The sequence below is a fragment of the Neolamprologus multifasciatus genome, chromosome 15 (genome assembly GCF_963576455.1).
Source record: "Neolamprologus multifasciatus chromosome 15, fNeoMul1.2, whole genome shotgun sequence".
Lineage (NCBI taxonomy): Eukaryota > Metazoa > Chordata > Actinopteri > Cichliformes > Cichlidae > Neolamprologus > Neolamprologus multifasciatus.
Genome location: NC_140453.1, coordinates 34338526 through 34394638, shown reverse-complemented (window position 1 = coordinate 34394638; position 56113 = coordinate 34338526). Strand labels below are relative to the sequence as shown.

Here is a 56113-nt window from a genome sequence, read left to right as displayed (position 1 = left end):
AGATGGATTTTGACAAGATCCCGAACAGCTCCGGCTGAAATGTAGCCCTAAACCAAACAGTCTCACCGTGTTACCATCCCTCAGTCCTCCTGAGTTGCCTGCTGCAGGCTTTGTTTACTCTCCGTCTCCCTCTCCTCTCTCTGTGCTTGTGTGTCTATCTGTGTTCATGGGTGGGACTCATCACGGGTTCCCACCTCTGGCTGAACACACCTGCAACAGTCAATCACCTGCTCCAGATGAGCTCATCAGGAGGCGAGTGGCTGAGCTTTGTTCTTTGCTGGACTGTTCAGCTATGCTGCTAGTGAAGCCTCAGCTCTTTAGTGTGGCGTGTGCTCTTTGCCTGCCCCCTGTTCTTTCCTCTGTATACAGACATTCCCTGGATTGCTTGGAGAGAGTGCCTGAGCTGAGTGAGGAGAGTTTGAATTATTTGGATGCCCCTGATCCTTGCATCCCGGGAGCCCCTGCTTCCCCATCACAACTTGTAACATCACCTGGGTGTTTCACTGTAAATAAATGCACTTAACTTGACCTCTCCGAGCTCTGCCATTGAGTCGTCTTCGCCCACTGCTCTTGACTGTATTTTACAGATACCTGCTGTACCTCTCACCTTACTTTTGCCATACATATTAAAAACCATTCAAATCATAAAATTTCAAATTTGGAGTCGGTGACCTGTTAGCATTAATTTTCAGTCCAGTTCTTGTGTAATTATTTGCTTAGTTGTCTATTATAAGTAGACATAGCACAGATTCATCTCTTGAGCTAGGAGCACTTTCTTCTTCTTCTTCTTTTTCTTCTTCTTCTTCTTCTTCTTCTTTTTGCTTGAATGATTGATGATTTCCAAAAATTCCTCTGAAAAAGGTCAGATAGATGGAGTAGACAGAAAATGTATGAAAAAGTGGCCAATGTCCTTCAGAAAGCCCGGAGAGCTGTTCCTAAAGAGAAGAGGAAGTCTGGCTTCCTGGAAGCCAAAGATAACCCAGCGAGGGGTGACAGTACTATGTAACGTACACTGTGGCCCCTCAACTCATTCATTAAGCATTCAGTCTGAAATGTGATGACATCACAATGACATCATCATCATGTTTATTTTGTCAGACTGAGGACCTCCCTTCAGTCACACTCATTACCCAAATGTTGTTAAAGCTGAGTACCGCTCCTGATGAGTAACCTGAACATCCTGTGTCCTACGTTAAAGCCCCTCTGACTGAAGACTCCCTCGACTCCCACACTGACTTTCACACATGCTTCTGAAATTAAGTTTATAAAGAGGAAAATAGTCTGAAAGACTACGGTAAATGCGAGTCAGCAGTTCTGGGTATTCTAGTTTTCATTTCATTTTAAAAAGAAACGGGTGCTGACCTGCGAAGGGCGGGGATCATTCCTCAAAATGAAAACATTCCCTCAGTATTAAACATTAATTTGATTTTACTTCAATGCTTTAACGATTCTGTGTCATCCTGTCAGTTTCATTCTTTAAAAATCATGATGCTTTTTCTTCTAGCGACAGCTCTGCCTCTTACAAGGGTTCAAAATGCAAGTGATGCACTTTCTTGAATAAATATTTATGAGCTAGTGCACTTTTATTATTATATTTAGGTTAGCAAAGAGGTTTTAATCCAACTACAGACATTTTCTCAGGGAGCAAGACTGATTTGTTGAAAACTGCCCAAAACAGGATGAGTTTTATATCAGATTAGACATGTCGTTCCCAAGATCTCTTCTAAATGAGAGGGGTTTATTTAAAGCCGAAATCATAAACAAAGGCCAGAATATTCAGATCAGACTGGCAGATCTGGCATCATGTTAGAGACTTTAGTAACCGGAGGATATTCAGTGCCCGATTTAATCGGATTTAGGCTTTCTGCAAAAAGCACCAAAAGCAGGAAAAAGGTCACGTGGACTGCTGTCATCAAAGCACCGAGGGGGTTTCAAGTTTCCTTTTAATAAGATCAAGTGTGGGATAACATATGCTGACATTTCCCAACATTTGTACACACACACATACACACATGCTGGGCTGGGCTCTGCCAAATTCTCAACCCTGGGGTGGGACGGTTTTATTAATGTGTTGGTTTTTTTTGGCCTGATTTGAAGTTAATTTCCTATTTTGCTCTTTATAGTCACCTAAACAGAGGAACTTGTTTTAAAGAAGAAGTACCAATATTTAAACATACCCAATCTAAAAAAAAAAAAATCTAGCAAATTAGTTGATTAAATGTATCATTACTTTAGCTTCCAAAAGTCACATAAAACAGCTAAAATAAAATAAAGAGGACATGATTTCAGTGGCTACCAAAATGCCAAGGTGTTGATGTCATGCCAGACCTGTGAGTCATTAATTTAGGCTAAGTGCTGCTAACTGGAGCTGATTCTCATCCAAACTGAGACCACATGTGATTGTAACTTTATATACAGGCCAAAGTTTCTTGCAGTTGATATTGCTGTGCTAAAAGTGCATCAAACCTCAACAACAGTCACAGGGGTTATGAAAGTCAGCTGGGACTTACATCCTCTTTATTCAGCTTGTCCTCTGAGGTGATGGTCATATGTACAGTGCAAATTCAGGAACATTACATTCTGATTAATGGAGAGTGACGTCATAAGCCAGCAATGATGGTGCAAATACATCAGCAGCTTTGATATCTTGATCTGAATAAGTCTCCATCATATTACTGTGATCAATGCGGTCAAGTGTTTCCCACATGCGTTTCATGCTTAAACTTTGAAGGATTACATGTTCTTCTGTGTCTTGTGGAAACAGTGTGACCCTTTGAGCAGATGAAATGGATTCAAAACCTCACCGGATGAACTAAAAAAAAAAGTCGAGTAATTAGATTAGAGCTTTTTTTAGCGGATTATCAGAGGTTTGGTGAAGTTTTAGCCCATACAAGCACAATAAGTATCACAACCTCAATCTGAAAAACCCCTCAGCTGGGACGCTGTGTAAAATGTAAATAAAATCAAAATGGAATGATTAGAAAACTCATATTTTATTTGCAATATAACTCTGCAAACAGATTGTATGTTTAAATGTACCATTTTAAGAATAGTATTAGCCCAATTTGAACTTGATGTCAGCAATATGTCTCAAAAACGTTGGGAAAGCACATTCTCTCTTCTTGTAGCAACAGTCTGGGAACTGAGGACACCAGCTGCTTAACTTCTAGGAGAGGAATGTTGCCTTATACAGGATTCCAGCTGTTCGGCAGTGCTGGGTCTTCTTTTTTGTATTTTTCAAGTCATGATTCCCCAAGGGTTTAAATTTGTCGAAGGTCTGGACTGCAGGAAGTTCACTTCAGCACCTGGACTCTTCCACTATGGAGCCATGCTGCTGTGACAGCTAAATTGTGTGATTTAGGAGTGTCTTGCTGAAATACGTCAGGTCTTCAATGAAAAAGATTTAATCTAGATGGGACTATATGTTGCTCTAAAACCTGATCATGTGTTTCCAGATGTGTAACAGGTATTACTGCACACCCATACTATCAGAGATGCAGAAAGTTGAACTCTCCAAAATCTCAGTAAACAACCCGTGTTTGTCCCTTTCCTTTTATAGTCCAGAGGCCAGGATGTTCATGTTTTCCACAAAGAATTTCAGATTTCAACTTGTCTGACCACAGAACACTTTTCCTCTTTGCTTCAGTCCATTATGAACTTTGGTCCAGAGACTATAGTGGTGGAATATAGAGCTTTAACCTGTGATCTGTATTCACAGAAAGGGAGTTCTGGAAGTGTTTCTGGGCCCACGAATGACAGAATCATGCCTGTTTTTAATGCAGTGCTGCCAGAGGGCCTGAAGGTCACGGACATCCAGTATTGCACAGATTTCTCCAGATTCTCTTAATATCATCAGGTATTATTGTAGATGAGGAGATATTCAGTCTTTGCTGTTTTACATTTAGGAACATTATTCTGAAATTGCTCCACAATTTGCAGTTTTGGCAGATCATTGAACCTCTGCCAATCATTATTTCAGAGAAACTGCCTCTCAAAGATGCTCTTTTATACCCAGTCATGTTACTGCCCTGTTGACAATTAACCTAAAAAGTTACAAAAATGTTCCTCCAGCTGTTTCTTTTTAGTATTAATCACTGAACTAAACGAGATTTGCAGCCTTTTGTTGCCCCCATTGCAGCTTTTTTGAGGTGTTTTGCTGCCATCAATCTCAAAATTTGCTGATATTTTTTATGAGAAGGTGCATATTCTCATTTTAAACATTTGATATGTTTTTTGTTTTCTATGATGACCAAAATATGCGTTTGTGAAATTTGTAAATCATGTATATTTATTTATTTTTATAACTATTTACATTGTAGATTCTCACTGAATGCATCAAAACCATTAATAAACACATTTGGAATTATGTAGTAAACAAAAAAGTGAACATGTTTAATGCTTTAGGTTCTTCAAAATAGCCATCCTTTGATTTGATTACTGCTTTGCACACTCTTGGCATTCTCTCTCTGAGCGTCATGAGGTTGTCACCTGAAATGGTTTTCCAACAGTCTTGAAGGAGTTCCCAGAGTTCCTGAGCACTTGTTGGACCATCTCCATTGGGTTTAGGTCAGGTGACTGTGGAGGCCAGGCCACGGTACAGCAGTCCATCACTCTCCTTCTTGGTCAACGAGCCCTTACACAGCCTGGTGGTGTGTTTGGGGTCATTGTCCTGTTGAAAAATAAATGATGTTCCAACTAAACGCAAACAGAATGGGATTACACATTACTGGAAGATGCTGTGGTAGCCATGCTGATTCAGTGTGCCTTCAATTCTGAAGAAATCCCCAACAGTGTCAACAGTAAAGCACCCCTACACCATCACACCACCTCCTCCATGCTTCACGGTGGGAACCATGCACTGAGAGACCATCCGTTTACCTTTTCTGCATTGCACAAAGACACATTGGGTGGAACCAAAGATCTCAAATTTGGACTCATCAGACCAAAGCACAGATTTCCACTGGTCTGATGTCCATTCCTTGTGTTTCTTGGCCCAAACAAATCTCCTCCGGTTGTTGCTTTTCCTTAGTCATGGCTTCTTAGCAGCTATTTGACCATAAAGGCCTGATTCACACAGTCTCCTCTAAACAGTTGATGTAGAGATGTGTCTGCTACTGGAACGATGGACGAATGATGGACTGTCATTTCTCTTTACTTAGCTGGTTGGTTCTTGCTATAACATGAATTCTAACAGTTGTCTAATTGGGCTGTCAGGTGTGTGCCAACCTGACTTCTGTACAGCACAACTGATGGTCCCAACCCCATTAAGAAGGCAAGAAATTCCCCAAATGAACCCTGACGAGGCACAGCTGTGAAGGGAAAACTACTTTCAATTGACTACATCATGAAGCTCACTGAGAGAAAGCCAGGGGTTTGCAGCACTGTCACCAAAGCAAAGGGTGGCTACTTTGAGGAATCTAAAATATAAAACATATTTAGATTTATTCATCATTTTTTTCTTTGCTACATAATTCCATACCTCTTGCTTCATATATTTGATGTCTTCAGTTTGTATCTAGAATATAGACAGCAGAAAAATTAAGACAATCCATTAAATGAGAAGGTGTGACCAAATTGGTAGTGCATGCAATTCAAAAAGATTTACACCTCCTGCTGGCTCGCAGGCATGGTCTCACCCAGATTAAAGGTCAGCGGCTGGACTGATGAATATAGGTTAAGGTCCCTTAAACCTTCTATTTTTCCATCCTTACCTGGTTTACTTAAGGCATGCACAGAAATACGTCATAATACTGCAGGAGTGTTGCTATTTACACCACCGCAGCCCTATTAAAGTCAGTGTTATTTCCCCAACACTTAATCTTGTTATCACAAAAGTCAGAATAATGAATTCCAGACACAGCACAGTGTTACTCTGTCCGGGAATGGAAAAACAGCAGTTCCAGCATTTCTTCTCCCAACCGATTTGCAAAAATCCAATGAGTTGGGTCTGTACTTTAATATTGGAGTCTTTGATAAAATAACAAAATGAAAATGATGCCATATGACTGAGATTGATCAAAACATCTGTTTAACACCTGTTTGATGTGGTGAAATTTTATGCAGCTGTAGTGGAGTCTCTAAAAACTCCACTTGGGGGGGGGGGGGGGGGGGGGGGAGTCCCAGAATTCTTATCAAGCACCTTCATCCCGACGAATTTTAAATGTTTCAGTGCTTTAGTGTATGACCGAGTGGCAACCCTGTGGGGCAAAACATTTAAAGCAACACAATGGTGCCAAAAGCAACAGGCCACTTGAGACTGCCTCCAGAAAGCAAGCCAGTCTCTTCAGATGCCATATTAAAAGTTCTCTAACTATAAATGGACTGGTTCTTGTATAGCTGGTTCTTGTAAAACTGGTTCTTATATGTTTTTACTCTACTTGAGCACTCAAACCATTTTACACAACATGCCTCCTTCACCTAAGCACTTTTTCTCCCCCTAAGTGCTTTTAAATAAAAAAGAAACATTCACACTGAGATGAACACATTGGAGTGCAACGTGAGTTTCAATTGGCATACAGACTTGAGCAGCCAGTAATGGAACAGCGCACCTTCCCATTTATAGATGACTTACAGCACCAGGCTGTCCCAAGCGGGCTCTGATTCAAGTACCAGGTCCGACCCTGCTTAGCTCTCGATATTAGACGAGATCGGGCGTGCTGAGGGTGATATGGCCGCAAGCTGTGGTTGTAGCCATGGTTGCATATTGTTAGAAAAATAGTTTTAGTCTCTGTAGGCACTTACGTAAAATTATATTTAGGCCTAAAGTTTTCAGGGGAGTGGCTGCTTCAGGGAACCAGTGTACTAACACAGGATGCTGATACCTGCACGCTGTGCAGAATTTACACTATACAGTCATGCTTGTAGTCCTCCAAAAATACAACAGCACGTTAAACATCGGTGACACTGTGCATACAAGAAATGATGATAGTTTGAGGGAAATGGCTAACCCGCCTCTGAGCCTGGTTCTGCTGGAGGTTTCCTTCCCACTGTCGCCAAGTGTTTGCTCATAGGGAGTTTTCTCTGTATTATTGTAGGTTCTTTACACACTTTACACTTTTGACAGTGCACTATAAAAATACACAACATAACAGTGTAACAAAACACGCATGCCAACAAGAAAACAAAAAACAAAAACGTATTCCCCATATTTGGGTAAGCATTACAACATAAAATCCAAGTTCATGCTGGAAGACTGACAACAACTAGTGATGTGCGATACCACTGATTTCCTTTCCGATCCGATACCAAGTAAAATTCAGGGTGGTATCGACGATACTGATCCGATACCGATACTTTGTACGAAAACGTATTTCAGTTATTGTATCTCAAATTACAGCATCATAATGATTACAGGACATCGGATTACTTGTTCTTATCGCTTAATAATGCCCAGTTATCATATAGAAATAAGAAAACTGAAGTTGTGCACAATTTGAACATGTTGCCTGCCTGCAGCACTAAAGGACTCCGTGAGAGACGTCTGTCTCGCCCTAGCAGCACCTGTCCCTGTCCTCCTCTTCAGTTCGCCTCAACATATGCTCGTCATATTCTGTGATATGATTTACTCTGAAGTGCTTGATGAGGTTAGTAGTGTTGCCACAACACCTCACTTTCTTGCCACATGTATTGCAGACTACATCTCAACCGTTTGTGGAAGTAAAATACGTCCGCACATGACTCCATTTACGCTCAGCCATTGTTGTGAGTGTGCACAACAAGGGGCTGGACACATTTATACAGACGTACTTCACACATGACTATGACAGGCGGAAAACTAAGTAGTTCCTTCCAATGTAGACAATCCAAATGATATAGTTTATTTCCACTCTGTTCCTGTCAATGATAACCTACAAATTTACCCTAAATTACTAAAATATCGATATTTTAATATGAGTATCGATTCTAGAACATAAATGACTGGTATCGGAGGAATCGATATTTCAGTATCGATCTGCACATCACTAACAACAACACAATTGAGAGTCATCCACGAAGTGGTTGTTTGTGACACTACAACCATGGGTGACAGTGAATAGTTACAACATGGAGACAGCGGTCTATATAGCCATCCCGAGTTTCTCTGTATGCTAACAGCCCATCTCAGAGCTTTTTACTCCATTTTTGGGGAGTTAAGTTCTGGTTTTGGCTGTTTTGGTTCCAGAAAATTGACATGAGGATGAACTTCAGAATCAAGTCTATACCACGGGTACTAATACAGCGGCTACTGCCACTTTTTATCTACAGTCTATTTCTTGACCAAACGCACTAAGCCGATGTGGAGAACAAGACAAATTCATAACTGCTGAAAACCAAAGTGTTGCCATGTAGACTTCACCAAGCAGTGCTCTGCTTAAGAGCACACTTAGTAGTCTGACAGCACAAAAGTTTCTCTAAGTAATTATGTCTTGCAGACTGCATCACTTCATGTTTGTTCGCTACTGGATCACAGTTTTTAATCTCATATATTAAAAGAAGACGTCTAAATTTTCCAACAGACGTAGGAGCTGCCCTCCATTGACAAAAGTGTGTTGGCGCCTAAATTACAAGCCACAGTTACGCATTACATAGCTACAATGGCCAACTGAGCACTGTATGACTTACATACTTTGAATTGTGTCTTGACCTTTATATAAAAAACAAAAACAAAAACATTTGTTTGGCTCATTGCTGGGAAGTGACACAGTAAAACCTCTTTGGTATTCTTTAAAGTTGATCACGTCAGTAGAAATGTGCTGGAAAACTGGCTGGGGTTTTCTGGAGATTGAAAGACAACAGGGATTTGCCTTTTTGATTAAGCTGTCATCTGAAAAAATATCTTTCAAACAGCCCAACAAGAATTAAATAGAACCACATTTATGGATTCAGCGGATGTTCTCATCCTCATCTGCTGCTCTATGGTGGATGTTTCCTAACTACATTGTTCATCATGAATGTCTTCATGTGATGTCGGAGCATGCAAAGATTAAGGAAGAAATTAATCATGTTCATTAAATACATCATAGTGGTTATAATTGGATGATGTGTCACAGAGAGGCTGACAGAAATATGAGCTGCAGAGAGATTAAAAGGGAATTTTCTTTGTTATATAAATGTAGGCGAGATGGAGTGAAGCAACAGAAACAACATGTGGTTTTGCAAAAGTTGTTTTTTTTTCAGTTGAAATTGCTTCACATGTGGGTCAAGGTGGTTTTTCATTGGAATTGATGAATAGAGGAGTAATGTTTGCGGTCAGTTTGGTGTCATAAGTCTTTATTTAATGAATAAATAAAGAATTATATGTATAGCCTTGGCTAAATAAGGTCAGGCAGGAATGCAGGAAAGCAGAACGAAAATGGAAGAAAGATAAGGTCCACGTTTCTTATCAAGTGTTTAGAGATTGCTTAAATAACTATCAGCGCACCATCAAGGTAGAAAGAGCAAATTATTTCTCCATGATCATTAACAAGAAGTCTGGTAATCCTAAAGCTCTATTCAATACAATCAACTCTGTCTTGCATCCCACCACATCAGTCATATCTGAGACTGCCCCACACACGCCTGAGGATTTTCAAAAATTCTTTACTGAAAAAATTAATGATATCCGAGCACATATCCCGCTCCCATCCCAAGACCCCTCTGAACCACCTACATGTTCATTCCTGTTTTCAGAATTTAAACCGGTTTCATTATCCCATCTCACTGATATAATAATGCACATGAAACCAACTACGTGCCCCTTGGATATGTTACCTACACCATTTCTCAGAGATGTGCTGAAGACAGTCGGCCCCAACATCCTTGCTATTGTAAATGGCAGTATCTCATATGGAACTGTTCCTGACTTGTTTAAACAAGCTGTTGTCCAGCCGCTTCTAAAAAAACCTGGTTTAGATCCGTCAGTTCTTGGCAATTTTAGACCAATCTCTAAGCTGCCATTTTTGTCTAAGGTCCTTGAGAAGATTGTCCTCCACCAATTATCCTCATTCTTAGACACGCATAATATTCTGGACAAATATCAGTCTGGTTTCAGGGCCTTCCACAGCACAGAGTCTGCTCTACTGAAGGTGTTCAATGATGTGCTTCTAGCTGCTGATTCTGGAAAAAGTACAGTTTTAATCCTTTTAGACCTGAGCACAGCATTTGACACTGTCGACCACACAATCCTATTAAACCGTCTAAAGACATGTGTCGGCATTCAAGGCTCTGCTCTAAAATGGTTTGCCTCTTACCTAGAGAGCAGAACATATTCTGTGATGCTGGGTAACAAATACTCTTCCCCAGCTACACTAACCTGTGGAATACCTCAGGGCTCTATTCTGGGTCCGGTCTTATTCTCCTTATACATGCTCCCATTAGGCTCCATTTTTCAGAAACACCAGATCTCTTACCACTCTTATGCAGACGATACACAGTTCTACCTTTCTCTAAAACCAGGTGCTGATAGTACGCTTCAGAAAGTCTCAGAGTGTCTTAACGACATACATTGCTGGATGTCTCTGAACCTTCTCAAACTAAATCATGACAAAACCGACATTATAATCTTCGGTAAGCAGGACTCTATTAGTCTCATAAGAAACAATTTGGGCCCATTATCAGCTAATGTACATCCCCATGTAAAAAAAAAAATCTTGGTTTCATTTTTGTCAAGGATTGCAGTGTGGCAAGCAGGAGTAGGACCCAAAATGCAGGACTCAGACTCAGGGGATGAACTCAAAATCACAGCTTTATTTGCTGGCAGGAAAAACAAACTAAAACACACAGGGAATTAACAAACTAAGACTCACGGGGAGACACAGGGAGATCCACACATCAAGAGGGACGACGCGACACTGACTCAGAGAAACACGGGGTTTAAATACACTGGGAAGTAACGAGGGGAATGAGACACAGAAGGAGAGCACAGCTGGGGAAATCAGAACTGACGAGACAGGGAGCAAAGTAGGATACACTCACATGAGACACAGACCTTCAAAGTAAAACAGGAAGACGCAAACTAGACTAGGGGAGACAGAGCAACTAAGAAACACAGACAATACCAACAACAAAGAGACACAGACGGGAGCTACTAAATACTCAGAGAACTAAACAGAATACAAGAAAACCAAACAAAGACACTACACTAAAGAATAAGCTGGGACAACAAAGTGAACTAAGAACATAATACAAAAAACTCAGAGGCACAAGAAACTCAACACACTGGGTCACTGACCCAGGACCATGACAATTTTTGATTCCATTCTCAAGCTGGACAAGCAAATAAATTCAGTTGTTCGTGGCAGTTTTTTCCAACTCAGGAGCATTTCTAAACTCAAAAATATCCTGTCATCTAAAGACCTGGAAACTGTTATCCATGCTTTCATATCATCACATCTTGACTATTGTAACTCTCTCTATTTAGGCATTTGTCACTCAAGCCTGTCACGCCTGCAACTCGTTCAAAATGCAGCCGCAAGGCTCCTGACGGGTACTAGAAAGAGAGAGAATATTACTCCGGTACTCGCATCTCTACATTGGCTACCAGTTAAACATAGAATTGATTTTAAGGTTTTATTATTTGTTTTTAAAGCCCTCCATGGTTTGGCTCCAGGTTACATTTCAGATCTTCTTAGCCTGCACTTACCCACTCGATCTCTGCGCTCCTCCAGTCAGATGGTTTTATCAGTTCCACGCTCCCAGCTCAAATCTAGAGGTGACAGGGCTTTCTCCATTGCCGCCCCGAGACTCTGGAATAGTCTCCCCCCCTTCATAAAATTCTCTTCATCCTTGGAAGTCTTTAAATCGAATCTCAAGACCTACTTATTTTCCAAGGCTTTCGGATCTCTTTGATATTACATGTCTTACAATTCTTTTTTTTTTTTTAAAATGTTTTCTTTCTATTTTAATTCTTTTATTATATTATCCCTCTGTTCAGCACTTTGGCCGACACTTGATGTCTTTTAAATGTGCTATATAAATAAAGATGACTTGACTTGACTTGATATGTCATTAAGTATGTATACTTAATGACTAGTTGTGATAGACTCCATGTCACGGCAAGGTTACGCAGGTGTGTTTGTGAAACGGACCCAAAAAGGACACACAGGAGAAATGAACTGGTGTTGTTAACAAAAAGCGAGTCTGATACAAAAAACCCAGAAAAACAAGGTGAGGTGAAACTAAACTGAAATCTACACTGGGAAAAACCACGACTAACTATGAAGACAATGAAAAGAGACAAGAACATAAAAAACAACGTAAAATGAAATAATTCAAACTTGAACAGTGGGAATCAAAAATGCGGACTTGACATGAAAACAAACAGACGACCCGACAAGGAACAGAAGGAGACACGGGACTTAAATACACATCTGAACAAGCCCCTGAAAAAGTCAGTGATCACTCTCAAGCTCTCTTGGTTTTTATTACCACTATTCATCTGCAGCAAGTTTTAAAGCTTAGTTTTTAAAACCTTATGCTGTAACTACAGCCCAGCCCATGCAGCAGTATATTAATGACTAACCTCATATTGATTGATTGATTGTACATTTACAGCATCCTGCCACAGCGATTGCATTTGTTCCTAACCTCCTAACCATCGGGAACCCTCACGTTAACCTTTTTCAAGTGGAAAAAAGTTGTCGTTCACCCTCTAGCTTCACTTTGGTTATATTATGGTAACCATAGCTGTGTAGCTAGCCACCACGTAGCACATCATTATATACCAGCTAGCCCAACTGCAGTAACCCGACAAATGTCACTGCTGTTTAGTTTTATGTGTTCATTTGTGTCAGAAGTGATAGCAGAGCTGTAGTTAATTTTTATTCATTTTTTTTAGAAATCTCTCAGTCAGAACATGGTATATTATATTTAAATAAAAACTAGCGAGCTAACTCCCTGCTAATTAAACTTCATAAACTCTTTTTCGTGGATGCCTGGATGTTAGACTTAATTGTTACACCTGGTAGAGCAGCAACGCTGATCATTTTATTAAAAATGAAAGAATTTATTCTAGGCATGGCCAAGTGGCAGAAGGCTTTCACTTGGGTGGTCTCAGAATGTCATCTCCGCTTTTTGAGGATGAAGTGGTTCTGTTGGCTTCATCGGATGATGAAGCTCGCACTGGAACGGTTCACAGCAGAGTGTGAAGCCGAGTGTGAAGCTACCCGGCTCCAGATAAGAGGAAGAAGATGGATGGATGGAAGGAATTTAGACAGTTTGTAACTCTGCACTGTTCGTTTGAATTTGGGACCTGAAGCCTAGTTTGGACCCGGAAACAGCTAATGATGGGACACATGACAGACTGGGGAGACACGAAACACAAGGAGGGACACATGAGAACAGATAAGGGACGGCACGGGCATAACTAAAAGAAAAAACACTGAGGACAAGACAAACTACATAGAGGACAGGGAAAAGACTCATAAACCAGGAGACACAGGTGAAAGAAAACTAAAACAAAACTCAACTAAATCCTAACTACTAATAACAACACAAGAACTTAACATATTTTCAATATAATATAAGAAATCACAAATCTAAAATAAACTGACCCAGCCCCTGTCACTGCAGCAACCATGAACGTTAAGGGGATAAGCTGAATAGATTTGGTGTGCACATATCAGGATAAAAAGTACACGTTTGGTTGCAATGTTGCAAATGTATTGTGCAAAAGTTCTGAGTTTGTCCTCATTTCTGTGTATTTTGCTTTCAAAGAGTCTGACTTTGCAGTATTTTTCAAAAATTGGTCTTTGGAAATAAATAATTAAATTAATTAATAATTAATTAATAATTAAGTATATTCTCTGGATTTCTGAATATCTGTTTCTGCTTATTTAATCTTTTCAGTCCAGTTCTTGTACCTGACCATTCAAGCCACGTAACACTTCTACATTACTATTCAAAGAGCCCATTTTAAGTTATATTTTTAAGCACTTTGTTACTAGCACCTTGTCACAATAGCACATCATGTATGAAGAAGACATGATGGACTAAATCTTTCTTAATAATAGGGAGAAATTCAACAAAGACCTGACACAGGAGTTAACACCTTCATCTGGACCTTCAGTTGATCCATCCACTGTTCACTGTCGCCAAGAGAGGTGCAACGGTGTCCTTACAAGGTAAGGACGTCAAGAGAGGTACAACAGCGAGTGTTTACATCTGTAAAACATGGTGGAGGTTTGGAGCTGTATTTCAGGCACTGATGTTTCAGATCTTGTCAAAATTTATGGAATTATAAATGCAGAAAAGTACCTTCAGATTTTGATCCGCGATGCAATACCATCTGGAAAACAAGTGATTGGCAACAGCTTCATTTTTCAACATGACAAAGATCTCAAACATACCGCCAGTGCAGTGGATTGGCCTCCCCAGACCTCAAACTTCCCCATTGTTGAAGAAGTGTGGAATCATCCTGACAGAGAATGAAACAAAAGAAACACGACCCCCCTATTCTTCTTCTGAAGATTTTCTTTCATAATTTCTTAAAGGTTTTCTTTTTTTTCTTTGAATCTTCACACTAACAAGCAAACAAGTAATAATATAATAGTATAATTTATTAATTGATTAAAAAGAAACAAAAACAGAAAAAACTCCAGTTTCAGGTTTTGTGGGATTTAGCTAAAAAGTAAAAGTGAAGTTATTTTCAAACAAACTGTAAAGGTAAAACTGACATTGTGTAAGAGAACAGTGCAAACTGCATTAATACAAAGCGTGTACACTATAAAGCTAGGAAATAACCTGAAGAAACTGTTTTCTGTATGACTTGAGCAGTCTCTTACATCTATGTGGAGGAATTTTCACCGACTTTACAAAGCCGCTCCAGTTCATGAGAATTGGGGGCGTTCATTTATGCACAGCATTTCATTTGAATAGGTTATTACAACATCTTGATTTGTTTCCCCCCACTCCGCTCTGGTGCACTTGTATTGTTGGGATTGTTATCGTATTGCGAGATCTGATTTCAGCTCAGCTTCCGCTCTCAGACAGATGGGCTCACAGTTGGGTCTAGAGTACTTTGGTGTACAGAGGGGTAATCATCACCCCTCGACCACCGTGCTGATATGCTATGTTTGTGTTTGCAAATCAAGACTGTGGCATTGTCTGGTCTGAATGCTATAGACGTGCAAAGTGACATCATCAGATCATCACACTTGTTGATGATCAGTTAATCAATGTAATCAGTTTGTGTTTGGCTTAAATCAGGAACAGAAAAGGGGGGGGGGGGGGGGGGGTAGAAAAAAGAAAGACAAAAAGGTCCCAGACTATTTTTCTTTACCCACTCAAGCCAATGGACATTCCAGCACCATCACCCCAGTGAATTACATAGAAAACCACTGTTTATAAGGATAACAGATGGACACTCAAAGCTTCTTTAGTTATTCTAGTGGGTATTCTAGGTCTATAAATCATGTTAAAATAAAGAAAGAATACAACGGAAAGTGAGCATAGTAAATCTTTAAGCGGGTGCTATTTTTGGTGAAGTTTAGGTCCAGACATGTTTTGGTAAGTTGTAGCCTAGAAGGTTAGCTCAATACGTTTTTGGAAAATGTATTTTCCACACCACGGGGTGTTTAACTAACAGTTTAGCAGCTACAACCATTCTTATACAAAGTCTGACGTTTTCAGAGGATGAAACATAATAAGCTAAGATCATTTAAAATATAATGACTGTTCTTAATACTTCTTAATACTCCCTTGACAAGCTCTGCGAGTCCTTCACTGGAGCTGGTTTCAGTTGCCGCTTGTTTGTGGGTCTCTCTGCCTCCAGCTTTGTATTTAATAACTGAAAATCTGCTCCATTGGATTCAGATCTGGTGACTGACTATTTCTTTGCCCAGAGAAACTCTTATCAGTACTCTTTGGGTCAATATCAGTTTACGGCGTGCAGAGATGGGCAGTAACGCGTAACGCGTTACTGTAATCTGATTACTTTTTTCAGGTAACGAGTAAAGTAAGGGATTACTATTGCAAAAACGGTAATTAGATTACCGTTACTTTCCCGTGGGAACGCTGCGTTACTGCGCTACTAAAACCGTGATTTTTTTGCGAGAATGTCCCATGACAGTGACGTAAGCGAGTGCCACGTTCGTGACAACAGCTGTGTGCAGATCAACAGTGGATCATATATCGAGTGCGGGAGAGAGTATGAGCGTGCAGCGTTTAAAGCGTGGAAGTACTGACCTTACTTTGAGTTTGATTCCATAAAAAGTGACAAAAACATTAGTGTCCGTGGTGTGTGGGAAGAAAACTTCTTTTTACAGCGAAAAAAACCCCTAAACTTCCAAGCAAGCACCGAGTAGCTATCACGTAATGGGAAACTCACAGAGAAACTCGCGGATTCTTCAACTGACCGCTGTGGCACACCTGCAGGAGGGCAAACCTCCGCCTACGCCACTCCTGCTTTACAGGTGAAAATAGAGCAATAGGACCGCTAGTCTTTGATTTTATTTATTTTCTGCTGTGTTTTCTATTTGAAAGAGTGAGTGTAAACACACACAAAAAATATATTTTATGTGCTGGAATGTGCAGAAAATAAATTTAAATGTTAAACAAATTTCTTCCAGTCAGAGAATGCTGCATATAATTAAATTTTTGCTTGATGCATAAAGTTAAAAGGTTAAAACTAATAAAACAAGTTTTAAAAAGAGACTTTTCCATTTGATTACATTTTGTATGATGGATTATGTAGAAAAAGTAGAATTGGGCTGAAAGATCTATCACTTTATCACCTATTCAGGTTGTAAATCGTGTTTTTAAAAAGTAACTAAGTAACTAAGTAATTAATTACTTTTGAAAATAAGTAATCAGTAAAGTAACGGGATTACTTTTTGGGGGAAGTAATCGGTAATTAGTTACTGATTACTTTTTTCAAGTAACTTGACCAACACTGACGGTGTGAAGCGCTGTCTGATCGGACAAATCTGCTCGGGGATGTTCCACCATTGTGCACTCATCTCAGATTGCTGAGGCTCTCCTAAAGTGTTTTCTGTTTCTCTGATACGTTTATTTTGTTTTTCCAGCCTAATTTTATCACCATCCTTCAAAATCTCTGTGGACCTTATTTTGGGCAATTTCAGTAAAATGCTATCAAATTCAGGTTCAACACAATGCCAGACCCTCCTTTTTATTCCTTAACTTGTCAGGAAATAACAAAGGAACATGTTTCATGTAGCCGGTCAACAGTCGAATTTACTTCTGAGCCTCTGAAAACAGAAAAGCGTGTATAAAAACTGGATGTAATGTTCCTAAAAAGTTATTGCAATGCTTTTATTAAACCCCTTGAATTAAAGCTGAAAGTCTGCACTTCAGTCACATCTGTATTATTTTTTTCTTATTCATTGAAAATGCACTGCAGCGGTGTACGAAGATGAAAATAAAAAAAACTAACTGTAACTATCTGGATAACCACTCTGTCCACGTTATGGGCAGCTTTCCCGCAGTTACAGTCACAGAATTTTATATTATATTAATAAATGCTCTCCTTTTTATCCTACATCCTGTAGAGACTGACAGCCATACCTCGGCGGTCGCTTAAACATCACCACTGCATGAGCTCATATTAGGAGTATGAATGCCTTTTCTTTCCTGTTATTCTTCCATCGTTTATTTAGAACACAATACTTCAGCTAACTTCATATGTCCGTGGCGGCTGTGATTTTGTTTTCCTTGATTCCCTGATATTTATTTTATTTTTATTTTTTGTTACCGTGGCTAACTTAATCTAATGCTTATGTTACGCTCATGCTTATACAAGGCTTGACCTTAACTCTGAATTCCTTTGTGCTTTCGGGGACCCAGGAGATAATCTTGACTCACTTCCAGGAAACAGCTGAGTCCAATTCTCCTCAGTTTCCCTCCCCTCTAAAATCCCCAAATGCCTTTTACACCAAATACTTTGTGGGGCTTGATGAAACTATCACTTGGAATTCATTTGTTGCTGTTAGTGAGTTTACCAGCCACAATGTCCTGTGGGTCGTGTTTAGACTCGCTGGCATCTCAAATAATCAGCTGTAACTTTTGCCTTAAATCTACATATTTATAACTGTGGCACAGTGGGGTGAGTGCTGTGTTCTCATGCCTGTTAAACTCCACAAAGGAGTGGGAGTGAGGAGGGTCCAAATTTAGAAAGGGTCAGACTAAACAGATATAAGACAACAACAATTTGAAGTTAGATGCACACTTCCTGTCTGCTCCTAAAGTGAGAAAAAAAGAAAAAAAAAATTTTTAATAAAAAAAAAACCTTGGGATAAAACCTTTCTCGTGTAATAAAAAAATCAAATCAAATCGAATCAAAATGTATTTATATAGCACATATTAAAACAACAGTGTTGACCATAGTGCTTCACAGTCAGTAAAAGCATGAGACAGTTAAAACAAACAATAAAAGAGGACAACAAACAATAGGTAACAACACAACAAGCTAGACCAGCCAACTAGACAGAATCAAAAGCCAAAGTAAAAAAATAAGTTTTAAGACGTGATTTAAAAGACTGGATAGACTCGGCAGTACGAATATGAACAGGGAGGTTATTCCAGAGTCTGGGTGCCACGGATGCAAAGGCCCGGTCACCTCTCGACTTCATCCGAGTCCTAGGTTGTGCTAGGAGCCTGTGGTTGGATGATCTAAGTGCTCTGTTGGGATTGTATGAGTGGAGTAGTTCAGTTCAGAAAGATAGCTAGGCGCTAAATTATTCAGAATATTAAATATTATTTTTAAAAAGTTAGTTAGAAGTTAGTTTTGAATCCAACACACAGATTCCGGTAACAGGAAGATCCAAAGAACTCAAAGACGCCTAATTCTGGATTATTCTTTAGTCCGTTGAGTGGACTGAATAAAATCTCAAGACTTTAATACAGACTGTGGAGACATGTTCAAACTAAAATCTAATTATTTTGGATATTCAAGGGAGTATTTATTAAAAAAGAAAACACCTGTCCTGTGTGTCTGCGTAGGTCATCGGTCATCCAGGTAATCTTAGAAGGTGACTGGGCTTCTTTAAGTTTGTCCTCGGTGCATCAACACCTGTATTGCTGTAGATGTGCAGACGTCACCAACATGGCAACAAATGACCACCACACAAGTTCAGTGTTTGATAAACTGCTAAAAATCTCATGAAAATGTCTTCATAATGACTTTTATGTACAGTGCAAGTCTTGAACCAACCCTCATTTCTTTATATTTTGCTAGCAAGAATCGATGCAGCGATTTAATGAAACGTGCAAACATACATGAAATTACAGCACCACCTCTATTCTTCAGCACAGCCTGAACTCTCTCAGACAAGCTTTCTCGCAGTTTCTTGTGATGTAGTCTTCAGGAATAGTTCTTTACTTTCAAAGCTGTTCTTTGGATGTTGGCTGCCTTTTGTTCTGTTTTATTGCGTTTGGGGTGTGTTTTTAATCTGTCAAATCTGCTGAAGCTTCGGTGAACAGTAGATAGATCCACTCTCTCAGCTCCCGTGTCAGGTCTTTGCAAGATTTTTTCCCTATTTTTTAAGAAGATAATTTTAAGATACTGTTCATCTGTTCTAGCTTTTGGACATTCTTTTATGGACACACTCCAAAACTTGCTGAAATATTCCTGAACAACACTGTAGGAATAAAAGTACCATTTTCATTTCTGTCACACTTTTCTTTTGTTGATTCAACAAAAGAAACAGGCATACGTGACGGACTACTAATAACAAAGTGCCTAAAGATATAATTTCAACTAGTTCTTTGTTAAGTTGTCTGTTATTGTAGACACAACACTGCCTCATGCCTTTGGATAGGTGACTTTTTATGCTGGAATGATTCATAGGTCAATATTAAGTGGCTTAAAAAAAACACAGTGATTCCTCTGAAATGGTCATGCTTACCAACTGGACTGAAAATGAGTGAAAAAGCAGCCAATGTCCAAAGAAAAAGCTTGAAGACCCTTCAGAAAGTCTTATTTTTTCTTAAATACAAGAAAGTCGGCTCCTTGGAAGCAAGACTTTTGCACAAGGCTGAATTTTTTTGTGCTGTTTCCTTACACGGTGAAGTCACAGACACTTTTATAGCGCCAGACCACAGCTGAGACCACAGATGGAGATAATACATTTTAAGTGCATTTACAATAAATGCATTAACTTTACAGCATTCGAGAAGTCTATAAACCACTGAGGTCATAAATATCCCGTGATTCACTGTAGACTGAGCAACATTGCATCTGCTCTTGGAGTTTCCAGGCTTTGGCATCTCTTAAGTGTCTTTGTTTTTCCAGTCTGCCAGCTTCTTTCTGTCTGCATGAGCAGGCATGAGCAGCAGCAGTTTACCTCTCAGAGAGGTGTTTTGTTTTGTCTTTTAAGGTCGCCTGCTGACAGAGACCCCCTCTCCGCTGCTCCTCACTGTAAACATAAGTCACACTGTAATGAATGTGTGACGGCTGGAGAGTCGGAGCAGGCTAAGTGCAATGACGTCCCGGGTGTTCTTGCTGTCTCTCGGGGCTCTGCTCTTCCTCACTACCATTTACAATAACTTCTGTTTGGGACAGAGGTGCGTGCGGCACCCAGAGGTTTATCACTGGGAAAACAGCACCCTCAGAAACCCTATGGAACAAATGATAGACAAAAGCTTTTCCACTTGATGTAATGTTCCCGCTCGTATAATTTCTTCCACTGCTGAGCAAAGAAAGAGCATCACACACAAACAGAAATGTTATTAATTTGTTCGAGTTAAAACACAAAAAAGAAAAATAGGAAGTAGTAATTTGCTTGGGATTTGTAAGTTCTGATGTTGTTTATTACATCTGCAATTTCTGGAATGAATTAGACCACATGTGGAAATCCAAGCCACCCATTTCTAGTTAAGAAATACTCCTCAGAGAAAGATGATGACATTTCATGGAAAACAATTACAGTCAACGTGCTCTTATTTTAATAGCTTTCTGTTGCTGATAGTTGGTGTCCAAAATGTATGGGACTTTAATCATCACTGAATATGAACCAACAAAATGGCAATGCATTTGTACAGAGTACAGTATTTATGCTTACACACATGCACTGGACTGTTTTATGTGGCTGGCCACATACGACGCACTTTGATGTTAAGTGAGCCAGACCTGTGAAACTCCCCTCAGTCTCAGGGATATAAAAAATATCCCTCAGATATTTTTTATATAAGAAACAAAAAGTGCATTTTCAACAGTAAATCTTTTTCTAAATGACTTATACAGCATGAAGAAATAAATGTGTAAAATTACAGAGAACATATTTATTTTTTCACGCTGCCACCATTTCTTTCATTTACTACAGAATAACAGAAAAGGGCAACATGGTGCTGCAGCACTATGGCCTCACGGCAACAAGGTCCTGTGGTCGACTCCACCATCTGGCTCGACGGCTCTCCACCATGTTTGAGTGGGTAGTCTGGTTTCCTCCGACAGTCCAAAGTGGGGTTAGGTTAAGTGGATATGTTAAAAATTGCCCATAGGAGGGAATGTGAGTGTCTCTATGTGTTGATCTGTCCAGGGTGTACTCCGCTTCTTGCCCTGTAAAAGTCCTGATAGGCTCCAGCCAACCTGTGACCCTGATAAGGATAAGTGGAACAAAAAGTTCTGTAAAAGAAAGACAAAACAGAAATTTCTATAGTAAATAAAAAGTAAAGTAAAGAAATAACAGAAGCTTTTCTGTCATTTAATTATTGATTCGTTACTTTATTACTTTAGTGTATTATGATTGTCAGTGGGAGAGATATTTATTAGTAGGAAAAGCTGTCAAACATATGAAAATACTAACAAAAGTTCAAAACTTAAGCCCATCATTCACTATTTTTAAAGCCATCCATGGGGCCAAATTGGAGTCTTTTGGCCTGATGGCCAATTCTGGCCACCAGGCCTCATATTTGACACCCCCACTATAAACAATTTTTAGTATTAAGTTACTTTAGCAAAAGGTTTACAGTAATATGTGTGGATTATTAGACTTTGTTGACTGGTGTCAGCAGAACCACCTGCTGATCAACGCCGGGAAAACGAAGGAGTTGGTGGTGGACTTCCGGAGACGCAGACCCACCACACTGACACCAGTGAACATCCAGGGAGTGGACATTGAGATAGTGGACTCTTATAGGTACCTGGGTGTTCACCTGAATAATAAACTGGACTGGAGCCACAACACTGATGCTCTTTACAGGAAGGGTCAGAGCAGAGTCTACCTGCTGAGGCGACTGAGGTCATTTGGAGTCCAGGGAGCGCTTTTAAAGACCTTCTATGACTCTGTGGTGGCATCTGTCATTTTTTACAGTGTAGTATGTTGGAGCAGCAGTTTATCGGTAGCTGAGAGGAAAAGGTTGGATAAACTCATCAGGAAGGCCAGCTGTGTTCTGGGATGCACCCTGGACCCAGTACAGGTGGTGGGAGACAGAAGGACTCTGGCCAAAATAACATCTCTGATGGACAGAGTCTCCCACCCCATGCATGTAGATGTTGCTGAACTGCAGAGCTCCTTCAGTGACAGACTGCTGCATCCTCGATGCATGAAGGAGCGTTTCCGCAGGTCCTTCCTCCCTGCAGCTGTCAGACTGTACAATCTGAACTGCTCCCAACAAACATAGATGTTTACATCAATGCTGTAACTGCAATAAGTTAGTTAATTAACCAATTCGCACTACAACCTGGTTTGCCTCTTACCTGTAATTATTTTTATTTAATTTAATAACTGTACAGTACTCTGTTTATAGTAACCATTGTCCTTAATGTAAATATGTAAGAAAAATTGTGTATGTTTCTGTTCCTTGTCATGTGTACTGTTTGTAGTATATTTGTCTTTTTGGCTGCTGTTACAACCAAATTTCCCCTTGTGGGACAATTAAAGGATTATTCTATTCTATTCTATTCTATTCTATTCTATTCTATTCTATTCTAAAGACAAAGGGTTTGGAGCACCATGCTTGTAAACATATGTTGCATTTCTTTCATTTAAATATCCATCATCCATCCACCTATTATCAATTAACCTCACATTCATAAAAACAAACGTACAGTGTTTGGGTGGGGCACACTTTAAACGAGTAATTGGCATTTAAATTTTATTTTATTGGAATGTCTTCAAACTGAAAACTTTTCAACAGTGTTATTGGAAGCGGCTATAGGCGCAGTTATCATATTTAACTTTACTGTTTGTTTTTGCGCGCATCGAACGCACATCACTTAATCTAACGGTTGCCTCGTTTAGATCTTTGTTTGTAACCAAATGTGACTCATATCTAAACCAGAAAATTCCGCTGAAGTCTCATCTGTGACACTGTCGTCTCTTTACACCCTCGTTCAGTACACTTCCTGACAGACATCACTGACGGCTCACTGACAAATGAGAAAGGGAACGGAAATCCTATCCATCAATTCTGTCAGACTGCTGGATGCTTCAGTATATTAGAGACAACCCACCACTAGCCCACAACTGTGCGCCACGACCTCTCGGTAACTTCTGGATTACTGGAAAGCAGAGGGGATGAGACTACCAGAAAACATGCCCCTGCTGAGTCCTTATCTTCTCTTGCAGTAGGCTGAAGAGGAACTGCGCTTCCAAACCCACAACACACCACAGGATAGAAATGGAAAGCTCAAACTCTACGCACGGACCTTATTCAATAAACGAGACCACGACTCAGAATTCACAAACAGACCGTGTCGAGAAATCAATCAATTTACCGATTTTTATGTTTGCTGGAGGCGCCGTTGGGAATTTAATTGCAATAATCGTTCTTTCGGTATCAAGACAGCAGCGCAAATCTTCAGCTTTCTACACGCTGGTGTGCGGGCTGGCGGTGACGGACCTGCTTGGCACCTGCCTGGCCAGTCCGATAACTATAGCCAACTACCTTAACCCCAATGTGCTGTTGGACCAACATGTCTGCGAGTTTCAGTCCTTTTTGTTGCTGTTTTTCGGTTTGACCGGACTCAGCATCATATGCACCATGGCAGCAGAGCGATACCTGGCCATATGCTGCCCGTACACCTACCAGCGGTGGGGAGTGGACCGACGCTTTGCGCAGAAGCTTCTGCTCTTCATCTACATCAGCCACATCTTCTTTTGCTGCCTCCCAATGATGGGCATGGCGAATAGCACACTGCAGCCGTCCGAAACCTGGTGCTTCATCGACTGGAGGAAACACGACCCCGTGTCCACCGCCTACTCCGTCCTCTACAGCGTCGTTAGCCTGCTGCTGATCCTCGGCACCATCCTGCTGAACCTGGTGGTGTGCGGCGCGCTGCTGATGATGCGCCAGAGGGTCGTGCAGCTGCCCGTCACCAGAGGCAGCGTCCGCGAAAGGTGGAGAGCTCTGTCCTCGGCCGCAGAGACTCAAATGATCGCGGTGCTGGTCATGACTTCTGTGGTGGTCCTGGCCTGCTCAGCCCCACTAGTGGTAAGAGAAGTCTCTAATTAACGAGCGGTGCGCATAGAAACGTTGGTGTAACACTGCCTGGCACTTATAAACACGAGGAATTGCCAGTATTGTACTGATTAGTACCGACGCAGCAGTGCAAAACATGCATTTTAACGTCGTTAGCTTTAATTAAAAGTGGCCAAAAATAATTTTACCCACTTTCCAGCTTATCCTGGTATTTTTCCTCTAAAGCGATGCACGCAGTTAGCCTGAATGCCTGCAACAACTGCCTGTGAAATAACGAGGAACTACTTAAATCTGTAAAAGGACCTAAAAGTGGACGAACGTAGTGCTTGATTTGCTCAGTTTGCTTGATTCCAGCAAATATTTTCAGTACTCCAGAAGTTCAACTTAATATAATTGGATAAATATATATCCTACACACACACAACAATATGTATCATTAAAATGACTACAACTGAAAACTTCTGGTGACAGTTTAGTAGGGCTACCTTCACATTTTACGCATTTTACTTGCATGCCAGTTCATCAAATATTCTTGTATATTTGATGAATATATTCTATATTGTTTTCTAAGTCCAGTCATTACCTGGTCACAGTGGTTAGCACTGTTCCCTCACACCAATAAATTCCCGAGTTTGAAGCCTTTCTGTGTGGAGTTTGCTTATTTTGCCTGTGTACTGTGGTACTAAGGCTTCCTCCCACAGTCCAAAGACAGGAGGTTAGGTTCATTCTAAACTGCCTATAGGTGTGATTGTGAATGGTTGTCTGCAACAGGCTGGTTACCGGTGCAGGGTGTAATCTGCCTTTAATTGGATAAAATTTGATCATTTCTCTTCACCTCATACAGGGACGTTATATTTTGGCTTTTCAGAAAAGCCATGAAGTGTTTACACTGTGTTAAACTGTGGATTTTATTGTGTTAGAAAATAAAGTCCTTGTCTCCAGAAGAGACTTTATTAGTCATTTTCTGCTCAAAGCTAACATTTATTTTTTATATTTACAATGTCCAGCTAAACCCAAATAGCAGAAATTAATAATGCAACTCAAACAGCTTGCAAAATATTTGTAACCAGAGGTGTAGTCTACATGAGGACACCGCCTTAATATTGAGTTTGCTCATTCAATCCAGGAACCCAGGAATTTGATTTGATTTGACAGACTTTTCTTTTTTAAGATGACAAAACAGGAAATCTTCCTGCTTATGAGCTGTTAACAGTCTAAAGAAATATATTATAACAGCTCCTTTTTTCTGTTTTAAGGTTCGTGTGTTTGCAAACTGCTTCAGTGATGAAAAAAACTTCAAAGCAGACCTGGCTGCCATCAGGATAGCCTCAGTTAACCCCATCCTTGACCCCTGGATCTACATCCTCCTCAGGAAGTCCCTGTTCCGCCGGTTCCTCGGTTTATCCAGGCAAGGCAGCAGCAGCCGCAGCAGCTCCCCTCCTTTAACGCAAACCACCCTGTTTACTACCAGCATTGTGAAGGACAGCAGCGTGTTCACCCAGCTGATGTGCAACGCCAGCATCATCACTCAGCTGCCCGCTACTGTCACATTTACTCCGCGCGACACGGAGAGAGCCTCCAGCAGACTTGACTCTGCTGAGTGAGCACATATTTGACACCGATGAATGTTTGCTGCGTTATGGTGGCATGAAGAGCTTCACACGCGGCCGAAGACTCTCTCTCAGAGCCGCTGATGATGAAGATGTGGTGGGCCCACAGCACGGAGGGATCCCCAGAGCTCCTGGAGGATTATTTATTGACTGAAAGAGTTGTGTGTCACGGGGCTGACAAGAAAAGAGAAACAATGTTTGATTGAGTTGTTGTTACTGAAGTGCAATGATAGATCGAACCTTTCCATTCTGTCCAACCTCCCCATGTGGCTTCCGCCTAGCTGAGACACTCTTTCGCTAGATGAATGTCGTCTCTCATGGGGCTCACCTCCACCTTTCCCCTTCCACCTTCCTCCAGATGTCTCTGACAGTGCCAAAGTACCATGAGATGGTTCTTGTGATGGACAGGATCCTCCCTCAACTCCAACAGTGTTTATGGAAAACTCCCCGATGGTTTGTGTGGGTTTCGTTATTTCTTTTTCATCAGGAGAAACATATGAAATTAATAAAGCACTGACCAAAATATGCTGATGGTTGTTTGTAATAAAGACTCATGTTTGCACTAGAAAATCAGTCAACTGTCTTTGTCCTGAAATGAACTCATGGGTGCAATAAGAGCCAAGTGAAAATGATGAGAGGTCACATCAACAGGTCACATCAACAAAGAAAAAGTACATAGGATGAAAGAGAAGCAAAAAACCACATCCACTTTATCACTTTCTTTTTGACAAATACATTGAAAACAAAAAAAACCCCACCACGCCAAAAAACAGATGCAGGGAAATCAGGTCATTAGTCATTATGTGTAGGCAGGTAAGCTCTAAAACACTTTCGCCTTAATGCTAACAGTCTGCACTCCTGTGTAGAGGAACACTAAAGAGCTGTCACTGGTGGCTAACTGAGGCTGCCAGCATCCATCATAACATGGAAAGAGGAGAAAGTGAGCTCCGTGTGCCCAACAAAGACATGCTGCAGATGTGCGTCCTCCTCTGAAAGATCACGTGGAGCCACATAAAATAAACTTGTGCCTGTTGTTACCATACCGACTTCTTGTAAACACAGTCTGGTGTAAACAAACATGACAGCGTACACTCGGAGCTTCAAGTAAATCATTCAGTTCTACTTAAAAGTGCTGACATTTGTGCTGCATTATTAATTTGTGCCCACTAGGGGGCACTAACTGACATTTTTTAAAATATATCATCAACATGTGGTTTTGCCTTTGGGAAACTGGGAGATAAATAAGGTTTTAGCTCCTAATCAAATACCAAATTGCCATTTTATTCATCACCACTTTGTATATTATCTGCACAACAGTGGCAGAGATACTGGAAAGTTTTTAAGTGAAGAAGCACACATTTGAGGCCAGGAAGAAACAAACATGAAGAGAACAGAGCGACTGAAATGTCATGTTAGATTTATACACGCTCTCCGGAAATTAAACGCTGCACACACATAATCAAGATACTTGGACCTGAGACTTGAAACTGTGCATCAACAGGGAAGAAAGGTGATTTAAGGGACGTTAATCGCGTTTCAGAAACTGCTGATCCGCTGGGATTTTTCTGCACAAAGATTTAAAACATCCAGTCAAGGGAGTTTCTCTGAGTGTAAATGGCTTGTCAAAAACAGAGGTCAAAGGAGAACAGATGTTTTGAGATGACCAAGATGTGTAGAAGAACATGTCTGAATGAAAGTTGCTGAACCCTGAGTCAGATTTATACAGTAGCAGGACAACAGGAGACTGGAAATACATTACCTCAGGGGTGGGCAATTCCAGGCCCAGAGGGCCGGTGTCCCTGCAGGTTTTAGATGTGTCCTTGAACCAACACAGCTGATTTAAATGGCTAAATTAGCTCCTGCAGTTCTCCAGAGGCCTGGTAACGAACTAATCATGTGATTCAGGTGTGTTGACCCAAGGTGAGATCTAAAACCTGCAGGACACCGGCCCTCGGGGCCTGGAATTGCCCACCGCTGCATTACCTGGGCTGATGAATCCCAATTTCTGCTGCAGTATTTGGATGGACGGGTCAGATTTAGGCATCAAAAACACAAAAGCATGGACTCATCCTGCTTGTATCAGTGGCTCAGGCTGCTGGTGGTCTAATGATCTCAGTGCACTTTGACCCCAGGAAAACCCACTGAGCATCGCTTAAACGCCACTCCCTATCCGAGTATCGTTGCCGACAGCGTCCATCCCTTCATGAGCACAGTGTGCGCTTCAGAGGATAAAAATCTCAATCGTCTCATACTGGTCTCTTGAACATGACTGCGAGTTCATGGATTCACCAGATCTCAATCTAACAGAGCATCTTTGGGATGCGGTTTCATATCACGAATAATATATTTCCCTATAACACTTTAAGCAATAGATGGTAATCCTTAACTGCAAGACACATTATCAATATTTAAACGTTATTAGAAAGAAACCTTTTTACTGCAGAGGCCTTTTAAGAATATTTGGCTGCTAACACTTTTACTATACTGGGATTTTTATTCATACTATTCATTATTCATACTTCTTTTTATCAAACATTTATCAGTTAAGAGAACACGCAAACATTTTCAGTCTTCAATTGTGTATTTATTTAAGCAGACAAGACTGTGCACCCCCTGTACAACATTTCTGTACACAGACACCATAAATAAAAATCTAAAAACATCAGTTAAGTAAAAATTCTTTCTAGAGATCCATTGAAGAGACACAAAAATAATTATACAAGTTTTACAAAGTATTCTCCCCCTTTCTCGTCAACATTTACATCCCATTAAAAAGCTTTATGACAGACAGAGAGAGGAAATTTAAAATAATTCGCCTTGCAAACTTTCTCCCACTTTCAGAAACAGAGAGCCGGCATGAACCGTCCACGTGTCCTACGCGTTATCGTTTAGGAATTCCACGTCTTGTGGCCGAGCTGACAGAAGGCCTCTCTCTGGTGGCGCGTCAGCATCAGAAGGATTACAACCTTTCTTTTGGCAACAGGAAGAAATAAGTGAGGAAGAAAAAAAAAAAAAACATGAAGAAAAGGCGGGATGGTCTAAAACCGTTAGCTGCACTCTGCATGTGACTGGAAGCAAAATATTCTTGAGCCGTGATGCGATCGTGTCAATTTCTTTGTAAATCACACTTCTAAAATTTTCTTGGCTCTTCATCTAATACGATACTTCCCATCTGAGATCTGTGAATTACCGCACCAGTCTGGTAAGAAGAAGATGAATCATTTTCTTAATGGGTGAAGAGTTCCCTCCTGCTGTCTGCAAAAACAATTTACACTTGTAGATTTAAAATCATGCCCGTGCATCTTGCAAGACTGAAACATTTCAGATTTGTCAATGTTCACATTAGCAGTGGCAGAAACTGCAAAGACATTGCAGTGAAATAATAAATAAAACCGCACGTTTCTTTATCTTTAAGCTCCGTTTTGGGCTCCACCAACTCATTAAAACATATCTGGATCTTTATTATAAACAAAATCTCCCCTCCTTAAAAACTGATTCTTATTAAAACTACTTTTTAAACGTCTGCAAAACCACTGAGCGCTTCCACAGAGGTAAAGAAATGGGCTCTTTAATATGCTGCCGTCACTCCACTATGAGCGACACAATCACATTTTTCCCATCGGATGCAAAACTGAAACTATGCTGCTCGGTAGATAAAGGCTGAGATGATTAAATCTAACATTTGAAATGGATGCTGAAGTCATAAAAGTTTGAATTCATCACTTTGTTTGTTTTTATTTATGGTTACCGTTTACGGTGGGGAAAATGTCACGAAGGCCAACACAAACAACAGACAGCCTCAAAGTGAACAACAGACAACAACACACAAACTATATTTCAAAACAATGGACAGCGAGTTTGGTTGTACTGCAATGTTTCTGATTACTCAGTGTAAGAATTATTTTAGAGGACTTAAATTTCAGTATGTAATTTAATAAAAAATAAAATAACATGGTGGCAGTTAATAGCTAGTTTTCTCCATGACTCTAGAAAGGAGTAAACAGACACGTTTTGGAGACACTGGTTTGTGGTGGGGAAAAACCCACACATCACTGAATACTGTGACAGCATTTAATTAATAACCCTCCCCAAAAACCAAAAAAGAAAACAAGCTCACAACCAGCGCTCGATTCGAAAGCAACAGAGTCAAAAACAAGAAAAACTGTCTTCCTGCACTTTACAGAGATGCTCAGTAATGCAATCAGTAGTGACGATAGAAAGCCCACCTGAAATTACAGGTGAATCTTTCATTGCACAATCCAAACCTCTGTCCAGTGACTCTATGACGCCAGTGTCGACAAATTAAAAGAAAACGCATCAAGTGGTTTGAAGACGTGCAAACTCGACACGGCGTTCTGTTTTTAAAAACTGAAACATGACAGAGCAGCTTTTGGTTCAGGCTGAGCTTGAACCAAAGCTTGAAGCTTCGCAGACTGATAAATACAAATAAACCAAAAAAAAAAGTCTCCATGACAACAAAAACACCTCCATTATATTTTATGTAGTGGGGTACAGAAGAAACAAATACATCCTTCGTGCATGAAGCTGCGCATCTTTTGTTATGCAAATCTAATTTTAGGCCTTATTCATTCATTCAAAGACATAATCGTACAAGAGCTTTTTCTAAGCTGACATCCACGCACACACAAACTGGAGTGTCGGTGTGTTCAGGATACTTTGACGAGCAGCTGGGAATTGAACCACCAACCTTCTGATTAGTAGATGACCCGCTCAACCTCCTGAGCCACATTTATACCAACAAATAATACATTAAACTATTTTCTGTTTCACCAGGGAGAAGCACAGATCTGTACGAGGTCACTGACCTTTCTAGATAACAGAAATGGTCTCGCTCTTCGTTCAGCGATGTGGTTTTCATAAGTGTTTGGCTTTATTAAACATTTATGAACATCAATGGACTCATCTGCTTTTAATTTGGAGCATTTTTCCTAATTGGGCACTTTTATTAGTGGGAGTGTGGATATCGATTGTATGTATTCAGTCTGTGGCTATGCTAGAGGCTCTGTGAGGTTTTTAACTATATAGAATATCATTACAACCCATCTTGATTGTTGATATGTTTCAATCTGGACAGAAAGAATGAACGACTAACACTTGGTGTTGAAAACATTGCCAATCGCAATATCAGATCAAACCTACAAAACCCACTATATTCCCAAGAACTCCCATCAGCGTTAAGGCTAAAATTTATTCACTGATGACTAACTCAACAGTTTGTATCTCCCCACATTGTCTCAAGTAAATTTTAAAGAGAGAGGAAAAAAAAAAGACATGAAATGCCAAAACCTAAAAATTTTAAGGATCTTGACTGAACTAAAAGACACGACAGACTCGTAATTCGGTGCACGTCAACATTCACAGTGATGGTTACAGATGACGTCCTTTCCTCTCAAAGTAAACAAACTAGAATGTTATGGCTGGTAGTGAAAACAAAAATCAAACATCTGCAAACAGTCGTGTGGAGATCCTTTTCCAGCGACCTTCCTGGCCGATACAAATAGATTCTAACCGTCGCGTTCAGTCAGTACCAAAGAAATAAATAAAGACCTACACCAAAGCTGACTCAAAATGGAGTTTAGACAGGGAGAGAGAAGGGGTGGGAGAGGTCACATGACTGGCCCGTGATGTCAGACACCTCATTCTTCAACACAAACAGCCCTCAGTCTCCAGGTGATTGAGACCTGCCTCTGAGCCGCCGGGCTACACGCAGTAATGTCTATGACAGCTACCAGAGTGAGGACGAGTCCTCCTTTACACCACATATTGGTGGTTGCTGCTGTAGTTTGTCGTGTAGGTCTGCTGGCTGTACTGGAAGTGGTCAGTCAGGACGTGGTTCCAGCTGTGCTGCTGCTGCTGCTGCTCCGGGCTGTGAGGGAAAGGCACTGACCCGTTGGCCTGGATCTTCTCCAGCGCCGGGTTGTCAAAGGACACCAGGTCCTGTTTGGAGCCTGGCAGCAGCTTCTTCTCCTTGTTAGCGTCATACTTGGCCTGTTGGCAAAGGACAATAGCAAAAAGATTTGAAATCAACCAGGTTTTAAATGTTGGATCACCTGAACTGACCATGTAGGTCAAAATTAGGGCTGCACAATTAATCGTTAGAAAATCGCGATCTCGTTTCATACTTATGTGCGATCTCATTTCCAAATGACAACGATTTAAAAGAAAGAAAAAAAAAAGAAAAAAAAGACGCAGTTATTGTACCGGTATTGTACCGCATTTTGATCAGGGACGTAATCTGCATGAAGACAAGCGCTCACTCTTCCTGCTCAACAAATGACAAGGGCGGAGCCTTATACCACGTGATACAGAAGATGGCTGCTAAAATTGGCAGGGAAAAAACAACGGAGAGCACGTCAGGGATGACGAGAAAGTGACAGGAGAAAATCCATCCCGGTCAACCACCCAAACATCAATAACGGGAACCTTATACAGCGCTTCCCTATACACGTCGACCTCCCGCAGGCACAAAGAAATTACGGAGGCTATTACTTATCACCTGACCAAAGATATGGCTCCATCAACACTGTGCAAAACGAGGGATTTAGGAAAATGATCAACACCCTAGACAAACGCTACACAGTGCCGTCCCGCAACTATTTTTCTATTGTTGCTCTACCTGCTCTATACACGCAGTGTCGAGCAACGGTGGAGACGGAATTTCAAGCAGTACAACATTTTGCGGCAACGACAAAATGTGAGACATTTGTTGTTTTTATGTTTATTTATTGTTTTTATGTTCAGTCTCAACTGTTACGAAGTTGATGTGCAGTTAATAAGTGCAATAAATATTTATATTGGAAAAGAAAATCGTGAGAGTATCGTGATCTCAATTCTAAGCAAAAAAATCGTGATTCTCATTTTATACAAAATCGTGCAGCCCTAGTCAAAATGGTCAAAGAAGATAAATGAGTGCAAAAGAGGAAAGCAGCTCAAGTTGGATTGATGGTAAAACTACTGGAAGAAGTCCTTTAAGGGTGAAATCAAAGCAGTCTGTGGACTGAAAATAAACAAGGACAGGAGTGTAAGAGGACTTGGGGGCTGGTAGAGAAGCAAATCACTTAGAGACAGTAAGTTCCAGACCCTGAACTCTAAGTGCAACGTTTGTATGTTTCTCTTACACCACGACGTAAGAAAGGTGAAATTATTTATAGCGTGTGTGTTTTGACAACAATGACATAAAACAGGCTTGCATCACATCCAATTTAAACAACAGAAGCAAGTGCACGTTGCATCGTGCCTTAATGGATTAAATGCACATCTTTATAATGAACTTTCGCTTGGGCTGACTGACCTTGTTGTAAAGGAAGACTCCGACGATAGCCGTCATCATTCCCAGGACGTTTGTCAAACTGACGGGATTTCGCAGCATTAGCAGCGAGATGCTGATGACCATGATCCTCTTGGTGGCGTTGGCGACGGCGTAGCTGAGCGGGCTGACGATGTTGAGTATGCTGAAGGCGATGACGTTCTGAGCGAAATTGCAGAACCCGCTGATGAGCAGCAGGATAATGGTACTCATGGACCCCGAAACATCCGTCTGAGACGAAAGGAGTTAGGTCAGATAAAGCTCACGGTCACCGAGGCAGCTCTAGTTCACGCCAGACTCTTACTGCTACTCACCAAGTCTCCATTCACCAGAAACACAGAGAGGTCCACCAGAACCCAGGTGGGCAGCATGAAGATCACAGCGTTAAAGCCCAGGATGTTCAGCAGCCTCAGGTGGTGGACCCGCGTGTCACGCAACACCTGTAAGAACAAACAAAACCTTAGGCTGCAACTCTGTTAATGCGTCTTTAAACTGATATAAAGAACTCTGTAAGCATTTCAGCACACTTTCAGAAATCTCCATTTCTTTATTACACACTCAAGAGATTTAATAACGCACCACTCTATTTTTGGCCCAATCTGGGAAGACCTTACATCTGTTAAGAAAACTATAGCTGCCTTTTTGATAACATGTGAGACTTGGTCACACCCGACTGATTATTGTGAGCAATCCTGTGTCGTCACAAAACCTTTATCCGGATAACGCACCCAAGCCTATAAAAAAAAAAAAAAAGGCACAGTAGGTTTGGAAAAAATTACATGTGAGATTTCCAAGACTGGGGCAACCTGAGTGGGATCGTGCCACTGGGATGCTGGAGGAAAAACCCGTGAAGTTGCTTGAATGCAACAGGACAATCCTCCTCGGCAGTAATACTGCGTTATTAAATCCCTTGAGTGCATTTTCATTTCCTCTCTGTTAATGTGTCATAAGTAGGAAACCACAGCTAAGAGAAGGAGATCCTACATCGACTTTTTTCCACCCTTTGAGACTCAAAAAGTGGCAGTTAAACTGTGGCTATGATTTGAATGAAAAAACAGGAAGTCTCTAACAATGTCGGCTGGTTCATTTGGACATTTTTCAGAGAAGAGAAAAAAAAAAATCAGCAGATCAGCACACGTGGCACACAGCAACATGAGGGTGGATTACCTTTTTGGAGAAGATGTTCTGCAGTGAGAAGCAGAGCGTGGCAGCCAGAGCGCTGATTAGTCCCGTCATATTAAAGGACAGCTCAGTCACTGTGGCCAGCAGCACCCCACCAATGATGGGAATGAGCGATACGTACACCTAAGAACACACAAAGCACAAACTGTTTCATCACTTACATCTAAAGCAACACATTTAGGAAATTTCATTTCCAGTGCAGGAAATATTTTGCACTCTCTAGCAAAAATGGCAGGTTTATAAAAATAAATTAGCAACCATGTTTGTAATCAATGAACTGCTTTAATTCATTCATAAATATGCATCCAATCGATATAATGGTCTAACAGACAGTAACAGTAACATAGAGAGAGAGAAGTATTTCCCATGAGAAACTGTGCTGATGTACTGCTGGCAGTAACACCTGTAGCTTATCAGGAACAAACTCAAAGTCTACAGATGACATGTGTTTATAAATATCTGTTTTGGCTGAACAGCTGGTGAAACTTGGTCTTGAAAATAATAAAATTGACTTTTAAGATAAACAAGCAGAGAGTTTCTGTTGTCTCACAACATCCAGATGATTCACTGATTGAGCTATTAGTGAATACATTTTGTAGATGAACTGAAAAAAGAAAGTAGTAATTGTAGCCAAATGAGTAAGAATGTGAGCAGCTTGGTGCCTCGTAATGGTACAGTGATGTGAAAGAAACGTTTCACAGGCCTCTATACTCCATGATTTAATCGCTTATAGAACCACCTTTAAGAGCAATAATTAAAAGTAACTGTTTTCTGTATGACTAGGGCTGTTCGATATAACGATATATATTGGATGACGATATAAAAACGTCTATGTTTCATTTTACGGTATTTTTTTTTTTCGTGGTGTCGCAAAATAAACTGTTTACGGCAATATTTTTTTCATCGTTTTGATGGTCACTGTAGTGGATATATTAATTTATTAAAGTTCTCTCTTTCTCTTATATTTAATATAACCACACTACGGATGGACAAGCGCCTGTTTTTATGGGTTGTCGTTAGCAACAACGACGGTAACAGCATCGCGTGTCCGCTTGTTTATTTTCCACATAAACCTTTCACAATAAAGCTCAAGATCCTGTTGAGACTTTTCAAAATAAACGGAATCACATGAAAATGTATTATTGACAGATGAGAAGCAAAAAAAAAAAAGAGTCATCAGGAGCTAAAAAATAAACCTTAGACTCCAACGTTAGAACAGGCTTTTCCCCGCAGCACGCCGTGTAATAAATACTCACAAAGAAAACGGCGGTCGTTACAACTTACAGTGGGGCAAAAAAGTATTTAGTCAGCCACCGATTGTGCAAGTTCCCCCACTTAAAATGATGACAGAGGTCAGTAATTTGCACCAGAGGTACACTTCAACTGTGAGAGACAGAATGTGAAAAAAAAATCCATGAATTCACATGGTAGGATTTGTAAAGAATTTATTCGTAAATCAGGGTGGAAAATAAGTATTTGGTCACCTCAAACAAGGAAAATCCCTGGCTCTCACAGACCTGTAACGTCTTCTGTAAGAAGCTTTTCTGTCCCCCACTCGTTACCTGTATGAATGGCACCTGTTTGACCTCATCATCTGTATAAAAGACACATGTCCACAGCCTCAACCAGTCAGACTCCAAACTCCGCCATGGCCAAGACCAAAGAGCTTTCGAAGGACACCAGGAAAAGAATTGTAGACCTGCACCAGACTGGGAAGAGTGAATCTACAATAGGCAAGCAGCTTGGTGTGAAAAAATCAACTGTGGGAGCAATCATCAGAAAATGGAAGACATACAAGACCACTGATAATCTCCCTCGATCTGGGGCTCCACGCAAGATCTCATCCCGTGGGGTCAAAATGATCATGAGAACGGTGAGCAAAGATCCCAGAACCACACGGGGGGACCTGGTGAATGACCTGCAGAGAGCTGGGACCAAAGTAACAAAGGTCACCATCAGTAACACACTACAACGGCAGGGAATCAAATCCCGCAGTGCCAGACGTGTTCCGCTGCTGAAGCCAGTGCATGTCCAGGCCCGTCTGAAGTTTGCCAGAGAGCACATGGATGATACAGCAGAGGATTGGGAGAATGTCACGTGGTCAGATGAAACCAAAGTAGAACTTTTTGGTATAAACTCAACTCGTCGTGTTTGGAGGAAGAAGAATACTGAGTTGCATCCCAAGAACACCATACCTACTGTGAAGCATGGGGGTGGAAACATCATGCTATGGGGCTGTTTTTCTGCCAAGGGGACAGGACGACTGATCCGTGTTAAGGACAGAATGAATGGGGCCAAGTATCGTGAGATTTTGAGCCAAAACCTCCTTCCATCAGTGAGAAACGGTGAGAACACACCGCCCGGGCAACAAAGGAGTGGCTCCGTAAGAAGCATTTGAAAGTCCTGGAGTGGCCTAGCCAGTCTCCAGACCTCAACCCCATAGAAAATCTGTGGCGGGAGTTGAAAGTCCGTGTTGCTCGGCGACAGCCCCAAAACATCACTGCTCTTGAGAAGATCTGCATGGAGGAATGGGCCAAAATACCAGCTACTGTGTGTGCAAACCTGGTAAAGACCTATAGTAAGCGTTTGACCTCTGTTATTGCCAACAAAGGTTATGTTACAAAGTATTGAGTTGTATTTTTGTTATTGACCAAATACTTATTTTCCACCCTGATTTACGAATAAATTCTTTACAAATCCTACCATGTGAATTCATGGATTTTTTTTTCACATTCTGTCTCTCACAGTTGAAGTGTACCTCTGGTGCAAATTACTGACCTCTGTCATCATTTTAAGTGGGGGAACTTGCACAATCGGTGGCTGACTAAATACTTTTTTGCCCCACTGTATGTCTAAAAATGTGTAGTTTCATGCATCAGTTAAAACACTCAACTCCAGGTACACGACACCCAGCTGGAAACACTTCACCTACCCGAGATTCACAGAATTTACAGAAAATATTACATTTTTTGTGATTTATATTGTTATCGGACGATAGATGTTTTATATCGGGATATGAGATTTTGGTCATATCGCACAGCCCTATGTATGACTATTAGTCTCTCACATTATTGTGGATGAATTTCTTCTTCACAACATTGCTTCACTTCATTGAGGTGTGTTGTTTTTTTGTTTATGCACAGCTCTCTTTATGCCCTGCCACAGCACTTCAGTCAGGTTGAGGTCTCAACTTTGACTTGCGTGATGCAATAACTTGATTGTTTTCTTTTTCAGCCATTTTGCCTGTTAACTCAGTTTAGGACTGGCTTTACCATCAGACAGGTGGCCTTGGTTCATGGTTATTGTCGCCCTCCTGTTGCTGTAAAACAAGCCTAAACCATCACTGCTCCACCACCGTGCTTGACAGCAGGTATGAGGTGTTGCTGCTGATATGTTGTGTTTGGTTTTCGCCGATTGTGGCGTTGTGCATTATGGCCCAACATCTCCACTCTGGGCTCGTCTTTCCAAAGGACACTGTTCCAGAAGCCTTGCAGTCATACTTGTTCAGTGTTTTGCTAACATTACTATCATGAACTGGGGTGAATCTGATGGGACATCTACTCCTGGGAAGCCTTTGCACTGTATTAACAAACACCAGACCAGCAAATTGCCAAAATGACTGCTTTTATAGAGGCGGTCACACTTGCTGATGATCAGTTATTCAAGGGCATTTAATTAGTAGCTCCTGACTGCTACTTATCCTCTTAACTCCTATGAAAGCAGTAAGCGTGTAGTGCATGGAGTCGTGTAAAAACTCTTTCATATGACTGGATAAACATTGGTTTGTGTTAATTTGGCTTTCTTACTTCTTTGTGTTCGTGTATTTCTAATCTTCAGCACAGCGATTAGTCCAGAGTGTGCAGCTGGACCTGGTAACTCTGATTAGACATACACTTGAGGTGAACAGCTCATCTACATTTGCATCCTGAAATACAGCGTCCAGCACTTGTTATGAAACCCACTTGTGCACCTACACACTCACCCACTCAGCCCCCAACAAACCACTCTGAAACTAAAAAAACTAAACAAAAAATAAACTAAACACTGAACAGCAAATAAATGCTCTCAAACTATCAAACCACTCTTTATCTCACATGAGCAAAATGCACAAGACCAATAAGACAGGCTCCAACTGAGGTGAACCCCCCAAAATTTCCATTAGTATCATTGTGACCCAAACTGAACTGCTGCAGCACAACATACTTAAACTAGCTCCATTAATGTGTTGTTTAATAATTAACCAGTCTCTTAACTGGATGCACTACATGGAAACAGTTCCCAGTAAAAACTTGTTCACACACCCTCATGTTAAAAGTTAACTTCTGATAACACATCAAAAGTGCAGGTGCATCCAAAACAAAAAACAAAAAGATGCAGGTCTACTTACTGGCATCACAAAAATATACAGCGGGGACAATGTTGAACCTTCAGGGAGGAGTTTTCTATTTTGGTAAAGGCCCAGATTTGTGTCCTAATTCAGTTGCTCCAAATTATTTTGGAGATTTAGACTAAAGCTTAAAATTACACTCCACAGTGGTGTTGCAGTGGCCTGCATTGCATTGTCCTGACAAGGTGCTCTCCACATAAAACCCATCCAATATCATGTAGTCTACCAATTTTACCTAAAATATAACCATAAGCATAATTAAAGTCCATGTTTTAAACATTACATATTGATAAAGTGTTTTATGAGACGTATTATAATAAGTCTCATACAACTTCAGTTCTCACACATAGTAAGAGGTCATCAGAGCCATGTTGCCTCCCGTCTCAACACTGAACTGGGAGATAAACATTACGTGCTAATCTCAGACTCTGAAGACTTTCACATGACGCAAACTCTGTGTAAACATTTTGTTGCCATGGATCCAGTTAGGTTTTGAACACTGCATCTATGTTTAAGTTTAGACTTAAAACTTCCCTTTTTGATAAAACATATAGTTGGGCCTGAACAAGGTCAACCTGAATCCTGCCATAGGCCCCTGCTGCTGGGAGCTTCTCATGATGCACTTAGTGTGTCTTATTTACTCACTGTGTATTTATACATCACTTTGCATTTTAATAACTATTAAATAACTGTTTTAATAACTATTAAAATGCAAAGTGATGCATTCTGGCTCTATACCACAGACCCATCTTCCCCTTCTCCTTTCCATTGTCTCCAAGAGCTTCCTGGTTGTTGGGAGTGTCTATATATTATTGTATGTTCTTGCAGTATAAAGGTCACTGTTGTTGTCATTTGGTGCAATAGAAATAACATTGGATTGAAATGAACTGAAACTAAACTGACAGCTCAGTCTAAACCAGTAGAAACATGTTTTCCAGGTAGGGGACTGATAGTATATTTATTCTCATATATACAAGGCATACAACATTCATTAAAATTATTACAATTAAGCGACTGGTTTCTATATTAAAGCCTGAATATAGAATGAAACACACACACTTTTATATCCAAGTTCAATGTGAAATTGAAATTAATATTTTTCAAAAGCCGACTTCTGTTGTTATTACATCCAAAAGTTTCAAGGTATTATTTCTAATGTTCCCAATATGAATTTTTGAAATACTCATATTTATGTACGGCAGGCAGAGCACAAGGTTTTAGTTTGATTTATGCACCTTCACATCCCTGCAGGAAGTTTATCTTTTACCAATAAGAAGACAGGATATGTGCTGGGTGCCATTACAATGTGTATTATAATGGTTTCGACAGACCTTCAAATCTGCTGCCAGAGATAACAGATCCAAATATTCAAAGATTTCAAGCATCCATTATTCTATGTCTGCAAGCTGCACTCCAGAGAGTCCGCAATCACATTTAAAACACTTGGAGCACGGAGCTCAAGTAGTTTTATTGATAATGGAATTTAAAATAGTCTTAAAGTGGATCGTTTCTTTTGAATAAAAAAGACATTTTATTTGATGAAGGAATATAAGAAACTTGATCGGTGTTTCAGGAAGGGGGTTTTCTCATTTAACTCTAATTTAATACAAGTCTGATCAAAGTCAATGCAGCGTTCTCTTTTTCTAAGGAAATATGAGCTCAGCACTAATGTGTGTATATGACACATCAACCAAACAACTAATTACTTAAAAACGTCATGACATTAAGGACACCAGGATAACTCCCACATTATAATCAACAGTTGGACAGCTTACTGTACTCCTACATTCCCATCATGCTTTGTTTATTATTAAGAGCTGTGTATACTTCGTCATGAGCGAGGGGCGATTCCTGCACCAAACTATTTTAATCATTGCTGTGTGTCTGTCAGTGAGACTTTGTGGGAAGGTGGAGCAAAAAAACAATGGAAAGAGCAGTTACAATTAGGAGGGGAGCATTGCGGCTATCGTAGGCAGGAGCCTCGCGGAGTGATACGTACTGTGCTTCAACATAATATTACCGTATTGTGTGTGTATAACCTCTTTTTAAGTTTTGTGGATATTATACATGGTTATGCTGAGGATATGTTGGCCAATTTCCACTGGAAATGCATTTTGGTTAAACTGTCAGCAAGGAATTTGCATTTGCACTGTTAAATTTTTATATAACCTTACTGCACATAAAAAACAGCTGCTTGTTTAAGTGAAAATACATTGATGGGGTTTTTTTTGCACTTATAAAGTTGTGGAGTTGTAAAGTATTTTGTCTAGTGTCAATTATATTGTCAGTTATATCGTCATCACAAATTTTCAAATGTATATCGTGATAAATATTTTTGGTCATATCGCCCTGCTCTACTCACCACTACTGTCTCACGTTTCAAAGTGCACTCGATGAATGGCGAGAATTACCAATGCAGATAATCTTTAGTTGCATTGCAGTTCAATCGTTTTAATTGTGATATTAAAGTGCGACAATTTGTTGTTGCACAGACTGAGATAAAAAGCTAAAAACAAGCCTTAATGCAACCTTGCAGTGAAATGCACTCCAAGATATATTTAATTGATATGAGTTGAACTACCAGTTGATGTACTGCTAATGCACGGTGTGGTATGCATGGCCCCAAACCCAACTGTCTAAATAACGGAAGAAGAGAGGGGTTAAATGGGAATTTATTAGGCGAGTGTGGTCACCTGGTGTAAGAAAAAAAGCCCCTCTTCCTCTCTCACCTCCACCCTCCCTCAGAAGGTTTCATCAACTTTGTGGACAAAAGCCCCTACAGATGCCTGTAATATGAGATCCAGGACAGACACAGCAGCACTGTGCCACATCACCACTGCTGAGTCTCAGACAGAGCAGGCCTTGTCGTTAGCCGTGCTCAACCTACTCACCTTTGTGGTCTGCTTCTCTCTCATGATAATTCTCGACAGCAGCACAACCCATATCGGCATTGTAGCTTTGACTGTAAAAGACATGACAAGGAACGACGTCAGTTTCTTTTTTCTTAAACAAACATGAACTATTAACAGCAGCAATTAGGCACGGTACGTCAGAGCTAGGCCCACACCTCTGTCAAACATCCAACCTGTCACAAACCTGGGGTTTGCACACCTCCCTCGACTGCACTTGCTTCATTTAAACACAGACTAAAGCGCAACTCAGTTTATCACTATGGGTTTTTTTCCCCTGAAAACCAATGCCAGAGTAGGCGCTCAGTACTGGCGTCACACAAAGTAGATAGAATGATCATTGTGTAGGTTCACAAGGTCAGAAGCTCATTCCTAAAGTAAAAACACTGATGCAACTGCTGTGGCTCCAAAACTCAGGTCAGAGGTGACAAAGATATTTTACAGTGACATTTTATTTACAGACTTGCTCTAAATCAGTTGTTATTAAGTATCTGCTAAACTTAATACAGAAATAAGTAAATAAAATTGAGACTTTTAGAGTTGTTTCAAGTTGGAACTTGTAACTACATTACAGTGCGATGGAGTTTGAAGGTGCAATTAATGAGAAATTCAACATGTGTTGCTAACTTGCAGAATCTGCAGGTAATAAGAGAGCGAGTGGAGAAACCAGAGCTGATGGAATTCATCTGCCACAACAAGTTAAAAGAGTCAATGGAAACTAAATTAATGGAATAATCTTTAAATGACACAATAGATGCAAAAGGTTAAAGTAGTTCAAAAAGGTGCAGTTGATACATACCACGGGAAATATTTGAATTGAACTTGAGGAGGGTTTAATATGTGTATTTCCATCTTTCACAGGATAAGAGGCACATGCTTCCTGCTTTTTTTCTTACAAATGCAGATCAACTATATAGTTCTTTTGGGGGCTGTAATTTGCGGTCCTATTAAATGAGAAGGTTAACCTTTTATTTGCAAAAAAAAGAAAAAAAGAAAAAAGAAAAAGAAATAGGGTGGGGAAAGAAGACAAAAGGGTTTTTAAATGTACAACATTTGTTTGATAGCTGTCTGTAAAGATTACCCTTGTGATTCAGATTAGTATTAATACTTTAATTTATGCATCTTGCACTATATTTTTCTTACATGTGCATTTTTAGTTTTGCATGTAGAGTATATTGTGGTTTTATACAGTTAGATGCTGTAAATCCATTGTGCTTGTATAATGTGGTTGTAAAAGTCCAAACAGAAACAAGGGTTGAGTTAGCAACAGATAATAACTGTTTTTCATGCTTTGTACTGGAAGTGCCAAATGGCCCTGTCTCTTAAGACAGAGACTAAGAAAACATTCAGATTAGTGACATGATAGTATTATTATGATACATTTTTATAGATTAAGCAGCCTGGTGTACATTTCCTGGGTGCAACATAATCACAGCCGGATCTTAATATTTCCTTTACTTTACAAACAGTATTCCTACACTATTATATAGTGGCTTTCGCTTCTTTCAGCTCAATAACAATGTTTAAAGGACTATGTGTTAGTATTAGCCGTTTTTTTCACATTTATCAGCAGGTAGGCTCACAAAAATGTCACTTCAGCTTGTTAAAGGAGAAAAAAGCAGTTGCAGAGGCTCGCATGTTATATGGTGGTTTAACATCTAAGTTAGGGAAGCACGGCGGCTCATTAATGGACCCTCCCCCTTAGCTATGAAGCTAGCAAACAGTAGCTCATTAGTAATTCTTTGGAGAGTCTAAAGCTAATTAGTTTATATTAAGAGGACACGAAGCGAGATTAATTAGCCTCATTAAAACAAGACCTACAGTACACAGATTCTACGTGGGGCCCACAGCCTGGTTAAATGCCGTGCCACCCTGCGTTAGCCGCGATGCTAACATTGGCTGACAGGACGGACACATCATCAAGTTACCCCGGCTGACAGGCTCCAGGTGGCGGCGCATTAAAATGAAAACAAAACCGCTGTACTCACCGGTATGCGCGTACGACACGGGCACTTTCCATATGCTGAAGTGAGCCGACACGGAGGCAAAGTATTTTCCGAAAGCTAAAGGCAGGATGTACCACCAGTAGTACCTGCTCGGCAGTTCTGTTTTGGGGACTCCCCAAGCCCGCAACAGCGGGGGGAGGAAGACGACGATAGAGATGATATGAAAGAGAGAGACTGTGACCGGGTACGGGAATCCATTGAGGATGATTTTGTTGACAACATTTCCCCCCGAGCTGACCGTGTACCAGCACACACACAGCGAAACTATCCGGATCCCTTCCCTGACCGGGGTCCGCTGCACCGCAGCCATCTTCCAGCGCGGAGTGACGAGTCACCGGTGGTGTGGATGCACCGGAGAAGCTCACCCGTCACACTCACAGCCGCGAACGCTTCCGGGCGTACCCTTCAAAATAAAAGACAACAGTGTCCGTCGAAAGATATTCACCGTGGGCGGAAGTGTACAGCTCAAATCAGTAAATACGCGTTAAAACCAAGGTTTTTATGGTAAGTTTTATACTATAGTTTTAACTTTAGTATTATTTAAATTAATTTAGTGTTAGTTTGGTTTAAAAAAATTCTTTCTTAAAACTTGCTTGACTGATTGTCGTGTTTATTGAGATTCTGGATGAGACTGTGAGTTAAGTGCTTTCAAAAAGTTTAATGTTTTTTTTGCAATACCTGGATTAATTTTTCTAAACCTTGCCTCTGACATATGGCCTCCATACATAAAAATTAAAAAGACTGAACATTTTAAAACAATAAAAACTAAATTGAAACAAATGTAACTCTGGAAACTAACTGAATTAAAACCAAGAAGTCAAAATGAAATAAAAATAAAAGCTAATTTAAAAAATACAAAACTACGATAACTCTAGTGAAAACTTTAAAACAAACACAGCTCTGTGCCTTTATCAAAAAGTACTGTCATGCTGAGTATAGACATTTTAAACATAGCCCATTATTGTACATGTTTATTGTAAAAAGCCAGTATAACTGTCAGTCTCAGCCTTTTCTCTTTTATTGTCACAAGGTTAATGACCATCATTGACACTATCAGTTTGTAAACAGATAAAATTAATTGTGACGAGATCTGAGTTCAGGAAAAATGACCTGCCCAGCCCTGATGTAGATGTTAAGCCTTGATAGAAATATGCAGTCTCAGACTGCTCATGTTTAAAAAGGGAACTGAACATTCAGATTTTTGAAGACTCATACAAAGTCATTGTCAGGCCATCTGACACAATGGTATGGTAATTTCACACGATTTTTAAAGGCTGTATTTAGAGCTGCGACTAAGTACAGTACACGTATATTACTTTAGTGTAAGAAAATGTCTCAAAAAATCTGGTGCCAAACTGAAAACGTAGCAAATTCTTGTAACCAAGATTTTTTTGACATTACATGTATAAAAATAAGAGAGAGAGAGTTATTCAATCAGTTGCCAGTTTTTTTTGTTTTTTTTTTTAACTAAATGATGAATCAGATCAGTTCCTTTCCATTTATAGAGGACAGTATCAGTTAATTTTTAATAGGAACTGTCCAGTTATATTATGAAAATATCATGGAAATCGTTTCTCTTAGTGATGAATGGAAATGTACATAAGTGATTTACATGCACAGACAGTACTGAACTTGTTCTGGATTTAATTGGTCAGGAACATCAGTAACAGGAAAAAAAGGGAGTGAGTGTGGGTGTGAGTGGGGGGGGGGTGGTTAAAGAGATGACATAATAACAATTCCTTCATTTTCTTTTTATTAACACATTACATGTCCATTGAAAAGGACTAGGTAGCAAATATATTGTCTTTTGCATTCAAATGAACACAAAAGGATCATACCTGTACATTCACTAAGGCTCTGTCTTTAGGGAAAACACGGGTTTCCATAAGGCAAATAATATTTAAAGGAATGCTATTAAGTATTATCCAGCATGTCAATTTATTTCTCACTTCTTCCTGACAGTACAAGGATGCAAGCTGGTAGCACAATCTGCTCTGCCGTGCTGATTCATATTTTACAACCTTAATACACAGTAAAGGGAAAAGGCAAGCCCAAAAAAAATAAAAGTACACAGTATCAGGATGTGTTATTTGAGTGTGTAAAGTACAGCATGTTGATGGATCAGTAGGTAAAGTCTGGAATGTCACTTAGTGAACTGATTCCTAACCCTATTATGACACTGCAACAGATGAGATGCAAAAGTGTTGTCAAATCCCAAACCATCAATGAATCTGGCCCCTCATTTTAATGTCAGCTACACATCTGTAAAATCTTGCACTACTGTGACGTTGCCGCTTTGACAGCATTTGCCTACAGATTGATAAACGCCGCCAAAACAGCCAAAGCCACGTTTGTGTTAGTTCCTGTGACGGTAGGTGTCTTCGAGATCACACAACACCATAGCAGCCTCACTGTTGTTGCTTGCAACAAAAAAAAAAAAATAACAAGATGATTCAATACAGTTTAAACATGTATGCAAATCTCAATATGTAAATAAATATACATAACAGCCAAATTTCTCTATCAGCTTGTATGCAAGCCTTCTCCCCCTCTCACCACAAACAGTGGTCACATCTGGAAGTTTCACATCACATTAAAGAGCAAACAAGAAAAATATTCAAATGTTTTAAAACCGATCCGTCGGTTCAATCTGCTAAAAGTTACAACGAGAGGCAGGCGTGCGGCTGCGGGAAGCAGCAGTTTTAATTTTAAGAGCTCAAACGCTTTGTTCAAAAAGCATGAACAAACGTTCCAATTATGTATCGTGCTACTGCCTGCTGACAAAAGCAACAACCCTGATTTAGTCGGTTAATGCATAAAAATTACATAATAACAATTAAAAAAAAACTATGAATGACTGCATGAAATGCAATAAAGTCACATTCTGTGAGGCATGTGGATAGAATAAGATAACTTAAGATGGATAAAATGCATCTGTATATTTAATCTCCTCTCCAGTATAGAAACTCGTGGGTATCAGAGCCGCTTGTCTCCCTGCTTTGTAAACTCACTCTGTACACACATTGACATCTAAACAGTCAAAGATGCATAGCCTTTCCCCTTCACACTGTCCTCACGTTTTGTTCAGACTTTTTCAAAATAAAACACTGATTACACCTCCTGTGCTCCAACAAACACTCGAGCAGGCAGCGTATTTACTCCAACAGCAGCATACACGGTGAAGAAGAGTCTTCACGCATCCCGGCCCGCTCTGCCGCGCAGGGAAGGCAAGGATCGATGTCTCATTTACCGACCTGACTTCAGTTTCAATCCAGGCAGACGTAGGGCAGTATGTTCAGCCTGCTCTCATCTCCGTGCGGGTCCAAGGAGATGCACTCGGTCCAGTCGTACCATTTATCCATTGTGTCATAGCAACCATTTACCCCGGACCAGTGCTGTGTGTGTAACCTGCTCAGGTCTTTGCCATTCACCTCTCTGCTGACTCCAGGGATCTCTCCAGGTGGCGAGTCTGAAACCAGCGTGTGTGTTTTCTTAGCATCTTTGCTCCGGTGCTCCTCCTTCTTCAGGAACTCTGACATGAAAAAGTGTGCACCGGGGGTGTGCGCGCCCGACGACGTCAGCACATTGCTTTGCTGGCTAAGGTACGACTGGATGATTTCGCTCCTCGACAGCTCTTTCCAGTCCGTCTGCTGGAAAGGACTGGGAGGAACTGGTGGATTTTGCTTCGGCTGTTCTGACCAGTTATTCTCAGGTTTGTGATTCGGTCTGTCCTCGCCCTCTGGGAAAGAATCCTTCTGGAAGGAGGTTTTAATCTGTCCCGTTACAGGATCGAACGTCAGCCTCCTGTCTTTTAACCTCACTGGTTTTGTTCTGTCTTCTACAGTCAGCCCTTCTAAATTAACAGAGTAATCCTTAGGTCTGTATTTCTGTCTTTTTCTTTTCCCTGTATTAAAAGAAGGACCCTCATCTTCCAGACTCTCCACGCCACTGCAGGGGGTGACAGTGGAGCCGTGGAGAGACATACTAGGAGGCAGGTGGTGAGAGTCCAAATCAGCAGACCCTGAACCGTCGGTGTGAAAACCCTGAACAGATGCGCTGAAAGGCTGAGGAGGCAGTCCGAGCCCAGAGTTATCTACAGCCACAGGTCTCACGCTGGGGGTAGGAATACTCTGTGCTTGGGGTGCAGTTTGTTTCACAACAGCTTCCTGTTTTAGAGTCTGAGGACTGTGCAAGGAACAGCGTGGGCTTCTGGGTCGACACTTTCCCCCAGAGGCAGCTTGCTCCTGTCTGGCTTGCTGCTGCAGAACTGATGCTTTTAGCAAAGAGGAAGTGCTAGGAGGCTTGCTGCATCCTGGGAAATTTGAGTGAGGTTTTACAGCATGAACAGGGATTTTATTCAGCTTGTCGTTGTCCAAAGCCTCAGGAATGTCCCTGTCCAAAGACTGATGTGCACGAATATCTGCAAAAATTTCTGTGCCGGCACCAATTCCATTGGTTTGCAGCTGCTTTGAGTTTTGGATTTTATCATTAAGAGTTGTTTTGGGTATCTTTGCTGGTAAAATCGGTCCTTCCTTCTGCTCGCCCTTGCGTTTTTTGTTGCTCGGTTTTTCCACTCTCAGGGAGCAGTTGTTGAAATCATTTCTGTTCTTCAACTCTGGGCCCGTTTTACCCGACGGTGGGTTGGCGGCTGGAGCAGAGATGCAAGGATGAGCACCGCCAATGGAAGACCATGACGCGCCGGTGCCGCCTTTTGACAACACCTCAACCTTCCCTGGTTCGATTAGCTTCTGCCAGTTCCTCAGAAGCTTCTTGGCTCTCTTTGCGAGGTCCTCGTTTTTGGTTTTCTTCCGGACGTCGTTGATGAGCTTGCCCAGGCGGGTTTCCTTTAAGAGGAGATAAGATTGATGATTGTTTAACAGCGGATGAAACTTGACTGCTAAAAAGCTGCATTTGATTGCTTTATTTGCTGATGGCACTGTTGTAACTTACCTCCAGTGCTTCTTTGGTGATAGGATATTTCTCCAAAAAGGAGATGACCTCCACGACGACCACCATGTTGCATATCTGCTGGAAAAGAAAGACCAATTATATACAAAAATACTGAGAGATAGGGGTGGGCGGTAAAAACGGTATACGGTAGAAACGATATAAATTTGGCCAACGGTAGAGATTTTGACTATACCGCTCTACCGCGATAGCGCATGTTGATGGTGTCAACAAGCTGCGCCTGTTTTGGTCGAAAGCATTGCAACAGCTGCAAACAACATCATCTGCAAATTATGCCTGGCGACAGTAACAGCAAAGAGACGAAACACTTTTGGAATATGGGGAAAGCCAAAAACTGCGCTTCCTCCACTTACCTACCGTTGATTCATCAATGCTGAATTCTCTCGCAGCTGCTCTATTCCCATGTTGTTGCAGTATTAACCTCAGTGGTTCTCCTGACTGAAGTTTGGTCCGTTTATAGCATCCTGCCATGCAATTGCATTTGTCCCTAACCACCAGAAACCCTCACGTTAACTTTTATTAAGTGGGAAAAAGTTTGTGTTCATCCCTCAGCTTCACTGTGCTAATGTTATGCTAACGTGGCTGTTTTGCTAGCGATCACATAGGACATATATATGATATTATATATCAGCTAGTCCGACTTCAGTAACCCTACAAAAGTCACCGCTGTTTAGTTTTCTGTCTTCATTTATGTTGGAAGTGATAGCAGAGCTGTACGTTTTAATTTTTTCAGACATCGCTCAGTCAGAACATGCTATATCATGTTTAGGTGGAAGCTAGGGTTGCCAACCGTCCCTTAAAAAACGGAATCGTCCCGTATTTAGAAACAAAAGTACACGTCCCGTATTGAGCTAATAAGGGACGCACTTTGTCCCGTAATACAGTGAGAATCAAAAGTAGTCTATAAGTTTTAATGTAATTAACGCTTTGTTTGAAACCATAATTCCCAGCCCCGCCCCTGCTTTGTGACCAATGAGCTGACAGCACACTTATGACAATTCGAGTATGACAATTCAGATTACCGCTCATCTCATTGGTTGAGGAAAGGTCGCTTGCGGAGAAAATACCGGAAGACAACAGATGACCACAACAAAAAGCATGGCCAACAGGGAAATAAACGCCGACACTGCGGTGCAAGTCTCAGACGACAGCACACCTGAAGCTGGGCAAACACTGCGATTTTCAAACTGCACGATTGGCTCGCATGGGTTATAAGTTCGTAGGTCACGATGCAGGGTCTCACACTATACCGCCCGATGCTCTGATGCGACCTGAGTCACACTGTGCCTCCATAAAATGAAGGTTATAACAGAAAATCTGTCGCTCGCTCTCCCTCTCTGTCTTTCACTCACACAGACACACACCGCCATCAACATTGCTAAATTACTAATGACAAACATGATCAGGCAGCTGTGATTGAGCAGCAATGTAAATCCAACTATTTTCACGGTTGTTGTGGTCGTGATAATTTGGTGATGCCACATCGAAAAGGCTCGGATGAGCTTTCCAAAGTTCTACAAGTTGTGCCTCCATCGCTTGTGTCCAGATCACACGCTGCACAGCCGTGCTGCTCCGTCTTTTTCACCGACGTTTACGTGTTTGCGCATGAGCAGTGTGAGCGGCTGCGGTGACACCCTCACGAGCGATTGATGATCGGGAGCTGGTCGTGAGGTGTTAATCGCTTCTCGTTACCCCACGTATACTACACTATGCACGATGAAGGCCAAAATCGGGCCGATCACGACTCAAAAATCGGCTCAAAATGGGCCAAAAATCGCACAGTGTGAGCCAGGCATTAGACCAGCAATGTTTGTGCCTCTCAGAGAAAGAAAAAAAGGCTGCAAAAGTGCAGGGAAGAATGGGAAAAGGAAAACACCTGGCTGGAAAAGTTCACGATAACACCTATAAAGCGCACTTTTTCCATAGGCATGCTTCTAATGGTGGGCACATGAAGAACATGAGGGGCGTGAAAGCTCGGGGAACCCTTAACCAATTTTTGTCTACCAGGCCACGGCAGAACCAGATATGGTATGTAAACACTGGTTTGTTTGTTTTTAAACCCTCTGGTTAAGGTTAAAATGGGCATGTGCAGTGAATATCAGCGCTATGTGGCCAGAAGTGTGATAATATAATTTATTTTGTGTAATAAACAACTGCAAGGATAGATGATTACAACAAATAGATGAGTAATACATAAAAGTAATACATAGATGAATAATGATGATGAGTTATGATGCGTAATCATGGGAACAAGTGGGTTTACAAACGGGAGCAAAAGCTGAAATAATGCCTCTGCTGAAGCCAATTGCACTAAATGCACTAAATGTGCACTGTTACAAGAATATTTTTCTTTCTATTATTTTCTATTAATTTATATAATTTTAAGTTAAGCAGGACAGAGTTCTTTTAAAGAAAGATTTACTTTTATTATCAAAAGTTAAGCATGACAATAAAACAGAGACCTGTTTTATTGTGTTAATGTTGTCATTTTGAGCTAAAAATAAATGGCTAAATGATTTTTGTTTCCCATGTGTTGATATCACAAAGGATACGCATCTACTTAAATCAAATTCAAGTCAAATGGTTAAAAAAAATAATTTCACACACAAAAAAAGAGCTAAAAAATTCACCACACTGGGAAGGGTGAAGACAACTGGGTCGCCCGGCCCTGGCCACGAGGTGTCCCTTATTTATTTCTCAGGGAGTTGGCAACCCTAGTGGAAGCTAGCGAGCTAACTTCCTGCTCCGTTAAATTTAATAACTTCTGTTTTCATGGATGCCTGGATGTTAAACTTAACCTGTTAAAGCAGCAACGCTGATCATTTTATTAAAGATGAAAGAATTTAGACAGTTTTTAACTCTCAGTGATGCCGCAGTGTTCGTTTGACTTTGGGACCCGAAAAAGACGGAGTTTAGGACCCAGATTACTACGCGAGACTCCTGACTACGGTAGCCGTAATGTTCCAACAATCCATCAGGCGTTGCGGCTTCATAGCTGACCAAAGTCGTACTAAAACATTTTTTGACAGATTTCTGAGCGCTGTGTAACACATAAAATCGGTTCGAGGTCAGTAAGCACAACCAGAATTCATACATAAGGCACACTGTCGATTTTTGAGAAAATTAAAGGATTTTAAGTGTGCCTTACAGTGTGTAAAATACGTTATACAGAAGAAAAAAATATATATCGTGATATATATTGTTACCGCACATGCTTCAAATTATATCGTGATATGGATTTTAAGCCATATCGCCCAGCCCTACTGAGAGATCACAAAAACAGCATTAAAGGAAGACATGTCTGTATCTAGATGTTGCCACTCCACTAAACACATTCCTCAGAAGGGAAAAAAAGAACTTATCAAAAGGTCGAGAAATCATTTGAATAAACTTTCAAATGTGCACCTGTACGTTTAGAAAACATTTACTAGTTTCAGGCTCAGTTTGTCAAAACGAGAAAGCATGCAAATGTGCCGTTTTGGTCCACCAAAATAGTAGAAAGTCCACGTATTCAGATGATTGTTGTCTTTAATCTGCAGCCACTTCTGCAATGATCAACAATGTGGTTATTGGTTAACATGTCGCAGCGGAGGATTTCCTTTGCAAAGCCAAAGCCTGACTCTAGCTGTAGTGTGCCTGCGATCAAACTTATGACATTAAAAAAACCAGATTGAAAAACGTTGAGTGAGGAGTTGTTGGCAAAAATGTAACAAGCAGATGCTTCTGGAATAAAATGCTTTACATCACTGTGGACCACAAGCCCTGACTTCTGATTAATGCAGTGAATCAAGGTCAGGTCTGCTGTTGCGTTTGCATTACATGTCATTTACTGTGTGGTCGTCTCCCGGTGTTTTATATTTGGTGCCAGCCGATAGAAACTAATTTTCCGTCCTAGTGGAAAATTCTCTTTGTTGTGGTCAGTTTTATTTGGTGGCAAGCTTTTCTTTGTACATTCTCTCACATCCATCCAAGCAGTTTCAGCAGTCTGCCAACATTTGTGAATCTTTATACTGAACCTATGATTATTATTCTTCATACTATGGCGACGCATCTGAACAGGCCAATGGCAATAGTTGTGTCAGCTAACATGTAGTTACATTTCTTGCGAGGTGCACATCAGGTTACAGCATTGATATCCTGCTGAAGCAGAAATCAGGTGTAAACTGTGTGTGGGATGCTGGGCATTTCGAGGCTTTCTGGCAGGTTGTCACAGAGAGCACCCCCAGTGCATGACTGCAGGTAAGTATGTTGAAATAAGAAATTGTAGCTAGGGATGTCAAACTTATTTTACATTGTGGGCCACACACTGCCCAGTTTGATCTAAAGCGGGCCAAACCAGTGAAACCTCTCTTTCTGTCGGTGTAAAGAAGTTTAGCTAAACATTTAATCCCATTTAATAAAGAAATGCTGCTGCAGTAAATGAAATGCACCTATCAGCATGTCTAAAATTACAGAAAAGGATCGTTCACCCTCCACCAGGCAACCACCTTAATTATTTTAGGTGTAGTATGAATGACAACAGGGGAGGTGCTTTATCAGTAGGACAAGCTGTAAAACTCATGAAAACACAGTTAAAAGCCCTCCTTCACATTTTCCAAAACCATCCAGTTTGGCCGGATTGGAATCTTTGCTGACCGATTCTGGCCCCTGGGCCTTATTTTGACACCCCAGGCATCAGGCATGTGTTGGACACTCAGCAGTAACATACTAGGAGTACTTAAATGACACTGTAAACAACAACAGCTCTGAATCCATTTGTTTGTAATGGTCGCTGGTGCTGGGTAGCTCAATGAGAAGCCATACATGTTTGTAGGTTGCTGCCTAACTCGGCTTGGTTGTTTATACTGCTGTAACACACCTAAAGTAATCCCGGGGTCATCTTAGATAAAGGCGTTACAAACGTCTGAGCCCTGCTGGAGGTCTCCTCTCGGCAGAGCCTCTGTGTCTAAAGGAAACTTGCACTACATTCAGCACGTCCCCCTCTCTTGTCCTGATGAACTCTAATGTAAGTGCACACAATTGTCGCCAGCATCAACTTAACCGGGCTCTGGCACGCCTGCTTCATCACTCACTTTCGCTAACTAGACGTTAGCCAGCAAATTAGCAAGCAAATACTAAGTGTCCAGACGCTGAATGCCTCCACTCTGTCAGTTCCCCTATAGCGACTCGAGGCCACCAGCTCGACCACCATTGTCTGCTCTTCTCCACCCAGTTAATTCCGCTTAAAACCAGTGGACATACTCACATTGCTCTGGCCGTCGATGGCCTGTAGCAGCCGGTCTCTCATCACCTGCGGAGTGGCTGTAGCCGCTGTCATCGCCTGGCGGTGTCGCGGATCGGGACGGAGACAGACAGCAGAATCCCCCGAAGAGCCGGCGATGGGAAACCCGCCGACACTCACAACTCCGACGGAAGCTCCCCCGAAGCAGCGGGCATCATGCTTTATGATGCTTCTGTCTTTGTTTCCAATCGCCACCCTCACCTGTTTGGTACCGCTAACTGCAGGAGACAGAACACCCTCTCCGGGAATCGGCTACCCCCTCGGCTGGTAGCCGCCTCCTTCTCGGCCTTCTCACCGAGCTTTTTGTGAGGCAGCAGAGCATTGTGGGTAATCTTTACGTAACCGGCTTCGACCCGCGTCAAGTCCACGTGCTCGCAGCAAGCTGTAAATGTAACAAACAAAAAAAGAAAGACAATAAAACCGGAAAGGTGGTGTTGTCCATAAAACCCATCCTAAGAAATCGATTAGAGCAGCTGTCATTAAAACAAGGATATATACATATTCTGGAAATCTATCAAATGAGTTTAAAAGAAAAAAACTATATTATTTATTACAATCATAAGAAACTGAATTCATGTCAATCCAATGACTTCTCTTAGAAGTCAGGAATTATATTAATAAAACATAACATTCAACCACTAAAACCATTTTTTCTACACAGGAATGCAAGTAAATATCTGTATTTTGTATCTTATCGTATCTTAATTAACTGCTACTACTAATAATAATGACAATAATATTGTGCTTTACTGTTTCAATAAATTTGGAAATTTATGTAAAACAATAATTATATTTTAGCTTTAAATACATTCTGTTAGATTAATCATGACAGAAGCATAACAAATGGAAATGACAAATACTGTTAGAGCATCTGTGTAATAAACCTTATACTAGGCGGTGGTCTAATAAATTTAAAGCGAGACTGTGCTGTATATAAAAGGACTCCACAGTTAAAATTTGTATACACAAAAATATCCTTTAATGATACCAAATTCATATTTTTGTCTCGTCTGAACATACGAAAATACGTATGGATATTTCAACTGAAAAATACACTAAATTTCAAGAATCTTGTGCATAAACTGTTTATAAATGAGAAACAGTGTATGCCACATGATCAGAATCAGAATCAGAATACTTTATTAATCCCAAAGGAAATTAGGGTTACAGCAGGCAGCACGCTAATGGCGCATGCGCACTTACAAAGGAACCTTCTGACCAAATTTACACAAACATCACATTGGGGAGACGTGTCAGAAAGGTAGGCTGATAGGAAAAAAACAACGAAAATACATAACATGAGGTAAGAGGAGGAGAGAAAAAACTCCACTCGGACTGAGCTCCTAGTGGGAGAACAGTTTGATAACAGAAAAAACACCTCAGCACAAAAAGCACATGACTATCAATACATCATAGAAACACAAGACAAGCAACAGGGGCGGGTAAAGGGTAAGAGAGAGCCGGTGTAGACAGCGCATCCGGTCCTGCAGCATGTCTGTGCTGGTCCAGTCGACTGCCATCTTCCCTGGTAGGGCACAAGCATCGAAGGCGTTTGGAAAGGGAGGGGGGATCAGTGTGTGCATATCAGTGTATGTGTGTGTGTGTGTCCAGAGTTCAGCTGAGACAGTGTCCTTCGCCCCGCCAGGCTAAGTAAACAGTCTTCCAGCCAACCCAGGTGGCCTTGCATGGAATGGTCTAAACACAGTCGTTATCAGGGTGTTTTGTTCAGCTCCAGCCTTGAGGCCGCAGCTGGCGCCGAAGGGGTCTCTGCATGAAGTGATGGTGGTTTTTACTTTAGTGCGAACAACTCATATGAATTTCAAAGCTGTTCTAGCAGTCCAACACTGGTCTCTCAATCTCCCGTTGGAGAGCCGCGAGCTTTCTATGATGTTATCCAAACTTACGTTCCGTGATGTTGTCATTCTTTTTGCTCAAAGAGCAGGTTCTGAGAACTCACGACCGCAGTGCACTTCCCCAAGATGTGATCGAATTTGCGCTCAAAGGTGTTATTCGAGCTAGCCCTTCCAGATGTAATCCAGTTTTTCACTCAGAGGTCTTGTTCTGAGTATTCACGGCAGCCGTGCGTTCTCCAAGATCTTCTCCGTGCTGC

At 40.9% G+C, this 56113-nt stretch overlaps 3 protein-coding genes across 4 annotated transcripts; 1 reads left to right on the top strand and 2 right to left on the bottom strand.

The window, feature by feature from the left end:
- Positions 1–23532: 23532 nt before the first annotated feature.
- Positions 23533–26593, top strand: LOC146502520 (prostaglandin E2 receptor EP4 subtype-like). The gene is made up of 2 exons (XM_085133323.1): positions 23533–24345; positions 25590–26593. Exons 1-2 carry the CDS (start codon positions 23533–23535, stop codon positions 25935–25937), a joined length of 1161 nt encoding a protein of 386 aa, XP_084989449.1. The 3' UTR covers positions 25938–26593.
- slc35e1 (solute carrier family 35 member E1) lies at positions 23641–44153 on the bottom strand. Its single transcript, XM_085133324.1, has 6 exons — positions 43737–44153; positions 41731–41801; positions 34438–34575; positions 33585–33710; positions 33256–33501; positions 23641–31952 (listed from the first exon to the last, which is right to left on the bottom strand). The coding sequence occupies exons 1-6, from the start codon at positions 44062–44064 to the stop codon at positions 31716–31718; spliced, it is 1146 nt and encodes a 381-aa protein (XP_084989450.1). The 5' UTR covers positions 44065–44153; the 3' UTR covers positions 23641–31715.
- A 1337-nt stretch (positions 44154–45490) lies between these two features.
- LOC146502518 (mediator of RNA polymerase II transcription subunit 26) lies at positions 45491–54342 on the bottom strand. Of its 2 annotated transcripts, none has more exons than XM_085132573.1 (3): positions 53968–54342; positions 48705–48782; positions 45491–48598 (listed from the first exon to the last, which is right to left on the bottom strand). In XM_085132573.1, the coding sequence occupies exons 1-3, from the start codon at positions 54037–54039 to the stop codon at positions 47021–47023; spliced, it is 1728 nt and encodes a 575-aa protein (XP_084988699.1). In that variant the 5' UTR covers positions 54040–54342; the 3' UTR covers positions 45491–47020. The 2 variants fall into 2 exon arrangements, with proteins under 2 accessions (XP_084988699.1, XP_084988701.1); XM_085132575.1 differs by having other exon boundaries at positions 48705–48779; positions 53968–54341.
- Positions 54343–56113: the final 1771 nt, after the last annotated feature.

Excerpts from the sequence above, each read along its gene's own strand:
- LOC146502520 (XM_085133323.1), top strand. The coding sequence starts at position 23,533 with ATGGAAAGCTCAAACTCTACGCACGGACCTTATTCAATAAACGAGACC. Across the intron at positions 24,346-25,589 it reads CCTGCTCAGCCCCACTAGTG|GTTCGTGTGTTTGCAAACTG; the intron begins GTAAGAGAAGTC and ends TTCTGTTTTAAG.
- slc35e1 (XM_085133324.1), bottom strand. The coding sequence starts at position 44,064 with ATGGCTGCGGTGCAGCGGACCCCGGTCAGGGAAGGGATCCGGATAGTT. Across the intron at positions 41,802-43,736 it reads CGTGTCGTACGCGCATACCG|TCAAAGCTACAATGCCGATA; the intron begins GTGAGTACAGCG and ends TGTCTTTTACAG. Across the intron at positions 31,953-33,255 it reads GAGTCTTCCTTTACAACAAG|GCCAAGTATGACGCTAACAA; the intron begins GTCAGTCAGCCC and ends CTTTGCCAACAG.
- LOC146502518 (XM_085132573.1), bottom strand. The coding sequence starts at position 54,039 with ATGACAGCGGCTACAGCCACTCCGCAGGTGATGAGAGACCGGCTGCTA. Across the intron at positions 48,783-53,967 it reads CCATCGACGGCCAGAGCAAT|CAGATATGCAACATGGTGGT; the intron begins GTGAGTATGTCC and ends TTTCTTTTCCAG. Across the intron at positions 48,599-48,704 it reads TCACCAAAGAAGCACTGGAG|GAAACCCGCCTGGGCAAGCT; the intron begins GTAAGTTACAAC and ends CTCCTCTTAAAG.